The 72,089-nt window shown below is 40.9% G+C and overlaps 1 protein-coding gene and 1 pseudogene across 1 annotated transcript in view; one reads left to right on the top strand and one right to left on the bottom strand.

The window, feature by feature from the left end:
• Positions 1–33,888: 33,888 nt before the first annotated feature.
• LOC139757480 (uncharacterized) lies at positions 33,889–54,070 on the bottom strand (annotated as a pseudogene).
• Positions 54,071–61,333: 7,263 nt separating this feature from the next.
• LOC139757479 (uncharacterized) overlaps positions 61,334–72,089 on the top strand; it is a 15,260-nt gene continuing 4,504 nt past the window's right edge. The window contains exon 1 of the mRNA XM_071677996.1: positions 61,334–63,057. Within this exon, the coding sequence (XP_071534097.1) occupies positions 61,450–62,466 (1,017 nt within the window). The 5' untranslated portion in view covers positions 61,334–61,449 and the 3' untranslated portion in view covers positions 62,467–63,057. The remainder of the gene's footprint in view (positions 63,058–72,089) is intronic.

The raw sequence follows: 72,089 nt of genomic DNA, 5'->3' as shown, positions 1-72,089 counted from the left end.
GTTTCCAATACAATCGATAAATTGTATTCAGATAACCAACTTCCTGTGGTAAAATTCTGTGCTAATACTAATATTGTTTGTCTCACATGACTGTCTCCACCAATCACACCCTGGAGGACCTGCTAATCTTATCATGTTTAGCTTACTAGATAAATATGATACGTCGTTTCGTGATTCATATCCTGCTTCATAATCATGCCAGTAATGTGCTTAATGTTATATCACTATTACGTTACACAAATATTCTGTGTTCTTTGTGCATGTGGTCTTATATTACAGGACGTTTACATACTTTCCATCATATACATTTTATATGATGTGGATTCATATCGTTGCATCTCATAACGTAAGGATTCCCTAAATGGCATCCAGATAAGTTGGTTGCTATGCACATATTAATACAGATTGTGGGTCTGATTATTATGTTACAGAGGGTAGTGTTATGTCGTTTAGAGGCTTTCGCACTAACACCCTCTGTATTGTCGTTTATTAGTCGATAGATACGACACTTGGCTGCAGAAAACATCATATTTCTTTCACACACACACACACACACACACACACACTCAGAGCGAGAGACAGGGATACCAGCCACATATATACAAAGAACATTTCATGTGAAGTAATAATTTTCTATTTTTCAAACACTGGGGCTTGTAATTTGAGTATAAGTTTCTACTATGATTGCTTCAATAAGATTTGTGCAAGTAAATCTTATGATCACTTAATTCATTTTCTTTTTCTCTCTAAAACACTCCTAAGGAAGTTCGTCAGGTGGAAGCAGGGTATCTGGGAGCCAATGAGATATGCAGAACATCTAAAGCTTCTGCTTTTTCAGGACATCTTTAATCTCTGCAGATGTGTATGCTTGGGCGACCTGCTCAGGCGCCTTATCGTCTTCCTCTGCTTCAGGAGTGAACTGATGTAGGTTCATGAACCACCTGATCGTTCCAGTCAGGTGCCACCTCCTTCCTCGGAGCAAGACCATCCTTGTATGCATCCAGAATCATCAGTCACGGGTTGGGGCAGATTATGAACCCATGATATACAGCACAAGGTTCAGGCAGACATGGTGCTATAAAAGCATCATCAGTATCTGAAGAACAAGTTATGCAACACAAAATGAAGTTTATACATTCAGGATGGTAATCTTGGCAGAACACACAACACTGAGGAAAAATTAGATGGATTTGAAAGCCTGACTAATAGAATTTATATAAACACTTTGTGAGGAATGAAAGAAGACGTAATAATGCCTTCCAGTTGGGCGTGTCTGCATACATCGCGCCATAAGATTGCTGAGGAATATTCGCTCATATCACGGACTGAATTAAAGAACCACTGCTTTTCACTGGTGCTGAAATTCTTTACATTTCAAATAATATGTAGGAATTATGATATTTCAGGAGACTGCTCAAAACATTTTACATTAAAATATATGTGAACTAAAATGCAGACTGTCTTTCCATGACATGTCAGCTATGTATACCATTGACCTGAGGTATCTTTTGATAACCAAAAGCATTGATGTATCATTTCATTATTACACTTAGTCGCTGTATCCCGCTTTAGCGAGGTAGCGCAAGGAAACAGACGAGTGAATGGCCCAACCCAACCACATACACATGTATATACATAAATGCCCACACACGCACATATACGTACCTATACATCTCAACATATACATAGATACACATACATACACAGACATATACATATATACAAGTGTACACATCCACATTTGCAGCCTTCTCCCAATCCCTTCGCCACCCAGCCACACATGAAATGGTACCCCCCTTCCCCCCAAGCGCGCTCGCGAGGTAACGCTAAAAAAGACAACAAAGGCCACATTCATTCACACTCTGTCTCTAGCTGTCATGTGTAATGCACCGAAACCACAGCTTCCTTTCCACATCCAGGCCACACAAAACTTTCCATGATTTACCCCAGACGCTTCGCATGCCTTGGTTCAATCCATTGACAGCACGTCGACCCTGGTATACCACATCGTTCCAATTCACTCTATTCCTTACACGCCTTTCACCCTCCTGTATGTTCAGGCCATGATCGCTCAAAATCTTTTTCACTCCATCTTTCCACATACAGTTTGGTCCCCCACTTCTCCTCGTTCCCTCCACCTCTGACACATATATCTTCTTTGTCAATCTTTCTTCACTTATTCTTTACATGTGACCAAACCATTTCAACACACCCTCCTCCGCTCTCTCAACTACGCTCTTTTTATTACCACACATCTCTCTTACCCTTTCATTACTTACTCGATCAAACCACCTCACACCACATATTGTCCTCAAACATTTCATTTCCAGCACATCCACACTCCTCCACACAACCCTATCTATTAACCACGCCTCGCAACCATATAATATTGTTGGGACCACTATTTCTTCAGAAATACCCATTTTTGCTCTCCGAGATAACGTTCTCGCTTTCCACACTTTTTCAACTCTCCCAGTACCTTCTCCTCCTATCCCACCCTGTGACTCACTTCTGCTTCCATGGTTCCATCCGCTGCTAAATCCACTCCCAGATATCTAAAACACTTCACTTCCTCCAGTTTTTTCTCCATTCAAACTTACCTTTCAATTTACTTGTCCCTCAACCCTGCTAACCTTGCTCTTATTCACATTTACTCTCAACTTTCTTCTTTCACACACTTTAACAAACACAGTCACCAACTTCTGCAGTTTCTCACCCTAATCAGCCACCAGTGCTGTATCATCAGAGAACAACAACTGACTCACTTCTCAAGCCCTCTCATCTACAACAGACTGCATACTTGCCCCTCTCTCCAAAACTCTTGCATTCACCTACCTATCAACACCATCCATAAGCAAATATAGCAACCAAGGAGACATCACGCACCCCTGCCGCAAACCGACATTCACTGGGAACCAATCACTTTCCTTTCTTCCTACTCGTACACATGCCTTACATCCTTGATAAAAACTTTTCACTGCTTCTAGCAACTTACCTCCCACACCATATACTCTTAATACCTTCCATAAAGCATCTCTATCAACTCTGTCATATGCTTTCTCCAGATCCGTAAATGCTACATACAAATCTAGCTGTTTTTTCCAAGTATTTCTCACATATATTCTTCAAAGCAAACACCTGATCCACTCATCCTCCACCACTTCTGAAACCACACTGCTCTTCCCCAATTTGATGCTCTGTACATACCTTTACCCTCTAAATCAATACCCTCCTTTATAATTTCCCAGGAATATATATATATATATATATATATATATATATATATATATATATATATATATATATATATATATATATATATATATATAATATATATCTTTTTTTTTTTTTTATACTTTGTCGCTGTCTCCCGCGTTTGCGAGGTAGCGCAAGGAAACAGACGAAAGAAATGGCCCAACCCCCCCCCCCCATACACATGTACATACACACGTCCACACACGCAAATATACATACCTACACAGCTTTCCATGGTTTACCCCAGACGCTTCACATGCCTTGATTCAATCCACTGACAGCACGTCAACCCCTGTATACCACATCGCTCCAATTCACTCTAATCCTTGCCCTCCTTTCACCCTCCTGCATGTTCAGGCCCCGATCACACAAAATCTTTTTCACTCCATCTTTCCACCTCCAATTTGGTCTCCCTCTTCTCCTCGTTCCCTCCACCTCCGACACATATATCCTCTCGGTCAATCTTTCCTCACTCATTCTCTCCATGTACCCAAAACCATTTCAAAACACCCTCTTCTGCTCTCTCAACCACGCTCTTTTTATTTCCACACATCTCTCTTACCCTTACGTTACTTACTCGATCAAACCACCTCACACCACACATTGTCCTCAAACATCTCATTTCCAGCACATCCATCCTCCTGCGCACAACTCTATCCATAGCCCACGCTTCGCAACCATACAACATTGTTGGAACCTCTATTCCTTCAAACATACCCATTTTTGCTTTCCGAGATAATGTTCTCGACTTCCACACATTTTTCAAGGCTCCCAAAATTTTCGCCCCCTCCCCCACCCTATGTTCCACTTCCGCTTCCATGGTTCCATCCGCTGCCAGATCCACTCCCAGATATCTAAAACACTTCACTTCCTCCAATTTTTCTCCATTCAAACTCACCTCCCAATTGACTTGACCCTCAACCCTACTGTACCTAATAACCTTGCTCTTATTCACATTTACTCTTAACTTTCTTCTTCCACACACTTTACCAAACTCAGTCACCAGCTTCTGCAGTTTCTCACATGAATCAGCCACCAGCGCTGTATCATCAGCGAACAACAACTGACTCACTTCCCAAGCTCTCTCATCCCCAACAGACTTCATACTTGCCCCTCTTTCCAGGACTCTTGCATTTACCTCCCTAACAACCCCATCCATAAAGAAATTAAACAACCATGGAGACATCACACACCCCTGCCGCAAACCTACATTCACTGAGAACCAATCACTTTCCTCTCTTCCTACACGTACACATGCCTTACATCCTCGATAAAAACTTTTCACTGCTTCTAACAACTTTCCTCCCACACCATATATTCTTAATACCTTCCACAGAGCATCTCTATCAACTCTATCATATGCCTTCTCCAGATCCATAAATGCTACATACAAATCCATTTGCTTTTCTAAGTATTTCTCACATACATTCTTCAAAGCAAACACCTGATCCACACATCCTCTACCACTTCTGAAACCACACTGCTCTTCCCCAATCTGATGCTCTGTACATGCCTTCACCCTCTCAATCAATACCCTCCCATATAATTTACCAGGAATACTCAACAAACTTATACCTCTGTAATTTGAGCACTCACTCTTATCCCCTTTGCCTTTGTACAATGGCACTATGCACGCATTCCGCCAATCCTCAGGCACCTCACCATGAGTCATACATACATTAAATAACCTTACCAACCAGTCAACAATACAGTCACCCCCTTTTTTAATAAATTCCACTGCAATACCATCCAAACCTGCTGCCTTGCCGGCTTTCATCTTCCGCAAAGCTTTTACTACCTCTTCTCTGTTTACCAAATCATTTTCCCTAACCCTCTCACTTTGCACACCACCTCGACCAAAACACCCTATATCTGCCACTCTGTCATCAGACACATTCAACAAACCTTCAAAATACTCACTCCATCTCCTTCTCACATCACCACTACTTGTTATCACCTCCCCATTTGCGCCCTTCACTGAAGTTCCCATTTGCTCCCTTGTCTTACGCACCCTATTTACCTCCTTCCAGAACATCTTTTTATTCTCCCTAAAATTTAATGATAGTCTCTCACCCCAACTCTCATTTGCCCTTTTTTTCACCTCTTGCACCTTTCTCTTGACCTCCTGTCTCTTTCTTTTATACTTCTCCCACTCAATTGCATTTTTTCCCTGCAAAAATCGTCCAAATGCCTCTCTCTTCTCTTTCACTAATACTCTTACTTCTTCATCCCACCACTCACTACCCTTTCTAAACAGCCCACCTCCCACTCTTCTCATGCCACAAGCATCTTTTGCGCAATCCATCACTGATTCCCTAAATACATCCCATTCCTCCCCCACTCCCCTTACTTCCATTGTTCTCACCTTTTTCCATTCTGTACACAGTCTCTCCTGGTACTTCCCCACACAGGTCTCCTTCCCAAGCTCACTTACTCTCACCACCTTCTTCACCCCAACATTCACTCCTCTTTTCTGAAAACCCATACTAATCTTCACCTTAGCCTCCACAAGATAATGATCAGACATCCCTTCAGTTGCACCTCTCAGCACATTAACATCCAAAAGTCTCTCTTTCGCACGCCTGTCAATTAACACGTAATCCAATAACGCTCTCTGGCCATCTCTCCTACTTACATAAGTATACTTATGTATATCTCGCTTTTTAAACCAGGTATTCCCAATCATCAGTCCTTTTTCAGCACATAAATCTACAAGCTCTTCACCATTTCCATTTACAACACTGAACACCCCATGCATACCAATTATTCCCTCAACTGCTACATTACTCACCTTTGCATTCAAATCACCCATCACTATAACCCGGTCTCGTGCATCAAAACCGCTAACACACTCATTCAGCTGCTCCCAAAACACTTGCCTCTCATGATCTTTCTTCTCATGCCCAGGTGCATATGCACCAATAATCACCCACCTCTCTCCATCAACTTTCAATTTTACCCATATTAATCGAGAATTTACTTTCTTACATTCTATCACATACTCCCACAACTCCTGTTTCAGGAGTATTGCTACTCCTTCCCTTGCTCTTGTCCTCTCACTAACCCCTGACTTCACTCCCCAGACATTTCCAAACCACTCTTCCCCTTTACCCTTGAGCTTCGTTTCACTCAGAGCCAAAACATCCAGGTTCCTTTCCTCAAACATACTACCTATCTCTCCTTTTTTCACATCTTGGTTACATCCACACACATTTAGGCACCCCACTCTGAGCCTTCGAGGAGGATGATCACTCCCCGCGTGACTCCTTCTTCTGTTTCCCATTTTAGAAAGTTAATACAAGGAGGGGAGGATTTCCGGCCCCCCGCTCCCGTCCCCTCTAGTCGCTTTCTACGACACGCGAGGAATACGTGGGAAGTATTCTTTCACCCCTATCCCCAGGGATAATATACATATATATATACATATACACACACACACACACACACACACACACACACGCACACACACACACACACACACACACACATACATATATATACATATGAAAAATGTAAGAAACAATTTAGAAAACAAACTTTTAGCTTGAAATGAATGAAAAAAATGAATGTCACATAATGGTTCAACCTCTGGCTATGGAAAAGGAAATGTACAATTTATTCACACAAACGTCAATAGCAGTTCTCATCAATTTCACCACTGTATCAATAAGCTTCAATGTCTAAGCTACATTTTTCTCCAACTTCACTATTTTCTTGTCAAAAACACCATGCATGAAAACTATCACTCCAGTAACACAACTATAAACATTTACTTCCCCTTTAAAAGTTCTGGGGAAGTCTGTCTCGATACACTGCGGCGAGGCGACGCGACGCTGACACAATCACTGTCACAATATCACTTCTGCCTCCTCAAGTCAATCTCTCAGCCACAGTGCAGGCCTTCATCGTCGAAATCGGTCTTGCCTTCAGACGTCTTATCGATGTCTCTGCTCTCGTTAGCCCTCCTCTCGTTAACTCCTCTCGTTAACCCTCACCGTCCTCTTCTTGTCCCAGAACGCTGTCCTAAGCTGCTCCCGCAGCGCTCAGGAAGTCAGCCACTCACCCATCCCAGGGTAGAGAGTTGTGGCAGTTCCCTCCGTTAAGAGATGGGGTGGTGGTGATCCACGTACTCATACCTCACGCTCGAGCCTCATACTCGAGGAGACAAGTTCGGAGTTCGTGATCTGGTGCGGCAGGGAGAGGTCAGGACTGGTGGATGGCGTGTATGTGACCCAGGAGTGTGTATTCCTATATTCACACCGCTGTTTTGGACCCTCCCTGTGTGCTGCGTATATGCTGTGTTCTATCTAGTACCGGTTATTCGTGTTTGTATTCGGCTTAGAGTACAACATTAACAAGGAACAGAAACTCACTATGAAGTTTTCAGAGACGTGTGAAGGCCAGGAAAATTCGAAGTGGCCACGAACCAGACAAGATGTTGAGAAAGCAGTTACACACGCGAAGAAGGGACCTCGCCACTGGATTACTGTACGACAGAAGTTGTTTGGAGCGAAAAGACATCGATCTAGTGGGGAAACCGCGCATCCAGCCCTTTGATGGTCTCTGGTTCGATTCCCCGCCACATCCACACTTCCTGATCTCCGAAACCACCGTAAGACTGTGAGAGCAACGCGGAGCCCCTCCAAACGCCCAAGACTTCAGGACAAGAGGGTCAGGGGGACGAACATGACTGCACTGGTTATTGGCGAGGACTTCCTGTCTCTCCTCAGTTTATATATATATATATATATATATATATATATATATATATATATATATATATATATATATATATATATATATATATATATATATATATATATATATATACATATATATATATGTATATATATATATATATTGATTGAGAGGGTGAAGGCATGTACAGAGCATCAGATTGGGGAAGAGCAGTGTGGTTTCAGAAGTGGTAGAGGATGTGTGGATCAGGTGTTTGCTTTGAAGAATGTATGTGAGAAATACTTAGAAAAGCAAATGGATTTGTATGTAGCATTTATGGATCTGGAGAAGGCATATGATAGAGTTGATAGAGATGCTCTGTGGAAGGTATTAAGAATATATGGTGTGGGAGGAAAGTTGTTAGAAGCAGTGAAAAGTTTTTATCGAGGATGTAAGGCATGTGTACTTGTAGGAAGAGAGGAAAGTGATTGGTTCTCAGTGAATGTAGGTTTGCGGCAGGGGTGTGTGATGTCTCCATGGTTGTTTAATTTCTTTATGGATGGGGTTGTTAGGGAGGTAAATGCAAGAGTTCTGGAAAGAGGGTCAAGTATGAAGTCTGTTGTGGATGAGAGAGCTTGGGAAGTGAGTCAGTTGTTGTTCGCTGATGATACAGCGCTGGTGGCTGATTCATGTGAGAAACTGCAGAAGCTGGTGACTGAGTTTGGAAAAGTGTGTGGAAGAAGAAAGTTAAGAGTAAATGTGAATAAGAGCAAGGTTATTAGGTACAGTAGGGTTGAGGGTCAAGTCAACTGGGAGGTGAGTTTGAATGGAGAAAAACTGGAGGAAATGAAGTGTTTTAGATATCTGGGAGTGGATCTGGCAGCGGATGGAACCATGGAAGCGGAAGTGGATCATAGGGTGGGGGAGGGGGCGAAAATCCTGGGGGCCTTGAAGAATGTGTGGAAGTCGAGAACATTATCTCGGAAAGCAAAAATGGGTATGTTTGAAGGAATAGTGGTTCCAACAATGTTGTATGGTTGCGAGGCGTGGGCTATGGATAGAGTTGTGCGCAGGAGGATGGATGTGCTGGAAATGAGATGTTTGAGGACAATGTGTGGTGTGAGGTGGTTTGATCGAGTGAGTAACGTAAGGGTAAGAGAGATGTGTGGAAATAAAAAGAGCGTGGTTGAGAGAGCAGAAGAGGGTGTTTTGAAGTGGTTTGGGCACATGGAGAGGATGAGTGAGGAAAGATTGACCAAGAGGATATATGTGTCGGAGGTGGAGGGAACAAGGAGAAGAGGGAGACCAAATTGGAGGTGGAAAGATGGAGTGAAAAAGATTTTGTGTGATCGGGGCCTGAACATGCAGGAGGGTGAAAGGAGGGCAAGGAATAGAGTGAATTGGAGCGATGTGGTATACCGGGGTTGACGTGCTGTCAGTGGATTGAATCAAGGCATGTGAGGCGTCTGGGGTAAACCATGGAAAGCTGTGTAGGTATGTATATTTGCGTGTGTGGACGTATGTATATACATGTGTATGGGGGGGGTGGGCCATTTCTTTCGTCTGTTTCCTTGCGCTACCTCGCAAACGCGGGAGACAGCGACAAAGTATAATAAATAAATATAAATATATATATATATATATATATATATATATATATATATATATATATATATATATATATATATATATATATATATATATATATATACTATATTTCGGAGTACAATAGATGTTCAGAGCATGAAAAACATTACATAAAATATTGCATAGAAAATTACAATGACGATTAGAAAAAATAAAATGTAATATAGATGGATCTCCAAACTGAGTAACGAGCCAGCGGAGATAATAGAATTGCTTCTCAGGATTTATACTAAGGTGACTGTTTAAATTGTCAATTGGTTACAATGTTATCAATGATGGTGTTGGATGTTGCCCTAAGTCGCCTGCCGCAGCCCATACCTTGCCCTGCGCTGCTGCTCCTGAAAAGACGGGATCTGTGCAACACGAACACTGCCGCCCATCATCATCATCATCATCATCCCCAGATTATTGTTATAACAAATCCTAAGTTTGTTCAGTGATCTTAGGTCGTATGAAAACATGATCGACGTACAGTGAAATGAAGTGCAAAAACTGCGGAACAAGAATGCTTTTACTACTTCACATTTGTTAACATTTCTTGTAATAGAGTTACATCTTGAGCACCAACCATAGTACATTTGTGTGATGTGCATGACGTCATACCCATTATTTGTTAAGACGTAACCGAGATATTTATACTCATTTACGAAATTAAGGTTGACACCATCAAGGCTGACTGATGATCGTGGGTTTACCACTGCAATACCTGCATGAAATTTCATACATTTTGTCTTATTAGTATTTGAATTTGATTTTCACATTGACATGAACTTATGACTAGCATTGACTAGACACTACCAGAAACTACAACAATATCATCATCATAGATGAGGTGGTTCATAATATTATCATTTACTGAACATCTAACCTTGATCACATTCAGTTTCTCAGAGAGCACGTCCATATAAATGTTAAACAAGTATGGAGACAATACTCCTCCCTGCTTCACACTACACATTGTCATAAATAGTTGTGACACAGCATCCCCTCACTTCCCACACAAATATTGTGAACGGTACAACACACGTAGTATATTGATGACATGTACATGTACGCCTTTATTGGACAAGAAAGCGAATAATTCTACACGACAGACCTTGTCAAATGCTTTACTCATGTCCATGAAGCAGACATATATATGGGCGTAGTTTTACTATTGTATGATATATAACGTCTGAGAGCATAGACAGCTATCTCAGTTCATAGTTCACTTTTGTAAGCAAACTGATGTTGAGATGTATGCATAAACCCCTTGTACATGTTTGGCATATCACTTTCCAGTAATTTCAGAATCAAAGAAGGCAGTACTATAAGCCGATAATTGTTCAACATTATCATGTCTTTATTCTTATCCTTAAGTAGTGGAACAAAGATAGTTTTAGATGAAATATCTGGTACGTGTGAGTGGTTGCGACAGGATGTAAATAACAGACTAAGCAGGACGTGCAGAGTTGGGTGAGCATAACACTACTTGCTGTGGTGGAAGTCCGTCATGACCCGGACTACTTGACCTGTTGACCATTACAATAACTGCTCTAATGTTGTTCACGGTAACCGAGACACGTTGTCGTGACCCATCATGTCCCTCCACACCAGCCACGTCAGGATGCGTAGGGTCACTGAACAAGGCACCGTAGTGCGTCCTCCACAGCTCAGCAATATCATCAGTACCAGTGATACCCTCCATGGTGTCAGGTATTGCTCCATAACTCTTCTTTTTGTGGATTTCATGCCAGAGTTTTTTGGGGTCAACTTTTATGTTGTTTGCTGCGTTATTGGCAATGATGGTATCTTTGTGTTTTCTACACCACTTAAGTGATCTTTTATATTGTAGCCTTGTGGAACACATGTTACGGTACAGGGCCATACCTGGGCCTCCCGAGGTCACGCCAGGTGAGGTAAGCCTCCCGGGTCCGGCTATGCGAGTCCCCCAAGTGGTCACTCCAGCCAGGGATCTGTTCATGTCTGGCACCACCACGCTTGGATTGCGTGTCCCAGATACCAGTAATGCCTGCACAGTACTCTGGCTAAGTTTATCAATAGCAGTATAGTGGTTTATATCTTTACATCCCCGTGTGTGGCATGAAAGAGCATTTACGTCTTAGTATATATCTTTCAGGATGACTGGGTATTAGACACAGTACATTTAGTGTCACTTGAACCCTGGGGGACAGACACTGATGGGGGAAGACACTGCACATCGAGCGAAAATGACAAAGGTCTGTGATCGGAATCCACCAGGTGATGCATGACACACAGGTGGCGCAGGTGCGGCATCAACGTGCCAGGCATCACCACGTGGTCCAGCCACCTGGTATGTCCTGTAGCATCGCTCACCCACGTGTAAGCCTCATCCGGCATCAGTTCTACATCGCATCACCGTTTGCTACCCGTAATCAAAGAACAGTGATTAATGATCATGTCTCAGAATGGTTAGACATAACTGTCTTGGAACCAATTCTATTTCCCATATATGTTAATGATGGGATAATGAGCTGTATTGCAAGACATCAAGCTATTTCCCATATATGTTAATGATGGGATAATGAGCTGTATTGCAAGACATCAAGCTATTTCCCATATATGTTAATGATGGGATAATGAGCTGTATTGCAAGACATCAAGCTATTTCCCATATATGTTAATGATGGGATAATGAGCTGTATTGCAAGACATCAAGCTATTTCCCATATATGTTAATGATGGGATAATGAGCTGTATTGCAAGACATCAAGCTATTTCCCATATATGTTAATGATGGGATAATGAGCTGTATTGCAAGACATCAAGCTATTTCCCATATATGTTAATGATGGGATAATGAGCTGTATTGCAAGACATCAAGCTATTTCCCATATATGTTAATGATGGGATAATGAGCTGTATTGCAAGACATCAAGCTATTTCCCATATATGTTAATGATGGGATAATGAGCTGTATTGCAAGACATCAAGCTATTTCCCATATATGTTAATGATGGGATAATGAGCTGTATTGCAAGACATCAAGCTATTTCCCATATATGTTAATGATGGGATAATGAGCTGTATTGCAAGACATCAAGCTATTTCCCATATATGTTAATGATGGGATAATGAGCTGTATTGCAAGACATCAAGCTATTTCCCATATATGTTAATGATGGGATAATGAGCTGTATTGCAAGACATCAAGCTATTTCCCATATATGTTAATGATGGGATAATGAGCTGTATTGCAAGACATCAAGCTATTTCCCATATATGTTAATGATGGGATAATGAGCTGTATTGCAAGACATCAAGCTATTTCCCATATATGTTAATGATGGGATAATGAGCTGTATTGCAAGACATCAAGCTATTTCCCATATATGTTAATGATGGGATAATGAGCTGTATTGCAAGACATCAAGCTATTTCCCATATATGTTAATGATGGGATAATGAGCTGTATTGCAAGACATCAAGCTATTTCCCATATATGTTAATGATGGGATAATGAGCTGTATTGCAAGACATCAAGCTATTTCCCATATATGTTAATGATGGGATAATGAGCTGTATTGCAAGACATCAAGCTATTTCCCATATATGTTAATGATGGGATAATGAGCTGTATTGCAAGACATCAAGCTATTTCCCATATATGTTTATGATGGGATAATGAGCTGTATTGCAAGACATCAAGCTATTTCCCATATATGTTAATGATGGGATAATGAGCTGTATTGCAAGACATCAAGCTATTTCCCATATATGTTAATGATGGGATAATGAGCTGTATTGCAAGACATCAAGCTATTTCCCATATATGTTAATGATGGGATAATGAGCTGTATTGCAAGACATCAAGCTATTTCCCATATATGTTAATGATGGGATAATGAGCTGTATTGCAAGACATCAAGCTATTTCCCATATATGTTAATGATGGGATAATGAGCTGTATTGCAAGACATCAAGCTTTTTCCCATATATGTTAATGATGGGATAATGAGCTGTATTGCAAGACATCAAGCTTTTCTGATGGTACAAAGTTGGGAAATTAATCTACAATTGAATATGAATGTCTACAGCTTCAAAATGACATATACAAACCGATGAACTGGTCTAATAAGTAGCAATTTGCGAAGTTTCACATATCGGTGGTAAAAACGAAAAGGCAAGCTACAGGATAAATTCTGTTCAACTGCAACAGGTGAATGAGAAAAAAGACTTAGGAGTAATGGTCTCTTGAGTCGTAAAATCAAGAAAGCAGTTTACAGAAGTAGTGAAAGAGCGAGCAAAATTCTGTTTCTTTGGAAAAGTTTTCGAATCTTAGTCCAGGGAAATCCTCCTTACTCTTTATAATTCATTGGTTCGTCTACATCTTGAATATGTGATCAATTTTGGTCACCCTACCTAAAGATAGACAAGGACAAAATGGATAAAGTGCAATGTCGAGCAACCAAGATGATTCCAGGACTGAGAAACAAATCTTTCGAGATAAGATTAAACGACTTCAATCTATTTAGCTTAGAAAAGAGAAGGTTAAGATATGATCTAATACACGTATTCAGAATGATCAAAAGCTTTGATTATCTTGATCTATCAAGTTAACTAAGACTTGATTTATCTGAATCTACTCATAGTAATGGATACAGACTTGTGGGCAAACGATTTGTATCAAATGAGGCGAAGTAATTTTACTTCAACAGGATTGTTAACTATTGAACGATCTACCAAGTAGAATGGCACAGACCTTCGTCATTTTCGCTCGATACGCAGTGTCTTCCCCTATCAGTGTGTCCCTCGGGGTTCGGCTATCATTATTTGCGCCTCCACAGTCAAAATGAAAATTTGCCACATATTCTCCTTGAATTATCTGTTTACCTTCTAACTTTTACCTCACTATTCTGTGTTTCTGATATCTTCCACTGTCATAAACAGCCTTGAAAGGACCCGATGGTCTATTGCTGTTTGAATGCCTATGTATTCCTTTATATCCCTCTGTATTTAGATCATTCCCCTTCCCCCACCACCATAGCTTTGTAGTCTTCCCCCACAACTAAAGCTTCTGTTATCATCTTTGATTTTGTCTCTCACCTTTGTGTGGTTGTATTCTGTCGAGGGCTGGATGATCAGCTTAGTCCGAAGCCTTAACCTGGCAGCTTGACGAGTCCTGTGTTCAGCTTGACGAATCCTGTGTACATCACATGGCAGCTTGACGAGTCCTGTGTTCAGCTTGACGAATCCTGTGTACATCACATGGCAGCTTGACGAGTCCTGTGTTCAGCTTGACGAATCCTGTGTACATCACATGGCAGCTTGACGTGTACTCTATTCGTCGTAACAACCAGGTCCTTGATGTCCAAGTGACACGAGATCGACCTCCGGCCTTCACTTTTCCTAAGCTTGTAATTGCCGTTCACATCGTTATGATGTCTCCACACATTCGATGCTGATCAGCTGTTTCATTTAATCTTATTCATTATTGTCGTAACTCCATATTCGTCCACCACTAATGCCGCTGTAAATTTCTGTAAACGACTCATCCTCGGCTGCTCACCATATAACGGCGCCTCTACTTCATAACAGAGGCGCCGCACGAGAGGAAATTAATATGTCTGAGGTGACCTGCGCTGACGTTGCCAGGTGGAATCCGCCTCCATCAGAGAGTGGAAGTGTCCACGTTATATATCATGGCACCGAACGATCTTATATTTTGTTCGTTAAAGGATTGTACTTAGATCCGCGTCCACAAGTCTGTATTTCATAGTAAGTAAAAGTATATAAGATAGAAAAGTGTGTTCTTGAAGAAGCTTTTGTAATTATTTTCAGAGCAACACAAACGAAAGTTTATCAAAATATAATATATTGTAGAGACTGTAGAGAGGAAGTGTAACTATATATGAGAGGAGGCCAACAGAGGAAGCAAGGACTGGCCGAGGTGTGTCGTGATTCAGCCACTGCCTCCGGTAGCTGACAGGATGTAATAATAGTGTAATAGCTTCATCACTCTAGCCGGGTCACCTTGGCTTAGCCAGGGTTTAGTTCAGTTTACAGGGATCACCTGGGGTCAACACTGCTCTGTGGTGACCTCTGGCCTTTATCTTGTTATGCTTCGATGGTCTCGCTTACGGACAACCATAGAAATCTTAAAATAAACTTTTTGTTACAGACAGGAAATAATATGGGCAAATTCAGACCTCAAATAACAGGAAGCAAGTACACATCTTCCAATGCTGACTGAAGCAGCCAAAAACTGAACATGACAACTTTAATAGATAATTGTTAATGATTTTTCAAATAATCTTTTCTTATTCATTTACTCAAGTAGTCTGTCTAGACATATCTATTCATTTTGAAGTTTTATAACTTCATAGAATATAGTTATACGCTGACTACTTATACACATGAGTTTACCCAAAGATATGAAATGAATCATCGTAATTTTCTTAAAAGCTTCAATCCCTCGTCTGTTACTGTGGTCTGGCGGTCTCAGCCAGAGGACTGTAACCTTATGTAATGAACCAACTTTATAACGTCTAATGTTATAATCATCAACCCACTTGGGTCTGGTGAAGACCCTCTGTCACCTCTGTAATGCTTTTGCGCTGCCGTTCTCAGGATGATCACAATTACATAGATGATGACAGCGGCAAAAACTAACTCAACCCGTCCAATATTCGCTCACATTAACACAAAACACCTGTGTGACATTACCGAGGATTTCCTTCTCTCTCCCTTTAACAGCTACAGGTAACTCCTAAACTGAGGAGAATAAAGTGATTGTGTTGTCACATGACCCTTGTCTCTGGCTGTGATCATCACAGGAGACAGTGAGACAACGAGCGCCTAACCAGTGTGAATATCTTGTATACTGAATTAGCCGGAGATATGAGGTGCATGATGATGTTGGCGTGATGGAAATGTTGTCTGGTCGTACATTATCCTCTCATCATCTGTCTCACGCCCGCCTCTCGAACTACACAGGCACCATAGGAAGTGATAGATAAAACAAAGACGAAAAGGTGATTACTGCGCTATGGTACTAACCATAGGAATATATATATATAATCGTCTGTGTTGAAACTTTGTGAATCTTTAAAACAATTACTAGTAAGAAATCTGCGAGACTTAACTACCACGTCTCATGATCCAGCATGACAGTAATTCTGAGATATGTTACTGAACTGAACTCCACCACGAGCCAGCTCCTACGATGTCGATACTGCGTGATAAAAGCACTGGTCATCCAGCAGAGGCCTGGCAACCCACAATACACAGACCTGGTGGCCAGTTATCAGGATATTTTACCTTTCAGTTACATGAAATACTTGAGGTAAAGTTTTGACTGTCAGACAGACATCATTTTGTTAACCGATGAACAAGAATATCATCAACCATTACCTCATCAAACTATATGAGGAGATTCAAAATGAGCAATTTTCTTAAGATTACCTTTTTACTGGTCGTCTGTACGTATTTAAAGGTAGACTGTGGTGATCTGAACGTAATCAACGATGGACTCTGGTGGTCTGTACGTGTTTAGTATTGGTCTGCGGTTGTCTGTACGTATCATATGGCAGTCCTTAGTGGTCTTTGTATTGCTTATTTTGGTCTGTGGGATCTGTACGTATTTGACTGTGTTTCGTTCGTACTTAATGGTGGTGTGTGGTGATCCGTACGTGTCTAAATGGGGGTCAGTGATGGATTATTTGTACCTAATTGTGGTCTGTGAGGCCGAGATCTACCTACTGATGCACAATATAATTTGAGGAGCGTACAGTTTCCTCTGTTTAATTTCGTATTGTATAATCAATATTGTCCACAGTGTTGTGATAGAGTATGGTCATCACATTTAGCTGTCTACATCTGACAAACGTTATCACCAGTAATGTTGTAGGTAATATGACCCAGCTGCCATTCCAGAATGATAACACAGAACTAATCAGAAATCATGGCTATATTGTTACTTGCTTTATCAAAGGTAGGTATTAGATATTTTCGTACAATGTTTAATTTCTCTATATCATAATGATCAAGCAAACCATACATTCAGTGAGCTTATCCCTGTCTCACAGGTACAACCTCTCCCTCCAGTGTCATCAAACAGTCGTATTATCATAACTCATCTTCTCCGACCTTTCATGTGTTACATGTTATTCATGGTCGTCCTGAGCAGGTTTTCATCCTTGCCAGTTTGTGATGTCCTCCCCATCCCCAACATCTTACTATATTTCCATTCTTTACCCTAAGCTATTCATTATTATGATAACCTTCCATTGCCGCAAAGGTTATATTTACTCTCTGCTTTTAGAATCTATTTACTTAGGGGAACTGAGGCTTCACACTGGGGAAGCGTATTCATGGTGCAAGTATTACATCATCCAAGCTACCTAAACCCTTCACACTGAAATTCTTCCAGTTTACCAAAGCTTTGAGAGCCTTTAAAATTTTCTCTCTTACACAGATTATCTCTCAAATTTCACTTCCGTTGTTATTTTTTTTAGCGTCGTTCGCAAACCTTAGATCACCTGGCAGCATCTAATTTATCATTAATCAAGAATATCTCACTATGAAACCTATTTTTATCCAGACACGACATCCTGTATCATACAACAGTATCCCCCCTTCCAAGCGTAATCAATAGTGAAGGATTTTCTCCTTTATATCTTGTCTGACCCGCATCAGACAAAAAAAAAAAAGATTACTCATCGTCTTTTTTTTTTTCTGTCATGATTTCCTCAAGATTCATGAGCAGTGCACATAAGTTCTACATTTTTCCGTTATCTCACAAACGTTTTCCACAACCTGCCAAAGTGAGAAGATCCATTGTAAACACTGTCACCTTCCAGATCCTCCATATTTCTCTACCTGAAAGATACTCAGCTATTCTCTTGATATTACTGTCATAATCCTACGACTTACTTATTTGCCAGATGTACTTGGGGGATGTTTCTCTCAGTAATTCTAGAACCACTTTTAAGCCTTTTATCCTGATACATTATCTAAGTTACTGGCATCGTCATTACCTACTGGAGTACGATCCTTATTTCGCTGCCAACATATATCATACAAATGAAATGTTGCATTTATTCTTCACCACCTCACGTCTCATCCTTGTAAACCTTCATTTTTCCATCTTTCCATTTCAGTCACTCTTTCCCTCATCTGCTTCTCTGTAATACCTTCCTCAACAATCTCATGGCGTTTAATCCCACCATACCAATGATTTGAATTTCGAAAACATTACATTATTTGTTTTTCTTTCTACTTCTGTAATCACATGCACTTATTCATACTTGCTGCCTTCATCCATTTCTGTCGCCACCCCGCCAGACATGAAACAGCACCCCTGCCCCCGCGCACGCGCGAGGTAGCGCTAGGAAAAGACAACAAAGGCCTCATTCGTTCACACTCAGTCTCTAGCTGTCATGTGTAATGCACCGAAACCACAGCTCCCTCTCCAAATTCAGGCTTCACAAAACTTTCCATGGTTTACTCCAGACGCTACTCATGCCCTGGTTCAATCCATTTACATCACGTCGACCCAGGTATACCATATCGTTCCAATTCACTCTATTCCTTGCACGCCTTTCACCCTGTGTATGTTCAGACACCGATCGCTCAAAATCCCCTACTGCATCCTTCCACCTCCAATATGGTCTCCCACTTCTCATTCCCTCCACTTCTGAAACATATACCCTCTTTGTCAATCTTTCCTCACTCATTCTCCCCACGTGAGCAAATCATTTCAATACACCTTCTTCTGCTCTCTCAACCACAATCTTTTTATTACCACACATCTCTCTTACCCTTTCATTACTTACTCGATCAAACCACCTCACACCACATATTGTCCTCAAACATTTCATTTCCAACATATCCACCCTCCTCCGCACAACCCTATCTATAGCCCATTCCTCGCACCCATATAACATTGTTGGAACCACTGTTCCTTCAAACATACCCATTTTTGCTCTCCGAGATAACGTTCTCGCCTTTCACACATTCTTCAAAGCTCCCACAACTTTCACCCCCTTCCCCACCTTGTGACTTACTTCCGCTTCCATGATTCCATCTGCTGCTAAGTCAACTCCAAGATATCTAAAACACTTCACAGCCTCCAGTTTTTCTCATTTCAAACTTACCTCCCAATTAACTTGTCCCTTGACACTACTAAACCTGATTATCTTCCTCTATTCACATTTACTCTCAGCTTTCTTCTTTCACACACTTTACCAAACTCAATCACCAACTGCTGCAGTTTCTCACCCGAATCAGCCACCAACGCTGTATCATCAGCGAACTACAACTGACTCACTCCCCAAGAACTCTCATCCACAACAGGCTGCATATTTGCCCCTCTCTCCAAAACTCTTGCATTTACCTCCCTAACAACCCCTTCCATAAACATATTAAACAACCATGGAGACATCACGCAACCCTGCCGCAAACCGACATTCACTGGGAACCAATCACTTTCCTCTCTTCCTACTCGTACACGTCTCTTACATCCTTGATAATATTTTTTCACTAATTACCTCCCATACCATATACTTTAATACCTTCCACAAAGCATCTCTATCAACTCTATCATATGCCTTCTCCAGATCCACAAATGCTACATACAAATCCATCTGTTGTTCTCAGTATTTATCACATATATTCTTCAAAGGAAACACCTGATCCACACATCCTCTACCACCTCTGAAACCACACTGCTCTTCCCCAATCTGATGATCTGTATATGCTTTTACCCTCTCAATCAATACCCTCCTAGGGATACTAAAAAAAAAACTTATACCTCTGTAATTTGAACACTCACCTTTTTTCCCTTTGCCTTCGTACAATGGCAATATGCATGCATATCGCCACTCCTCAGGCACCTCACCATGACCCATACATACATTGAATATCCTTACCAAACAGTCAACAACACAGTCACCTCCTTTTTTAATAAACTCCACTGCAATACCATCCAAACCCGCCGCCTTCCCGGCTTTCATCTTCCGCAAAACTTCCTTTTCTTTGTTTATCAAACCATTCTCCCTGACCCTCTCACCTCGCACAACCTCGCAACAAACCTTCAAAATGCTCACTCCATCTCCTTCTCACATCACCACTACTTGTTATCACCTCCCCATTAGCCCCCTTCACCGATGTTCCCATTTGTTCACTTGTCTTACGCACTTTATTTACCTCCTTCCAAAACATCTTTTTATTCTCCCTAAAATTTAATGATACTCTCTTCCTCCAACTCTCATTTGCCCTCTTTTTCGCCTCCCGTACCTTTCTCTTGGCCTCCTGCCTCTTTCTTTTACACATCTCCCAGTCATTCGCATTACTTCCCTGTAAGCATCGTCCAAGCGCCTCTCTCTCTACTCTTTCACTAACAATCTTACTACTTCATCCCACCACTCACTACCCTTTCTAATTTGCCCACCTCCTACCTTTCTCATGCCACAAGCATCTTTTGCGCAAGCCATCACTGCTTCCCTAAATACATTCCATCCCTCCCCCACTCCCCTTACGTTATTTGCTCTTACCTTTTCCCATCATTACTGTTGTTATCAGTTTCTCCTGCCAGCCATAATCTCAGCTTCGATCATTTTGAAGGTCAGGTATAATGCCACCGTCATTGCCCATCTTCATTATTCCTTTACTTTCACTACTCGTACAACTTCACTGAAACCATATCGACGTGGTGCTCACCGTGTGTACATAGGTCACACGACTCCCCACAAGTAAGACAGCACGGTTAAAACAGCAGTTGGTGTACCTCCTCCCTTGTCCCTCTCACTTGCGTGTCAGGAGGATAAACAGTTCTTATCATTCAGTATCTAAGATACCCAGATCAAGAGAGGGTAAAGGTGGTGAGGTAGCGAGGCAGGGCGGGTGCGGGCGACCTGTGTGAGCAGCACTGACGGGGCTTCCTTTCTTAGTATTACAAAGCTCTCGCCACAACACTTGGCCTCGCTTGCTTTGCTCGCTCTGCAGAAGTTCACGTCTGGTCACATCACCGCTCTAAGTTGTATTTTAAGCTCACCATTTGTGTTTCTACTCCTGTCCTGATTCATTTGTTTCAAGCGTCATCATACATCTGGGAACAAGGTCACCTCAACGTGTGTGGTTAGGGCTGAGGGTGGGTTTAAGTGTACCCCAGTTACCACAATCTTCCCCGACTCATTCCTCCTCTTATACACCTTCTTTGATGCTGGGAAATTAGTGGTAAGTTATCTGCCATATATCACAGTACTGTGCAGGACTTTTGATTCAACTTTACCAAATTCCAAGAAAATTAAATCTGCAATGCAAGTTTAGTGAGGAGTTAACGAGATATGCTGAGGAAGGTGGACGAGGATAATTCCCAGTGGCCCTTGTCTTGGCCAAGTCATGGTGTGGCCACCACGGGTGTGGCAGAATATGGTGCAGCTACTAGAAAGTTGTCACACTATGGTGTGGCTACAGTCGAGCCAAGGCAAAGCATTGCTCCTCCACTAAGGGATGTGTGGCACCGTACGGAGTAGCTACAAGGGTTGAAGGCAAACTATGTTGCGAACACTAGAGGCTGTAACACACTGTCGTATGATTACTAAGGATTGGAGAAACGTATAATGCAGGAACCAAAGGTTTTAACAACGTATGATGTAGCCTGCATGGACTGAGACACAATATGATGTGGGATCCAGAGTATGCGGTAAAATATGTTGCAGCTACCATGAAATGTGGCAAAATGTGGTGTTAGTATTAGGAAATGCGAAAATATATTTTTTTCTTTACGGCAAGAGCATAGTTTGTTGACTTGGAGTTATGATAGAACTTGGTATGGCTACCAGGGTCTGTAGTAGATCTCGGTATGTCCACTTGATTAAGGTTATGACAAATCTTGCTGTATGTATCTACTGGGGATTGTGTGTGGACACTGGAGCTTGTAGCATTACCGTTATGGTGTTGGCCACAGAGTCTGTGATAGACAATTGTGTGGCTACCCAAGGTTATAATTCGGGGGATGGTACTTGCAGGAGTGGTGGCATAACACGGCGGTACCGTCAAGGTTAGTGGCAGAATATGATAGTGCCAGCAAGGGTGGGGGCAAAATATGGCGCTACCAGCAGGAGTGGTGGCAATTAATGGTGGTACTACCAGAGGAAGTGGCAGTTTATTGTGGTACCACCAGGGTTGGTGGCAAAGTATGGCGCTACCAGCAGGAGTGGTGGCAATTAATGGTGGTACTACCGGAGGAGGTGACAGTTCATTGTGGTGGCACTACCAGAGGAGGTGACAGTTTATTGTGGTACCACCAGGGGTGGTGGCAAAGTAACAGCTGGGATGGTGATAGTAATAATATTGTGTAATGACCATTATCACTAGCAGCTCTGTTGTCTTGCATCTTTACATTTTCAGTTTTTTGAGAATGTTTGAGGTATACTCAAATAAACTATTCCTCCATTCCTGAGAGAGTTTGTAACCAGAACTTTCAGTCTCCTCGGAATGCATTTTTCCGCCTTCTATTTCACTGTAAAACTATCATGTAAATTCCCATAGTGTTATATCAAAGGCCCGTTTCACCAAAAAAGGAAGAAGCTGGAGGAAAAGGTGGAAGTAACGGAGAGAGAGAGAGAGAGAGAGAGAGAGAGAGAGAGAGAGAGAGAGAGAGAGAGAGAGAGAGAGAGAGAGAGAGAGAGAGAGAGAGAACAAATTTTGCAGGTTTAGTCTGCATCCATAATGGCGCAGAGAAGCAAGTGATCAAACACAGAAGTTAAGGACATAAGCATGGATGACCACCCCGGTGCCTGGCTTACCCTCACCTTTACATGTAAACTGAGGGTCGATATAACGAATATTGTCAACACGTTTCATCAAAATCCTACACGACATGACAAAGCTATCATGTGCTATAGCTTCAACCATAACTTGTGCAGTAGGATACCACCTATACAGTTGAACATGGTAGCCTACGTTGAAATGAGTCGTTATATAAGGTTTGATTGTAATCAAACTTGATCTAAGTAAGTTTCCCAACGAAATCAAAGTTAGAGATATAGAGAACATGAACCCAGGTAAAAAGGCAGAAGACCCCATATCATCATGGCTGAGAAAGATTGATATTCACCGAAATACAAAGCAAAAATCAGTGATTGATATCACATACATACAAAAAAGTCAACTCATGACGAAAAAAAGTAGTCCAACATAAATCTATTACACAAAAGATGATATGCCACCATTTGTATTCGGGTGTAAAACCCACTTTAATCCAAGCTGTCCAGGGATTAATCTCTGTCCTGATGTCCTCCAGCAGACTTCAATTTATCACTGTGAAAGTACAACACATTTATCAACTGTCTTAAAGGGCAGAACGTATAACAACGAAATGAATGGCGTTTTCTTATTCCCTCTTATTCTGCCTTTAAGCAAACTAAGAGTCTGTAATCTTTGCCTTCGTTTCTTTTTTTTCATATCTGTCTTCCTGTTGACCTGTAGCGATGATATACAACAGATCAGGTCATTCAGCAAATCTTAGATCATATACGTAAGCTGCTATTAGTTTTTAAGAAAACCTGAGCCATGAACATGAACTATTCCCATGATCCACTGTGTTACCACAGATCATCAAGAGGGACAATGATTTGCAGACGACATCTTTACAAACCAATACATTCATCTGATGCAAACTAAACATAGGTGAAACCTTGACTGTCTTAAACTGAGCTGAAACTGAAGGGGATTGAATTCGAAACTCGTTTTTCGCGTGTTACGTAAACTGTTCTTCCAGGATCATATTACAGCTGTACTTAATCAAGACCACAAACAGCACACAGGGATAGGTTGGGCTATATGGATAACTCTTTTTGCAATTATATCTCTCATGGGTCATATATTTAGAACAAAAAATTCAATGAAGTTCTTATAGGATTTTCTGGAGACATACTGCGTCAGTGAGCGTGTTATATAAAGATACGTTGATTTTTTGTATTTTAACGTCAGTTACTTGAGAAAAGATTTATCAGCGGCTTATAAAGAACATACCTGAAGGGCGACACTATGTTTGTACGAGATTGATTATCTCGTTTATCGCAGAAAGATATCATTCCACCGTCAATTATTGCCTCCAGCGATTTCAGGGTGTAAAACTATGGATCCCAACACCAGAAAGACGTTAATTGATGTCTGAGATACGTGGGGATGTATTTACGTTTCCCAGTCACTAGTATTAATATCAATACTGAGGCAAAGAGATTGACGATTTGAATAGCTTCCCCTGAAACCATACGTCTGCATAATCATATTCACCCATGTCAACGCTGGTCTCGCTTGTTAAATCTTTAGTAATACTACAAAAATAAAAGTAATATGATCCTCTACAGGAAGAAATATATTCCATTCTTCTCAAAGTATTTTTCAGAAATATTTCTTAACAATTTCTTCATGAGAGAGAAGCAGTAGCCTTGGGAAGAGGATCATTCTACCAAACATAGATACCATAACTGAACGTGAGCCACAACACAGTAGTATTTTACTTGGTAATATCAGTAGTTATGACCGTCTTTGGCAGGCACCTACGGTAGATGGTCATCAGTAACGTGATTTATGTTGGCACATAATCCTCCTGTGTGACACCCAGCCTTGCCAGATGTCGTCTTAAACTACAGCTTAGAGAGCAAACAGAACTGGTCTAAAGATATGCCACTTGTCCATTAAAAATTTCCAGTGAAAATACATTACCACATATCACTTCATTTTACTTCTGTTTGATTAAAGTACTTTGCTGGTATAAGTATCTTGTATGATCAGGTTAAACCCTTCTCTTTACCAAGTCTTGGGAGAGTTTGATGCTCAACTTCGGTCAGTACTTTCGATGTATTAAGAAGCAGCAATATTCCAGGGCTGCCTAGTTTGTACGATACTTGGAAGCCTCCGTAGCCAAGAAACTCCACCCTGACGTATAGTTAATACTATACCTGTATTTCATAAGTAAGGAAGTTCGGTATAAACATGAAAACGAAAACTTATAAATGAATGTGCGTTAAGAATAATGGCTGCAGGACTATGATGAAGGCTTTTAAATGCAATAATAATTTCAGAATACCATGCCTCACAATGCCAGGCACTGTGTAATGGTATTAAACATCATTCATTTTCCGCCTTATTGAGGAATCATCAGAAATAGACGACTGAACCATCGAGGAAAATCGTCTCTTAGCTAATTCCTTTCTTCCTACATTTGGGAAGATATGATACAGGAGGGTAGGATCTTTAGCCCCCTGATCCCGCCCCCATACTCGACTTATGCGACACAAAGAACATACCTGGGCAAGAATATTTCTCCCCTAACCCACATAATATCTCTTAGTTTTCTTACAAATTTTCTTATATTTTTCTTTTGATATTATGCACATCATTCAACTTGAAGACTATAAGAACACATGAGACGCTAGCAGCATTCTGAATGTGGTCCTCCATCATCCAAGACCATATAGAGTCAAGTACATCTACCGGAGGAGTTTGTATACAATAGTGACATTATGTAAGAAAATCTGATGTTAGTGCTATGCAGGTAATAATGCAGTTATCGCCTTATACTTTGATTATGTAACACTACAAATTATTCATTTTTGAATTAACAACAAATTCTTATCATAAACATCAAGCAGTTAAAGAATACACCATTATTTCGGTTGAACACATTAGATTGATCTTCCTAGGGCTTCGAGTCTGGGGAGAGGAGGGTTTTTCAGTTGATAGAGAGGGAGGGAGGGGGGAGGGGGGGGTCAAAGAGAGGATGGCCGTGCAAGGTGAGAAGGAGGGGAGAGGAGAGCCATGCAGGGAGCTTGGGTCGGAGGAAAGGAATGCCGTGCATGGGATGGGAGGTCTGGGAAGGGGAGGGCATTGCAGGGAGTTTAGGGCTCAGTCAAAGGGAAGATGGTGTAAGGGGTGGGGGTCACGGGAAGGCAGAACCGTGCAGGAGTTGAGGGTCGAGGTAGGGGAGGGCTGCGCGGGGTTAGGGTTTGAGCAGAGAGAGTGTCGTGCAAGGAGAGGGGGTCGGGGAGAGGGAATGCCGTGCTGGGGAAGGGGAATCGGGGAGAGAGAGTGCCGCGCAGGGGGTGCGGATCTGGAAGGGCTCCTCAGGGAGAGAGGGATCAGGACAGAAGAGGACAGCGTTCAAGGGTCGGGGTCGGGAAAGGGGAGTGCCGTGCCGGGAATGAAAATGGGGGATGGGAGGGTCGTGCTGGAGCAGAGAGTGGGGGAGGGGAGGGTCGTGCTGGGGTTGATACAAGGGGAGGGGAGTGCCGTAAAGGGTTTCAGCCTTGTGGAGTGGAGGGTCGTGCTTGGGTTGAGACTGGGGGAGGGGAGAGGAGTGCTGGGGTGGGGCTCTTATAATGGTGGAAGTGTTTGTTTTGACTGTGTTCGGCCAATAAAGCATCCAAAATGATCGAAGTTTCGAAGTTAGGTTTAAGACTGACCTAGGATAATTATGATACTAATTATAACATAAACGATTGTGATAATGATGATGATAATAATAATAATGATAATAATGATAATAATAATAATGATAATAATAATAATAATGATAATAATGATAATAATAATAATGATAATAATAATAATAATAATAATAATAATAATAATAATAATAATAATGATAATAATAATAATAATGATAATAATAATAATAATAATAATAATAATAATAATAATAATAATAATAATAATAATAATATAATAATAATAATAATAATAATAATGATAATAATAATAATAATATTAATAATAATAATGATAATAATAATGATAATAATCATAATGATTATCATTATCATAATAATATTATTATCATTACTATTACAGTAATCAATATTATTATTACTATTATCATCATTGTAATTATTATTATCATTATTATTATTATTGTAATTATCATTATATTATTATTATCATCATTATTATTGCATATACTGGGATAGAGGATCTGGCAGTGTATGGAACAGTAACTGAGTGGATATGGTTTTGATGCCGGACGGGATTATTCTGGTGACTTGAATGCAAAGTAGAATGTGGAGTTGAGAAATAATTGGTATAGCAAATGGGTTTCAGTGTTTGAAATGGAAATGGTTCGAAGAGCTGTTAGATTTAGGTGCTATGAAAAGATGTGACGAGGAGATCTGTGCTGGAATACATAGTATCTTTGATAATGTGAGATGTGCCAGAGATGGTTATTGATCGAGTATAATGACAGGCGTAAGAGAGATGTTGGAATGCAAAGTGCTGGTAGGTGCAAGAGGTGTGACATTTTTGAGCAAGTGGTTTTGGGTTTCGAAAAGAAGAAGTGAATGTAGGGATAAGATTGACAAGAGTAATGTAGTGGAAGGAGAACCGAGAAGAAAGAGGAGAGACTGTTACAAATTTGAAAAAGTGAGAAAAGGAAGTTTAAGTGTGAGTGGGGCTGACATGCAGGAGATTGAATCAGTAGATTGCGCAAAGATCTAGTGATGAGCGATGTGGTTATCCGGTTGACAGGCTGTAGTGGTGATCAAGGATGTGTATAGTGGGTTGAGGCCATTTTGGACTGTTTCTTGCGCAAATGCAATCAGGGAGAAGAGAAGAGACAAGCAAGAAAAGAAGAAAAAAAGAAGATTATTAGTATAGATCATCAGTTATAATTTTAGGAGAATAAAGATTTCATGTAAATAGTCAGTTATATTGACGTGTATCAAATGAACTTCATAAGTTAAATAGTGATTATATCAATTGTGTTATCATTATATTATTAATAATTAGTATATTTTATTTTTGATATTGTTGTTGACGGTGCTAGTATCCAGCGTTTTGCGAGGTAGTGCAAGGAAGAGCGAGGGAAATGATTTGCTAAACAAGAAGAGTTAGTAAACTTGCAAATATCATACCTACACAGTTTCATGGTTTAGCGAGTCAATTGCTGATTCAATATGACAGAGACTGTATTGTATCCACTGCTCCAAGTTATTCCTTGCTCTATATCTCATGGTGTAGGTCCCTGATATGCGAATGCTTCATACGTCCATTTACACAAGCTCAATATAATGAGTGCTCAAATTACATATAAGTTCTCCCTTCGACACGTATTCTGGTACAATCTATTCATGAGTATTCTGTAGGTGACAAACCATTACAAAACAACTTACTTGGTCTCTCAAGCTTGGATATGTTCAACAGTTCTTACTTTGAGACATTATTGATCAAAACTTACAAAATTGCCCAAACATGCTATTGTCCAGAGCATCATCTCCTGCGAAAGCTTATACAGTAGTACAGCCTGGAATATAAACATATGTTGGAACAATTTTAAACATAAAATTTTTGCTTCCCAGATAAATGTTACTGATTTACGACATCGAAGGCTCAAATTTTGTTCCAGTGATACTTAGGTTTGTCGCAGGTGCAGATCATCAGATATCTAAACCATGTCTTTATTTGTTTATAGATGGGTCGTTGAGGTAAACTGCAAAGTCTTATGCACAGATGCATTAACTGTTGCGATTACACAGCTTTGCGCAAACCAGTACCAGCTTGTAGTTCCGACATGATACAGCGCAGTCAGCGCGATATCATAGGAACAACTGTCATTCGCAAGCTTGTGAACAGATTTAAATGCTTCGAAGAATTGAACTTAACAAAATGTCCATAAGACAATATTAAACAACATGGTGAATCAATCAACTGGCATACTCTTGACTGGAACAGATCAATGTTTTAATATCACATGACTGTCAGCCTGATAAACTTCATGCAACGAATTGCTCCAAGGAGGCGAAAATTTTACCTTAAGAATTATGATGTGAGTCAACCTCTCAATCCTAAAGCACAAAAGTCATTGCTTTTAATATTTCCAATACAATGTTGTATTAGCAACGGGCCTGATCACACATCGTGCGTACACTGTCTGAAACAACTGTCTTGACACAATTGTGTCTGTACTGCCGTTCATCAGCTAAGTAATAAAGTCAAAGATTGTGAGAAATATAAAAACTGTTTGTAATGAGCACCACTCTTTGAGTCCTTTGGCCATGGAAAATGGGATAGAAAGATTGACCAAGCAGGAATACATGTGTCATGACAACGAATAAAGAGACCCAACAGTGCAAACATGGATACAGCACCTTTTTTATATCCACTGCATACCATCAGACGGCTGAACAGGTTATCTTCCGCAAGCATTTAAGTAATTTGAGCTCTGTATACAGGGATTTGCTCTGCAGTGATTGAACCACTACCAACGCCTATCTGACACTCTTGCGATAAACCATCACAAAGCCCTTTTAAGTATATATTTGCTGAATGCACATATTGTATTACCATTGCCTCATGAAGGGTCATTTGGGCTTCACTGAATTCTTTGTCCTTGTCTTACCACTTGTCCTTACCTCCACGCAGACACGATCTTAATATCCAAAAAAATGAAATCACCAATTATTATTATCATCATTATCATGACTGTGACAAATATTATAAGTATTATCAATATCATGATTATGACTATCATTATCATTCTTACCATTATCATAATCATTATCTTGGAGTGCCTACTTTCGCAGGTATTGATGAGTTCTTCATTCATCTGTTTCTACAATAAAACAGCTTTCCCTGGTAACAAAAATATTAAGAATATATCTAAGAAAAAATGTTATTCCTGGTTGAGGAGTTTGTATACTGGTTTTCAGAGATCCGGATAGTGAGTAAGGTTCCATGTGGTACAAACATGTTAAGATTTATTAAGTTAAGATATTCCAGTAATAAGTAATTTCACAGAGGCAAGATTTTCAACATATAAGCTTACAGTCTTGTGGAATTTATGTGAACCCCATTTGATTATTTCAGCAAGTTTTAGTTTAAAGCTGTCGATGAAAATATTTTCCAATGATTTCACTTCTGTAAACCACAGAATAATTCACTGAGACAATCACTAACATTATGTCTCAATTACATATATGAGCCCAGTTCACTAAGACCGTAAACATCTTGTGGGATAGTTTATCCTAGGATTATATGTGTCTTTACTGTGAATCAAAGACAGTTGTTAGTATAAGTAAGTATATCACAAAATATTTCCATTTCATGCATGCATTATGCGAAAATAAAACTATTCTGGAGCGATTAAGTCTTAGGTCATATAAAAGATTAGGAGGCAGTTTGGACTGAATTATCTCCCACTAACTTCTCTGTTTTATAACTCATCTCCCTAAGATAGTTTTTCAGCAACCCATAAAACATGAGTCTTTTTGCTACTATTGTTATGAATCATAGCGGCAGTTCGCAGGACCTTATGAAACTGTAAACATTTTATAGGCAATTGTGTTCTTTATTGTAACAAGTCAAAAGGTTGTAGCCAAATGAAGGGCAGTATTAAGTTTTATACATATCATACGTAACAATATCCATGATCTACAACGATGAACCAAAAGAAGATATTGACAGAAGACCTGATTAATTAACATCAAAATTGAAATAAGTGAAAGTTTTAAGTTGAGTGAGGCCATCCACCTTGCTCAGGTAACCTGACTCAAGTCCCAGGTCCATTCTCCCTTGATTCTCCAGATACAACGCGGCATAGTTAATCTACGCGCTCTGACCACGTGGTGACCACGTGGTCGACGACCAAGGATTTCTGCCCGCCAAGATCCAGGAAGACAGAGAAGAAAGAAGAGAGAAGAAAAATGAAGAGGATTGTAGTATCGCCTCCTGCGTTGGTCCTTCCCGCAGGAGACAACTACAGAAGACTTCAGTAAGAAGACGCCAAGCCAGTGAGATTGACGCTGTCATCCCAACGCCTTCGCCGCACCATCAAACCCCAATGTCGCCTCCGGTCAATTACGCACCCATATTCTATTCATCCATTTACCATCCATTTCATCCTTTCTGATCATACGGCGTGAACAGGTCTATCCTTCCATCCACACTTCATTCTGGAAATATATTTCTTGAGGAACGGAAGGCTGCGAGTGGACGTGCTCTTGCTTAACGGGGTTAAGAGCCTTTTATTCTTACCTACCACTCCTTCCTCTCGTCTTGTGACGTGACCTACCCAGGTCCCAGCCCTGTGTATTTGTTGCTGATCAGACACACTGTTTTGTACCACCGAGCCTCCAGGGTTCCCTGTAATAGTGCAGGGGCTTCCCTGGAGTGAGGTCGTGGTCTCTCATATTACGTACACATTACACACAGATGCCTTCATCATGCCTCCCGACATACGGATCAAATTCAATAAAACTGATACTCCCCCTTCCACTACGGATTTATCAACAATAGTCTATCTGACAACTGAGGTTCGTCCCAGTAGGGTAATACAAAACTCTACTGACAAACAACAATTTAGGATCTGCCTAAGCAAGGATAATGACTTAACAAGGTCTTATCTAGACCATTATTTGATGAACTCACAAAGACAAACTTTCAAATTATTCATGGCCGCCCCCACCAAGCTAGATGCACCATAATTGATAACAACACCGATGCATCTATCATGTCCCTTAACCCTGCCGAGATTGTTGAAGCTATTAACCAGGAGAATAGCAACATCAATGTAACTAATGTATACAAACTAAACACATCACGCTCACTAGAAATCCAATGTACTAATCCAACTGAGGCAGATCGCCTGCTATCCCGTGGAATTTTGTTTCCCATGATCTAGGTGCCCGCCAAGTGCTTAAATCCAAATCAATATCTAGAGATTCAGCAATGCTTTAAATGTTTACAGTACGGTCACGATGCAAGGACTGCAAATCATAGCAACAGACTTGCAGTCACTGTGCTGAGGTTGGACACAGCTTTCACGACTGCAAGGCCCAGATACCAATCTGTGTAAAGTGCAGAGACCAACACGTTACTGTGTCTGGCCAATGCCCGCGAAAAAGGGATCAACCTCACCTCTACGCAGCAGTTGCTGCCAAACACCACTACAATCATGACTTCTCCAACCCCAACCACAAACTCCTCTGACCTCCTCACTCTCCAAGGGGAAAATGCATGTGTGCTATCTAAAAGCACTATTCCTGAGCAAGGAAGACACGTCTGAATTCAACAGAATATTCGACTTGTTGCTAACACACAACAACCTTCCTACTGTACAAACCTCACTCGAAATCCTTACTTCCCTCGCCAACAGCCATCCTTTCCAGAATCCTGTCACACCCGCTTCCCTGACCCTTAAGACAAATGCAATATCCCAGACGACCTCAAGCAACACTTCAAACCCTCCCCCAGCAACCAGACCTCTAGCTCTCCCAACTTTCAATACAACCTTCGCTTCCTCTACCACAACTCTCTCCACCACCCCCTAATCCAACACTACCAACCAATCCATATATCCACTTACTAATTCCACTTCCACATCCACTAACATAGCTTCCACTTCCACCTGTCCCCTCCCCTCTCCCCCGACCGTCCGCTCCAATTCCCCAAACCTCCACTTCCCAATTCCTCCCCTCCCCTCCCTCTCCCCCTTCACCTCTCTCGAACCTAAACCTCCCAGAGGAGCCCCAGAACCAGACCCTGCTGACTCACCAGACAACTTACCCCTAAGAACAGCTGCTTACAACGTTGATATTCAACTCATTAACAGACTCTAACCCCTCCCTAGAAAGTTGTTGACCCAAGACTAGACAGAACTCCTCCAAAATTGTACTCAAGAACGTGAACGGTATGAGAGCGGCATACATTTACTCCAGAATCAAAAGAACTGTAAACTTCCAGGAATCATAGAATGCTAAAAATCTCTATTTTTCTTGTGTAACCAAGATTCAGAAATAGCAGTCATACTATAATGTCAATCTACTGCTGTTGTCACGAACTCTGAAATTTAGTTTCGTAGGTTCCGACCATTAACGTAAGATATTCAAGATAATTGCCCTCATCGTAAAGATGACTCAGTTGCTTGTAGATTCCAGGACACTATTTCACATTCCTGAACCACTAACAGGAAAACAATGCACAGTTGAATATTGGTATAAGGTGCAACATCAAGGTCAACACTGCAAACTTTTGCCAACCATTACCACCACAGATGAGTATTAAGGTTTTCTGTACCGTCTAATGGTAATAAGTAGACAGCTTACCCACAGTAAACATATGAAGAAAACAAGTTCGCCACAAGAGCTTCACCGTATCTGCTTGTAGCCAGTAATCTGAGCTCTCCTGGTTGAGGCTCGACATGAACGAGACGTCTGTACTCAATGGAAATAATATGTAGCTTACTATTGCTTTCTTCAGTGGCAATATATGTGTCTTACCGTTGCTGTCCTATGGAGATGCAATTGACATGACATATACTGCTGATCAGGCCAGTAAAAGACTAAAAGATGTGTTTAAAGATAATTTATTTCTATGATAACATATCACATACAGTAAACACGGTAAATCATTACTTCGTTACAAAATTATTGATATATTTACGGTGACAGTTTATACAAATTAGATGGTTTATTAAAATGTTCATTGAGGCCTTACTGTATATAAAATACAAATGATCAAAAGGTTGTAAGCTTATATAAAGTTGCTTAAGCCGCAGACACCCACCAGAGATGATCATATGTGAGCAAGAGGTTGACACCTGTGTTACTATAGACCAGACCTGGGAGTGAGGCAGTGTGTCTCCCACACACTAGACCAGGCACTGGATGGTACATGGATGATACAAGGATAATGTTTTTCCCACAAACCAAACTTGCTGTTGAGATACTTTGTCCGAACACATCAAGCCTGGCAATGACTTTTCATCTCACACACGCCAATATTGTACTGGCACTGAGGTACTCTATTCTTCATATACCAGACCTGGTGGGTAGCATTATGTTCCACACACTGCAGACTTGTACCAGGATGAGGATACTGTACCCTCACATAACAGTTCCGTACCTGAGCTGGGGTACGGCGTTCCTTCACACATCACAGTTTATACATGGGCATTGTGTCCCTCACACACCAGACGTAGCACTGGGCAACCCTGCGCGCCACACTAGGAATTGGAATACTGTTTTTCCATACCCTGAAAAATAACAAATGCAACTTAGCACTAATTGGCTTCCTGTAGATCTTAAAGGATGACTGAACAAATTTCCTAAATGTCATCATATAAAAAAGGGATAATTTACCTTCGTGTTTACATTTACTCTTAAACTTGATGTTGAGGACAATCTTGATTCATTGAAGAAAGCATCACAATGTTGAGAAGATAGCCATAAGGATCACACATTGCCAACGTATCTTAACCAGATTTTGTGATGGTTACTGATAGAAATTAGGATCCCAGTCTAAAAGTAATCAATGATCAAGTTACTGAGAATGGAATGAGGGGATTTACCATGGCTAACTCGAATTTCGTTCAAATAAAAATCACCCTATATACATATATATATATATATATATATATATATATATATATATATATATATATATATATATATATATATATATATATATATATATAGGGGGAAAAGAATACTTCCCACGCATTCCTCACGTGTCGTAGAAGGCGACTAAAGGGGACGGGAGCGGAGGGCCAGAAACCCTCCCCTCCTTGCATTTTAACTTTCTAAAAGGGGAAACAGAAGAAGGAGTCACGCGAGCAGTGCTCATCCTCCTCGAAGGCTCAGATTGGGGTGTCTAAATGTGTGTGGATGTAACCAAGATGAGGAAAAAGGAGAGATAGGTAGTATGTTTGAGGAAAGGAAACTGGATGTTTTGGCTCTGATTGAAACGAAGCTCAAGGGTAAAGGGGAAGAGAGCCTTGGGAATGTCTTGGGAGTAAAGTCAGGGGTTAGTGAGAGGACAATAGCAAGGGAAGGAGCAGCACTACTCCTCAATCAGGAGTTGTGGGAGTATGTGATAGAGTGTAAGAAAGTAAACTCTAGATTGATATGGGTAAAACTGAAAGTTGATGGAGAGAGATGGGTGATTATTGGTGCATATGCACCTGGGCATGAGAAGAAAGATCATGAGAGGCAAGTGTTTTGGGAGCAGCTGAATGAGTGTGTTATTGGTTTTGATGCACAAGACCGGGTTATAGTGATGGGTGATTTGAATGCAAAGGTGAGTAATGTGGCAGTTGAGGGAATAATTGGTATAAATGGAGTGTTCAGTGTTGTAAATGGAAATGGTGAAGAGCTTGTAGATTTATGAGCTGAAAAAGGACTGGTGATTGGGAATACCTGGTTTAAAAAGCGTGATATACATAAGTATACGTATGTAAGTAGGAGAGATGGCCAGAGAGCGTTATTGGAGTACGTGTTAATTGATAGACGCACGAAAGAGAGACTTTTGGATGTTAATGTGCTGAGAGGTGCAACTTGAGGGATGTCTGATCATTATCTTGTGGAGGCGAAGGTGAAGATTTGTAGAGGTTTTCAGAAAAGAAGAGTGAATGTTGGGGTGAAGAGAGTGGTGAGAGTAAGTGAGCTTGGGAAGGAGACTTGTGTGAGGAAGTACAGGAGAGACTGAGTACAGAATGGAAAAAGGTGACAACAAAGGAGGTAAGGGGAGTGGGGGAGGAATGGGATGTATTTAGGGAAGCAGTGATGGCTTGCGCTAAAGATGCTTGTGGCATGAGAAGCGTGAGAGGCGGGTTGATTAGAAAAGGTAGTGAGTGGTGAGATGAATAAGTAAGATTATTAGTGAAAGAGAAGAGAGAGGCATCTGGACGATTTTTGCAGGGAAAAAATGCAAATGAGTGGGAGATGTATAAAAGAAAGAGGCAGGAGGTCAAGAGAAAGGTGCAAGAGGTGAAAAAGAAGGCAAATGAGAGTTGGGTTGAGAGAATATCATGAAATTTTAGGGAGAATAAAAAGATGTTTTGGAAGGAGGTAAATAAAGTGCGGAAGACAAGGGAACAAATGGGAACTTCAGTGAAGGGGGCTAATGGGGAGGTGATAACAAGTAGTGGTGATGTGAGAAGGAGATGGAGTGAGCATTTTGAAGGTTTGTTGAATGTGTTTGATGATAGAGTGGCAGATATAGGGTGTCTTGGTCGAGGTGGTGTGAAAAGTCACAGGGTTAGGGAGAGTTATTTGGTAAACAGAGAAGTAGTAAAAGCTTTGCCGAAAATGAAAGCCGGCAGGACAGCAGGTTTGAAAGGTATTACATTGGAAATTATTGAAAAACGGTGTGACTGTATTGCTGACTGGTTGGTAAGGTTATTCAATGTATGTATGGCCTGAGGATTGGCGGAATGCGTGCATAGTGCCATTGTACAAAGGCAAAGGGGATAAGAGTGAGTGCTCAAATTACAGAGGTATAAGTTTGTTGAGTATTCCTGGTAAATTATATGGGAGGGTATTGATTGAGAGGGTGAAGGCATGTACAGAGCATCAGATTGGGGAAGAGCAGTGCGGTTTCAGAAGTGGTAGAGGATGTGTGGATCAGGTGTTTGCTTTGAAGAATGTATGTGAGAAATACTTAGAAAAGCAAATGGATTTGTATGTAGCATTTATGGATCTGGAGAAGGCATATGATAGAGTTGATAGAGATGCTCTGTGGAAGGTATTAAGAATATATGGTGTGGGAGGCAAGTTGTTAGAAGCAGTGAAAAGTTTTTATCGAGGATGTAAGGCATGTGTACGTGTAGGAAGAGAGGAAAGTGATTGGTTCTCAGTGAATGTAGGTTTGCGGCAGGGGTGTGTGATGTCTCCATGGTTGTTTAATTTGTTTATGGATGGGGTTGTTAGGGAGGTAAATGCAAGAGTCCTGGAAAGAGGGGCAAGTATGAAGTCTGTTGGGGATGAGAGAGCTTGGGAAGTGAGTCAGTTGTTGTTCGCTGATGATACAGCGCTGGTGGCTGATTCATGTGAGAAACTGCAGAAGCTGGTGACTGAGTTTGGTAAAGTGTGTGAAGAAGAAAGTTAAGAGTAAATGTGAATAAGAGCAAGGTTATTAGGTACAGTAGGGTTGAGGGTCAAGTCAATTGGGAGGTGAGTTTGAATGGAGAAAAACTGGAGGAAGTGAAGTGTTTTAGATATCTGGGAGTGGATCTGTCAGCGGATGGAACCATGGAAGCGGAAGTGGATCATAGGGTGGGGGAGGGGGCGAAAATTTTGGGAGCCTTGAAAAATGTGTGGAAGTCGAGAACATTATCTCGGAAAGCGAAAATGGGTATGTTTGAAGGAATAGTGGTTCCAACAATGTTGTATGGTTGCGAGGCGTGGGCTATGGATAGAGTTGTGCGCAGGAGGATGGATGTGCTGGAAATGAGATGTTTGAGGACAATGTGTGGTGTGAGGTGGTTTGATCGAGTAAGTAACGTAAGGGTAAGAGAGATGTGTGGAAATAAAAAGAGCGTGGTTGAGAGAGCAGAAGAGGGTGTTTTGAAATGGTTTGGGCACATGGAGAGAATGAGTGAGGAAAGATTGACCAAGAGGATATATGTGTCGGAGGTGGAGGGAACGAGGAGAAGAGGGAGACCAAATTGGAGGTGGAAAGATGGAGTGAAAAAGATTTTGTGTGATCGGGGCCTGAACATGCAGGAGGGTGAAAGGAGGGCAAGGAATAGAGTGAATTGGAGCGATGTGGTATACAGGGGTTGACGTGCTGTCAGTGGAGTGAATCAAGGCATGTGAAGCGTCTGGGGTAAACCATGGAAAGCTGTGTAGGTATGTATATTTGCGTGTGTGGACGTGTGTATGTACATGTGTATGGGGGGGGGGGGGTTGGGCCATTTCTTTCGTCTGTTTCCTTGCGCTACCTCGCAAACGCGGGAGACAGCGACAATGTATAAAAAAAAAAAAAAAAAAAAAGTATGGCTCATGGTGTGGTGCCCGAGGATTGGCGGAATGCTTGCATAGTGCCATTGTACATAGGCAAAGGATATAAAAGTGAGTGCTCAAATTACAAATGTATAATTTTGTTGAGTATTCCTGGTAAGTTATATGGGAGGGTATTGATTGAGAGGGTGGAGGCATGTACAAAGCATCAGATTAGGGAAGAGCAGGGTGGTTTCAGAAGTGTTAGAGGATGTGTGGATCAGGTGTTTGCTTTGAAGAATGTATGTGAGAAATACTTAGAAACGCAAATGGATTTGCATTTAACATTTATGGATCTGGATCTGGAGTTGATAAAGATGCTCTGTGGAAGGTATTAAGAATTTATGGTGTAAGAGGCAAGTTGTTAGAAACAGTGAAAACTTTTTATCGAGGATGTAAGGCATGTGTACGTGTAGGAAGAGAAGAAAGTGATTGGTTCTCAGTGAATGTAGGCTTGCGGCAGGGGTGTGTGATGTCTCCGTGGTTGTTTAATTTGTTTATGGATGGGGTTGTTAGGGAGGTGAATGCAATAGTTTTGGAAAGAGAGGCAAGTATGCGAACAACAACTGACTCATTTCACAAGCTCTCTCATCCACAACAGACTGCATTCTTGCCCCTCTTTCCAAAACTCTTGCATTCATCTCCCAAACAACCCCATCCATAAACAAATTAAACAACCATGGAGACATCACACACCCCTGCCGCAAACATACATTCACTGAGAACCAATCACTTTACTCTCTTCCTACACGTACACATGCCTTGCATTCTCGATAAAAACTTTTCACTGTTTCTAACAACTTGCCTCCCACACCATATATTCTTAATACCTTCCACAGAGCATCTCTATCAACTCTATCATATGCCTTCTCCAGATCCATAAATGCTACATACAAATCCATTTGCTTTTCTAAGTATTTATCACATACATTCTTCAAAGCAAACACCTGATCCAAACATCCTCTACCACTTCTGAAACCACATTGCTCTTCCCCAATCTGATGCTCTGTACATGCCTTCACCCTCTCAATCAATACCCTGCTATATAATCTACCAGGAATACTCAACAAACTTATACCTCTGTAATTTGAGCACTCACTCTTATCCCCTTTGCCTTTGTACAATGGCACCATGCAAGCATTCCGCCAATCCTCTGGCACCTCACCATGAATCATACATATATTAAATAACCTTACCAAATAGTCAACAATACAGTCACCCCCTTTTTTAATAAATTCCATTGCAATACCATCCAAACCCGCTGTCTTGTCGGCTTTCATCTTCCGTAAAGCTTTTACTACCTCTTCTCTGTTTACCAAATCATTTTCCCTAACCCTCTCACTTTGCACACCACCGCGACCAAAACACCCTATATCTGCCACTCTATCATCAAACACATTCAACAAAATACTCACTCCATCTCCTTCTCACATCACCACTACTTGTTATCACCTCCCCATTAGCCCCCTTCACTGAAGTTCCCATTTGTTCCCGTCTCTTACGCACTTTCTTTACCTCCTTCCAAAACATTTAATTATTCTCCCTAAAATCTAATGATACTCTCTCACCCCAACTCTCATTTACCCTCTTTTTCAACTCTTGCACCTTTCTCTTGACCTCCTGCCTCATTCTTTTATACATCTCCCACTTATTTGCATTATTTCCCGGCAAAAATCGTCCAAATGCCTCTCTCTTCTGTTTCACTAATAATCTTACTTCTTCATCCCACCACTCACTACCCTTTCTAATCAACCCCCCTCCCACGCTTCTCATGCCACAAGCATCTTTTGCGCAAGCCATCACTGATTCCCTAAATACATCCCATTCCTCCCCCACTCCCCTTACTTCCATTGTTCTCACCTTTTTCCATTTTGTACTCAGTCTCTCCTGTACTTCCTCACACAAGTCTCCTTCCCAAGCTCACTTACTCTCACCACTCTCTTCACCCCAACATTCTCTCGTCTTTTCTGAAAACCCCTACAAATCTTCACCTTCGCCTCCACAAGATAATGATCAGACATCCCTCCAGTTGCACCTCTCAGCACATTAACATCCAAAAGTCTCTCTTTCGCGCGCCTATCAATTAACACGTAATCCAATAACGCTCTCTGGCCATCTCTCCTTCTTACATACGTATACTTATGTATATCTCTATTTTTAAACCAGGTATTCCCAATCACCAGTCCTTTTTCAGCACATACGTCTACAAGCTCTTCACCATTTCCATTTACAACACTGAACACCCCATGTATACCAATTATTCCCTCAACTGCCCCATTACTCACCTTTGCATTCAAATCACCCGTCTCTATCACCCGGTCTTGTACATGAAAACCACTAACACACTCATTCAGCTGCTCTCAAAACACTTGCCTCTCATGATCTTTCTTCTCACGCCCAGGTGCATATGCACCAATAATCACCCATCTCTCTCCATCAACTTTCAGTTTTACCCATATCAATCTAGAGTTTACTTTCTTACACTCTATCACATACTCCCACAACTCCTGTTTTAGAAGTAGTGCAACTTCTTCCCTTGCTATTGTCCTCTCACTAACCCCTGACTTTACTCCCAAGACATTCCCAAACCACTGTTCCCCCTTACCCTTGAGCTTCGTTTCACTCAGAGCCAAAACATCCAGTTTCCATTCCTCAAACATAATACCTATCTCTCCTTTTTTTTCATCTTGGTTACATCCACACACATTTAGATACCCCAATCTGAGCCTTCGAGGAGGATGAGCACTCCCTGCGTGACTCCTTCTTCTGTTTCCCCTTTCAGAAAGTTAAAATACAAAGAGGGGAGGGTTTCTGGCCCCCGGCTCCCGTCCCTTTTAGTCGCCTTCTACGACCCGTGAGGAATGCGTGGGAAGTATTCTTTCTCCCCTATCCCCAGAGTGGTGGGAGTATGTGATAGAGTGTAAGAAAGTAAACTCTAGATTGATATGGGTAAAACTGAAAGTTGATGGAGAGAGATGGGTGATTATTGGTGCATATGCACCTGGTCATGAGAAAAAAGATCATGAGAGGCAAGTGTTTTGGGAGCAGCTGAATGTGTGTGTTAGTGGTTTTGATGCACGAGACAGGGTAATAGTGATGGGTTATTTGAATGCAAAGGTGAGAAATGTGGCAGTTGAGGGAATAATTGGTATACATGGGGTGTTCAGTGTTATAAATGGAAATGGTGAAGAGCTTGTAGATTTGTGTGCTGAAAAAGGACTGGTGATTGGGAATGCCTTGTTTAAAAAGAGAGATATACATAAGTATACGTATGTAAGTAGGAGAGATGGCCAGAGAGCGTTATTGGATTACGCGTTAATTGATAGGCGCGCCAAAGAGAGACTTTTGGATGTTAATGTGTTGAGAGGTGCAACTGGAGGGATGTCTGATCATTCATCTTGTGGAGGCGTAGGTGAAGATTTGTAGAGGTTTTCAGAAAGAATGAGAGAATGCTGGGGTGAAGAGAGTGGTGAGAGTAAGTGAGCTTTGAAAGAGACTTGTGTGAGGAAGTACCAGGAGAGACTGAGTACAGAATGGAAAAATTTGAGATCAAAGGATGTAAGGGGAGTGGGGGAGGAATGGGATGTATTTAGGAAATGAGTGATGTCTTGCGCAAAAGATGCTTGACGCATGAGAAGCGTGGGAGGTGGGCAGATTAGAAAGGGTAGTGAGTGGTGGGATGAAGAAGTAAGATTATTAGTGAAAGAGAAGAGAGAGGCATTTGGACGATTTTTGCAGGGAAATAATGCAAATGAGTGGGAGATGTATAAAAGAAAGAGGCAGGAGGTCAAGAGAAAGGTGCAAGAGGTGAAAAAGAGGGTAAATGAGAGTTGGGATGAGGGAGTATCATTAAATTTTAGGGAGAATAAAAAGATGTTTTGGAAGTAGGTAAATAAAGTGCGTAAGCCAAGGGAACAAATAGGAACTTCAGTGAAGGGGTACATGGGGAGGTGATAACAAGTAGTGGTGATGTGAGAAGGAGATGGAGTGAGTGTTTTGAAGGTTTGTTGAATGTGTTTGATGACAGAGTGGCAGATATAGGGTGTTTTGGTCGAGATGGTGAGCAAAGTGAGAGGGTTAGGGAAAATGATTTGGTAAACAAAGAAGAGGTAGTAAAAGTTTTGCGGAAGATAAACGCCGGCAATGCAGCGGGTTTGGATGGCATTGCAGTGGAATTTATAAAAAAAAAAAGCGGTGACTGTATTGTTGACTGGTTGGTAAGGTTATCTAATGTATGTACGATTTTTTTTTTTCCAAAAGAAGGAACAGAGAAGGGGGACAGGTGAGGAATTTACCTCTAAGGCCCAGTCCTCTGTTCTTAAAGCTACCTCGCTAATGCGGGAAATGGAGAATAGTTTGAAAGAAAGAAAAGAAAGTATGATTCATGGTGAGGTGCCTGAGGATTGACCGAATGCTTGCATAGTTCCATTGTACAAAGGCAAAGGGGTAAGAGTGAGTGCTTAATTACAGAGGTATAAGTTTGTTGAGTATTCCTGGGAAATTATATGGGAGGGTACTGATTGAGAGGGTGAAGGCACGTACAGAGCATCAGTTTGGGGAAGAGCAGTGAGGTTTCAGAAGTGGTAGAGGATGTGTGGATCAGGTGTTTGCTTTGAAGAATGTATGTGAAAAATAATTAAAAACAAATGGATTTGTATGTAGCATTTATGGATCTGGAGAAGGCATATGATAGAGTTGATAGAGATTTTTGTGGAAAGTATTAAGAATATACGGTGTGGGAGGCAAGTTGTTAGAAGCAGTGAAAAGTTTTTATCGAGGATTTAAGGCATGTGCACGTGTAGGAAGAGAGTAAAGTGATTGTTTCTCAATGAATGCAGGTTTACTGCAGGGGTGTGTGATGTCTCCATGGTTGTTTAATTTGTTTATGGAGGGGTTGTTAGGGAGGTGAATGCAAGAGTTTTGGAAAGAGGGGCAAGTATGCAGTCTGTTGTGGATGAGAGAGCTTTGGAAGTAAGTCAGTTGTTGTTTGCTGATGATGCAGCGCCGGTGGCTGATTCATGTGAGAAACTTTAGAAGTTGGTGACTGAGTTTGGTAAAGTGTGTGAAAGAAGAAAGTTAAGAGTAAATGTTAATAAGAGCAAGGTTATTAGGTACACTAGGGTTGAGGGTCAAGTGAATTGGGAGTAAGTTTGAATGTAGAAAAACGGGAGGAAGTGAAGTGTTTTAGATATCTTGGAGTGGATTTGGCAGCGGATGGAACCATGGAAGCGGAAGTGCATCATAGGGTGGGGGAGGGGCGCAAGGTCTGGGAGCCTTGAAGAATGTTTGGAATTCGAGAACATTATCTCGGAAAGCAAAAATGGGTATGTTTGAAGGAATAGTGGTTCCAACAATGTTGTATGGTTGCGAGGCGTGGGCTATTAATAGAGTTGTGCGCAGGAGGGTGGATGTGCTGGATATGAGATGTTTGAGGACAATATGTGGTGTGAGGTGGTTTGATCGAGTAAGTAATAATAGGGTAAGAGAGATGTGTGGTAATAAAAATAGTGTGGTTGAGAGAGCAGAAGAGGGTGTTTTGTAATGGTTTGGTCACATGGAGAGAATGAGTGAGGAAAGATTGACCAAGAGCATATATGTGTCAGAGGTGGAGGGAACGAGGAGAAGTGGGAGACCAAATTGGAGGTGGAAAGATGGAGTGAAATAGATTCTGAGTGATCGGGGCCTAAACATGCAGGATGGTGAAAGGCATGCAAGGAATAGAGTGAATTGGAACGATGTGATATACCGGGGTCGACGTGCTGTCAATGGATTGAACAACTGCATGTGAAGCGTCTGGGGTAAACCATGGAAAGTTCTGTGGGGCAGGATGTGGAAAGGGAGCTGTCGTTTCGGGGCATTATACACGACAGTTAGAGACTGAATGTGAATGAATGATGCAGTTATTGCCTTTTCCTTGAGGTACCTCGCGCACATGCAGGGGAGGGGGTTGTTATTTCATGTGTGGCGGGGTGGCGACGGGAATGAATAAGGGCAGAGAGTATGAATTATGTATATGTGTATATATGTATATGTCTGTATGTGTATATATATGAATACGTTGAGATGTATAGGTATGTATATGTGCGTGTGTGGACGTGTATGTATATATATGTGTATGTGGGTGGGTTGAGCCATTCTTCCGTCTGTTTCCTTGCGGTAACTCGCTAACGCAGGAGACAGTGACAAAGCTTAATAAATATGAATATATATATATATATATATATATATATATATATATATATATATATATATATATATATATATATATATATATATATATATATATATATATATATATATATATCCCTGAGGATAGGGGAGAAAGAATACTTCCCACGCATTCCTCACGTGTCGTAGAAGGCGACTAAAGGGGACGGGAGCGGGGGCCAGAAACCTTTCCCTCCTTGTATTTTAACTTTCTAAATGGGGAAACAGAAGAAGGAGTCACGAGGGGAGTGCTCATCCTCCTCGAAGGCTCAGATTGGGGTGTCTAAATGTCTGTGGATGTAACCAAGATGAGAAAAAAGGAGAGACCGGTAGTATGTTTGAGGAAAGGAACCTGGGTGTTTTAGCTCTGAGTGAAACGAAGCTCAAGGGTAAAGAGGAAGAGTGGTTTGGGAATGTCTTGGGAATAAAGTCAGGGGTTAGTGAGAGGACAAGAGCAATGGAAGGAGTAGCACTACTCCTAAAACAGGAGTTGTGGGAGTATGTGATAGAGTGTAAGAAAGGAAATTCTAGATTGATATGGGTAAAACTGAAAGTTGATGGAGAGAGATGGGTGATTATTGGTGCATATGTACCTGGGCATGAGAAGAAAAATCATGAGAGGCAAGTGTTTTGGGAGCAGCTGAATGAGTGTGTTAGTGGTTTTGATGCACGAGACCGGGTTATAGTGATGGGTGATTTGAATGCAAAGGTGAGTAATGTGGCAGTTGAGGGAAGAATTGGTGTACATGGGGTGTTCAGGGTTGTAAATGGAAATGGTGACGAGCTTGTAGATTTATGAGCTGAAAAAGGACTGGTGATTGGGAATACCTGGTTTAAAAAGCGATATATACACATAAGTATACGTATGTAAGTAGGAGAGATGGCCAGAGAGCGTTATTGGATTACGTGTTAATTGATAGGCGCGCCAAAGAGAGACTTTTGGATATAAATGTGCTGAGAGGTGGAACTTGAGGGATGTCTGATCATTATCTTGTGGAGGCGAAGGTTAAGATTTGTAGGGGTTTTCAGAAAAGAAGAGAGAATGTTGGGGTGAAGAGAGTGGTGAGAATAAGTGAGCTTGTGAAGGAGACTTGTGTGAGAAAGTACCAGGAGAGACTGAGTACAGAATGGAAAAAGGTGAGAACATAGGTAAGGGGAGTGAGGGAGGAATGGGATGTATTTAGGGAAGCAGTGATGGCTTGCGCTAAAGATGATTGTGGCATGAGAAGGCTGGCAGGTGGGTTGATTGGAATTTTAGTGAGTAGAGGGATGAAGAAGTAAGATTATTAGTGAAAGAGAAGAGAGAGGCATTTGGACAATTTTTGCTTTGAAAAAATGCAAAGGAGTGGGAGATGTATAAAAGAAAGAGACAGGAGGTCAAGAGAAAGGTGCAAGAGGTGAAAAAGAGGGCAAATGAGAGTTGAGGTAAGAGAGTATCATTAAATTTTAGGGAGAATGAAAAGATGTTTTGGGAGGAGGTAAATAAAGTGCGTAAGAGACGGGAACAAATGGGAACTTCAGTGAAGGAGGCTAATGGGGAGGTGGTAACAAGTAGTGGTGATGTGAGGAGATGGAGTGAGTATTTTGAAGGTTTGTTGAATGTGTTTGATGATCGAGTGGCAGATATAGGGTGTTTTGGTCGAGGTGGTTTGCAAAGTGAGAGGGTTAGGGAAAATGATTTGGTAAACAGATAAGAGGTTGTAAAAGCTTTGCGGAAGATGAAAGCCGGCAAGGCACCAGGTTTGGATGGTATTGCAGTGGAATTTATTAAAAAAGGGGGTGACTGTATTCTTGACTGGTTGGTAAGGTTATCTATGTATGATTCATGGTGAGGTGCCTGAGGATTGGCGGAATGCTTGCATAGTGCCATTGTACAAAGGCAAAGGGGATAAGAGTGAGTGCTCAAATTACAGAGGTATAAGTTTGTTGAGTATTCCTGGTAAATTATATGGGAGGGTATTGATTGAGAGGGTGAAGGCATGTACAGCGCATCAGATTGGGGAAGAGCAGTGTGGTTTTAGAAGTGGTAGAGGATGTGTGGATCAGGTATTTGCTTTGAAGAATGTATGTGAGAAATACTTAGAAAAGCAAATGGATTTATATGCAGCATTTATGGATCTGGAGAAGGCATATGATAGAGTTAATAGAGATGCTCTGTGGAAGGTACTAAGAATATTTGGAGTGGGAGGCAAGTTCTTAGAAGCAGTGAAAAGTTTTTATCGAGGATTTAAGGCATTTGTACGTGTAGGAAGAGAGGAAAGTGATTGGTTCTCAGTGAATGTAGGTTTGCGGCAGGGGTGTGTGATGTCTCCACGGTTGTTTAATTTGTTTATGGATGGGGTTGTTAGGGAGGTGAATGCAAGAGTTTTGGAAAGAGGGGCAAGTATGCAGTCTGTTGTGGATGAGAGAGCTTGGGAAGTGAGTCAGTTGTTGTTCGCTGATGATACAGCGCTGGTGGCTGATTCATGTGAGAAACTGCAGAAGCTGGTGACTGAGTTTGGTAAAGTGTGTGAAAGAAGAAAGTTAAGAGTAAATGTGAATAAGAGCAAGGTTATTAGGTACAGTAGGGTTAAGGGTCAAGTCAATTGGGAGGTAAGTTTGAATGGAGAAAAACTGGAGGAAGTGAAGTGTTTTAGATATCTGGTAGTGGATCTGGCAGCGGATGGAACCATGGAAGCGAAAGTGAATCGTAGGGTGGGGGAGGGGGCGTAAATCCTGGGAGCCTTGAAGAATGTTTGGAAGTCGAGAACATTATCTCCGAATGCAAAAATGGGTATGTTTGAAGGAATAGTGGTTCCAACAATGTTGTATGGTTGCGAGGCGTGGGCTATGGATAGAGTTGTGCGCAGGAGGGTGGATGTGCTGGAAGTGAGATGTTTGAGGACAATATGTGGTGTGAGGTGGTTTGATCGAGTAAGTAATGTAAGGGTAAGAGAGATGTGTGGAAATAAAAAGAGCGTGTTTGAGAGAGCAGAAGAGGGTGTTTTGAAATGGTTTGGGCACATGGAGAGAATGAGTGAGGAAAGATTGACCAAGATGGCATAAGTGTCAGAGGTGGAGGGAACGAGGAGAAGTGGGAGACCAAATTGGAGGTGGAAAGAGGGAGTGGAAAAGATTTTGAGTGATCGGGGTTGAACATGCAGGAGGGTGAAAGTCGCGCAAGGAATAGAGTGAATTGGATCGATGTGGTATACTGGGGTCGACGGGCTCTCAATGGATTGAATCAGGGCCTGTGAAGCGTCTGGGATAAACCATGGAAAGTTCTGTGGGGCCTGGATGTGGAAAGGGAGCTGTGGTTTCGGGCATTATTACACGACAGTTAGAGACTGAATGTGAATGAATGATGCAGTTATTGTCTTTTCCTTGAGGTACCTCGCGCACATGCAGGGGAGGGGGTTGTTATTTCATGTGTGGCGGGGTGGCGACGGGAATGAATAAGGGCAGAGAGTATGAATTATGTATATGTGTATATATGTATATGTCTGTATGTGTATATATATGAATACGTTGAGATGTATAGGTATGTATATGTGCGTGTGTGGACGTGTATGTATATATATGTGTATGTGGGTGGGTTGAGCCATTCTTCCGTCTGTTTCCTTGCGGTAACTCGCTAACGCAGGAGACAGTGACAAAGCTTAATAAATATGAATATATATATATATATATATATATATATATATATATATATATATATATATATATATATATATATATATATATATATATATATATATATATATATATATATCCCTGAGGATAGGGGAGAAAGAATACTTCCCACGCATTCCTCACGTGTCGTAGAAGGCGACTAAAGGGGACGGGAGCGGGGGCCAGAAACCTTTCCCTCCTTGTATTTTAACTTTCTAAATGGGGAAACAGAAGAAGGAGTCACGAGGGGAGTGCTCATCCTCCTCGAAGGCTCAGATTGGGGTGTCTAAATGTCTGTGGATGTAACCAAGATGAGAAAAAAGGAGAGACCGGTAGTATGTTTGAGGAAAGGAACCTGGGTGTTTTAGCTCTGAGTGAAACGAAGCTCAAGGGTAAAGAGGAAGAGTGGTTTGGGAATGTCTTGGGAATAAAGTCAGGGGTTAGTGAGAGGACAAGAGCAATGGAAGGAGTAGCACTACTCCTGAAACAGGAGTTGTGGGAGTATGTGATAGAGTGTAAGAAAGGAAATTCTAGATTGATATGGGTAAAACTGAAAGTTGATGGAGAGAGATGGGTGATTATTGGTGCATATGTACCTGGGCATGAGAAGAAAAATCATGAGAGGCAAGTGTTTTGGGAGCAGCTGAATGAGTGTGTTAGTGGTTTTGATGCACGAGACCGGGTTATAGTGATGGGTGATTTGAATGCAAAGGTGAGTAATGTGGCAGTTGAGGGAAGAATTGGTGTACATGGGGTGTTCAGGGTTGTAAATGGAAATGGTGACGAGCTTGTAGATTTATGAGCTGAAAAAGGACTGGTGATTGGGAATACCTGGTTTAAAAAGCGATATATACACATAAGTATACGTATGTAAGTAGGAGAGATGGCCAGAGAGCGTTATTGGATTACGTGTTAATTGATAGGCGCGCCAAAGAGAGACTTTTGGATATAAATGTGCTGAGAGGTGGAACTTGAGGGATGTCTGATCATTATCTTGTGGAGGCGAAGGTTAAGATTTGTAGGGGTTTTCAGAAAAGAAGAGAGAATGTTGGGGTGAAGAGAGTGGTGAGAATAAGTGAGCTTGTGAAGGAGACTTGTGTGAGAAAGTACCAGGAGAGACTGAGTACAGAATGGAAAAAGGTGAGAACATAGGTAAGGGGAGTGAGGGAGGAATGGGATGTATTTAGGGAAGCAGTGATGGCTTGCGCTAAAGATGATTGTGGCATGAGAAGGCTGGCAGGTGGGTTGATTGGAATTTTAGTGAGTAGAGGGATGAAGAAGTAAGATTATTAGTGAAAGAGAAGAGAGAGGCATTTGGACAATTTTTGCTTTGAAAAAATGCAAATGAGTGGGAGATGTATAAAAGAAAGAGACAGGAGGTCAAGAGAAAGGTGCAAGAGGTGAAAAAGAGGGCAAATGAGAGTTGAGGTAAGAGAGTATCATTAAATTTTAGGGAGAATGAAAAGATGTTTTGGGAGGAGGTAAATAAAGTGCGTAAGACAAGGGAGCAAATGGGAACTTCAGTGAAGGAGGCTAATGGGGAGGTGGTAACAAGTAGTGGTGATGTGAGGAGATGGAGTGAGTATTTTGAAGGTTTGTTGAATGTGTTTGATGATCGAGTGGCAGATATAGGGTGTTTTGGTCGAGGTGGTGTGCAAAGTGAGAGGGTTAGGGAAAATGATTTGGTAAACAGATAAGAGGTTGTAAAAGCTTTGCGGAAGATGAAAGCCGGCAAGGCACCAGGTTTGGATGGTATTGCAGTGGAATTTATTAAAAAAGGGGGTGACTGTATTCTTGACTGGTTGGTAAGGTTATCTAATGTATGTATGATTCATGGTGAGGTGCCTGAGGATTGGCGGAATGCTTGCATAGTGCCATTGTACAAAGGCAAAGGGGATAAGAGTGAGTGCTCAAATTACAGAGGTATAAGTTTGTTGAGTATTCCTGGTAAATTATATGGGAGGGTATTGATTGAGAGGGTGAAGGCATGTACAGCGCATCAGATTGGGGAAGAGCAGTGTGGTTTTAGAAGTGGTAGAGGATGTGTGGATCAGGTATTTGCTTTGAAGAATGTATGTGAGAAATACTTAGAAAAGCAAATGGATTTATATGCAGCATTTATGGATCTGGAGAAGGCATATGATAGAGTTAATAGAGATGCTCTGTGGAAGGTACTAAGAATATTTGGAGTGGGAGGCAAGTTCTTAGAAGCAGTGAAAAGTTTTTATCGAGGATTTAAGGCATTTGTACGTGTAGGAAGAGAGGAAAGTGATTGGTTCTCAGTGAATGTAGGTTTGCGGCAGGGGTGTGTGATGTCTCCACGGTTGTTTAATTTGTTTATGGATGGGGTTGTTAGGGAGGTGAATGCAAGAGTTTTGGAAAGAGGGGCAAGTATGCAGTCTGTTGTGGATGAGAGAGCTTGGGAAGTGAGTCAGTTGTTGTTCGCTGATGATACAGCGCTGGTGGCTGATTCATGTGAGAAACTGCAGAAGCTGGTGACTGAGTTTGGTAAAGTGTGTGAAAGAAGAAAGTTAAGAGTAAATGTGAATAAGAGCAAGGTTATTAGGTACAGTAGGGTTAAGGGTCAAGTCAATTGGGAGGTAAGTTTGAATGGAGAAAAACTGGAGGAAGTGAAGTGTTTTAGATATCTGGTAGTGGATCTGGCAGCGGATGGAACCATGGAAGCGAAAGTGAATCGTAGGGTGGGGGAGGGGGCGTAAATCCTGGGAGCCTTGAAGAATGTTTGGAAGTCGAGAACATTATCTCCGAATGCAAAAATGGGTATGTTTGAAGGAATAGTGGTTCCAACAATGTTGTATGGTTGCGAGGCGTGGGCTATGGATAGAGTTGTGCGCAGGAGGGTGGATGTGCTGGAAGTGAGATGTTTGAGGACAATATGTGGTGTGAGGTGGTTTGATCGAGTAAGTAATGTAAGGGTAAGAGAGATGTGTGGAAATAAAAAGAGCGTGTTTGAGAGAGCAGAAGAGGGTGTTTTGAAATGGTTTGGGCACATGGAGAGAATGAGTGAGGAAAGATTGACCAAGATGGCATAAGTGTCAGAGGTGGAGGGAACGAGGAGAAGTGGGAGACCAAATTGGAGGTGGAAAGAGGGAGTGGAAAAGATTTTGAGTGATCGGGGTTGAACATGCAGGAGGGTGAAAGTCGCGCAAGGAATAGAGTGAATTGGATCGATGTGGTATACTGGGGTCGACGGGCTCTCAATGGATTGAATCAGGGCCTGTGAAGCGTCTGGGATAAACCATGGAAAGTTCTGTGGGGCCTGGATGTGGAAAGGGAGCTGTGGTTTCGGGCATTATTGCATGAGAACTAGAGACTGAGCGTGAACGAATGGGGCCTTTATTGTCTTTTCCTAGCGCTACCTCGCACACATGAGGGGGAGGGGGATGTTATTCCGTGTGTGGCGAGGTGGCGATGGGAATAAGTAAAGGCAGACAGTATGAATTATGTACATGTGTATATATGCATATGTCTGTGTGTGTATATATATGTGTACATTGAGATGTATAGGTATGTATATTTGCGTGTGTGGATGTGTATGTATTTACATGTGTATAGGGGTGGGTTGGGCCATTTCTTTCGTTTGTTTCCTTGCGCTACCTCGGAAACGCGGGAGACAGCGGCAATATATATATATATATATATATATATATATATATATATATATATATATATATATATATATATATATATATATATTGCTTTGTCGCTGTCTCCCGCGTTTGCGAGGTAGTGCAAGGAAACAGACGAAAGAAATGGCCCAACCCACCCCCATACACATGTATATACATACGTCCATACACGAAAATATACATACCTACACAGCTTTCCATGGTTTACCCCAGACGCTTCACATGCCTTGATTCAATCCACTGACAGCACGTCAACCCCGGTATACCACATCGCTCCAATTCACTCTATTCCTTGCCCTCCTATCACCCTCCTGCATGTTCAGGCCCCGATCACACAAAATCTTTTTCACTCCATCTTTCCACCTCCAATTTGGTCTCCCTCTTCTCCTCGTTCCCTCCACCTCCGACACATATATTCTCTTGGTCAATCTTTCCTCACTCATTCTCTCCATGTGCCCGAACCATTTCAAAACACCCTCTTCTGCTCTCTCGTCCACGCTCTTTTTATTTCCACACATCTCTCTTACCCTTACGTTACTTACTCGATCAAACCACCTCACACCACATATTGTCCTCACACATCTCATTTCCAGCACATCCATCCTCCTGCGCACAGCTCTATCCATAGCCCACGTCTCGCAACCATACAACATTGTTGGAACCACTATTCCTTCAAACATACCCATTTTTGCTTTCCGAGATAATGTTCTCGACTTCCACACATTCTTCAAGGCTCCCAGAATTTTCGCCTCCTCCCCTCCTTGTATTTTTTTAACTTTCTAAAATGATATATATATATATATATATATATATATATATATATATATATATATATATATATATATATATATATATCATAAAACAGAAATATTGGTATTATAATATGGAAGTATTACCAGAGATGAAACAATATATGTTTAGCAGTGTGGTACCTCACCTGTTTAGCGCCTTGCTTCTCTGGTGTGGTCCTCTGCGATCTTGGGAAAGATGGGTGTGAGGTCATGGGTCGTTCACCGACAAGCAGGTCACGGCCAGTTTACCTCAGCACATGAGACCTGGGATGCTTTCAACCATCTTGTATTTTATTGTACTGCTTTTTTTGGGAGAAATGATTACGAGGTTTTGAACATAGGTATGGTTTCTACCCTGTATGAACTCTCAGATGTGTTACTAAATTACCTCTGTGAGAGAATTGTTTTTGACATTCTGAGCACTGGTATGCCCTCTCTCCTGTGTGAACTCTCAGGTGTGTCACTAATCTACTTTTCCGAACAAGCTTCTTGACATTCTTAACACTGGTATGGCTTCTCACCTGTGTGAACTCTCAGGTGTGTCACTAAATTTCTTTTAACAGAAAAACTTTTTTGACATTCTGAACACTGGTATGGCTTCTCGCCTGTGTGAACTCTCAGGTGTTTCACTAAATTTCCTTTAACAGAAAACCTTTTTTGACATTCTTAACACTGCTATGGCTTCTCGCCTGTGTGAACTCTCAGGTGTTTCACTAAATTTCTTTAATAGAAAAACTTTTTTGACATTCTGAACACTGGTATGGCTTCTCGCCTGTGTGAACTCTCAGGTGTATCACTAAATTTCCTTTAATAGAAAAACTTTTTTGACATTCTGAACACTGGTATGGCTTCTCGCCTGTGTGAACTCTCAGGTGTATCACTAAATTACTTTTCTGAGAAAAACTCTTTTGACATTCTGAACACTGGTATGGCTTCTCCCTGTGTGAACTCTCAGATGTTTTACTAATTTATCCCTGTGAGAGAATTGTTTTTGACATTCTGAACATTGGTATGGCTTCTCGCCTGTGTGAACTCTCAGGTGTGACACTAAATTTCCTTTAATAGAAAAGCTTTTTAGACATTCTGCACACTGGTATGGCTTCTCTCCTGTGTGAGCTCTTAGATGTTTTACTAATTCACCGCTTGTGTGAACTCTCAGGTGTCGCACTAAATTACTTTTAACAGTAAAACTTTTTTGACATTCTGAGCATTGGTATGGCTTCTCACCAGTATGAATTCTCAAGTGTGTCTTTAAATCGCCTTTTCTAGAAAAACACTTTTGACAATTTGAACACTGATATCGCTTTTGTCCAGTGTGAACTTTCATGTGCAACACTAAATTGTTCTTACGGGAGAAGGTCCTCTGGCATTCATTACATTGATATGTCTTCTCAAAAGTATGTAATTTCTTGTGCTTATGAAGATGGCCATGTTTCGTAAAGCTTTCTGACACTCAGGACATTTGAAGGGTTTTTCTCCTTTGTTTATGACCTTTTGTCTCCTGTTGTCAAAAGTGTTTGAGTAGGTTTCTTTGCACCGATTATATGGCCCTGATTTTCCCTCCATGCTGCAGTCTTCTGTATCACCACAACACGTTTATAATACAGTGCAGCTCACCCTGTAAGTCCGCCACTGCCGCCCGTGACACCATGAGAAGCTTTGAGCGAGTGAACACCAGAGGCAGAGTGACTGACCTTGGCTAGAGTCTGTGAGATATAAAGCCAACTCACTCTCCACCCCACGTTGCCTCCAGTCCATTTTTCTCGTGCTTTTTTATATCTTTTTACCATCCATCATCCAACATCTCTCGACCGTTACGCTTGAACACTTTCTATCTCAGGTTCTCCACCCTTTTCTGGAACATTATTTCCTGAGGAGCGGAGGCTTGGTGTGGACCTGTTCTCACCTAACGGGGTTCAGACCCTCACATTCTCTCCTACCACTCCCGCCGAGCCCCCAGGCTTACCCTGTGATAGTGCAGGGGCCTCCCTAGGGTGGAGTTATGGTCTCTCACCTACGTTTCCTAGGCATTAGGTCACTGATGCCAATATCATGCCTCCTGACATTTGTTTAGAATTGATTAAAACCGAAAGTTCCCCCTCCCCCCCAACTACTTACCCACCTCTCTGACAACACTATCAGAGCCACAGCCTCCCTTTTCAACACAGCACTAGCCTCAGGCTATATCCCCGCGAATTTCAAAATATCAATGACCATCATGATACCTAAGCCCAATAAATCAAGCAGAGACCCAATTAACTGCAGACCCATTAGCTTACTTAAGTTCATCTGGAAGACATTTGAAAGAATCGTAAACAACAGACTCAGATAACAACTAACGAACAACAACCTACTCTCACACAAACAGTTTGGCTTTCGACATCACTCCACACAAGATGAACTTAACATAATCATCAACTACATAAAAATCAACACGCGGACATACAAAAGATGTTAAGAAAACCTTTGACACCATTTGGTATGATGGCTTGAGGTATAAATTAAGCACCCAATTTCAACTCCCACGACCCATCATTAAACTTCTTTCTAATTATCTTAGCAACAGGAAAATCCAAATCAAATACAGAAACTCTTATTGAAACTACTTCCCCATCAACGCCGACCTCAAAGCTCCGTGCTGGCCCCCGCTCTTTACACACTACTTAAATGATCTTACCAATCCTACACACTCGAACTTCATCACTATCCAATATGCAGATGACACTACCTAACTGATTAGAGCCAGAACCCTCACACACTTATCCTGTAGAATTCAAAAGGAACTTGACCAAGTTTCGCTTTGGGAATCAAAATGGAGGATTAAGTCAAATCCTGCAAAATCCAATATATCCTACTTTAACGTAAGTCAGAGATACAACAAAAGTAATGTCTACTTACGCTCCCGTATACACCGTCATTTACCGCTACCAATCTCACATACCAACACTGTACTGGGCCTAAACTATGATGTTCTCCAACGGATGAACCATCACATTCAATCTAGAGCGGCTATTGCGAGAGCTGAGCTCGCGAAATTGTACAGATTTAGAGAGGCGCAATTCAAAACCAAATTGCACCTCTTGAACTCGGAGCCAAATCCAACACCCGCGCCCTCCAAATAATTCAGAATAATGCTATACGTTTGGTCTTTAACACCAAATGGCACGAGTTCTTTGGCAATGAGGATCTCCACGAGACAGTGCGATTGCCTCCACTAAACATCTATTGGAGGGAACTGTACGAAAAACAAGTTAAGCGATTGGAAATACACCATACTTACTAGATTGACTACTTCAATAATCTCTTGGGAATAGATCACCCAGACAACATGTTGAATGTTCAACCTGAACAATATCCAGTCCCCGTATATTAGACTTTAAAAACTACAAAATATTACATATCTTACAACAAAATCTTGGCAATATCAGTGTCTGTCTGTTAGAGATACGATCCATCTCCTCCTATACCCTTCAGAAAAAGAAAAAAACCTCCTTCACCCTCCACTCATCAGCTCTGTCCTAGCTATGCCCATAACCCGATGCACGCTGGGTTGAGCACTGGCTCTTTTACTCCTACTAAAATTCACTTCCTCTAACAAGTCTTGCTCTTCCCCCCTCTCCTTTCCCACCCTCCTTCCTTGGAAGGGACTTTTCTATCATCATTAATTCATTCATTCGAACTCACTGGACCATAGGCTGGTCATAGGTGGACAGCTCCTGTGGTGGCCAACCAGTTTAGCTCACTACACGGTCATTTTGATGGCTTAGGTACCAGTCCTGTGCACCCAGTCGTGACTGTTTCCATATAAGTATTCATATACATATATTCATCAAAATTTATCAAAGCATACACCTGGTGCACATACCTGGTCGTACTAAGCCACACTGGTTGTGAGGCGGCTGCTCTGTCTAAGACCAGAACTCGGGCCCCGGAATATCGTTGGTCCAGCACTAGACACAACACTATGGAGGCTGGTTGTATGTTTAGGTGTAGGCGTCTGTTTGCCTGTTTATCTTCCCTTGACACGTCTGCCTCATTGTTTATTTCATTTAACATTAATTACATGGGTCAAATGAAATAACAATGTATCCATGAGGTGCATCAGACTCTCAGGTTTGCTTTATCAATTCAACGAATTCCTGAAGCTTAATGTTCAATGTATGAGAAGCTAATGACCTTCATTATATCTAGTAAAGACAACATTGCACTACTGCCAGTCATCTATGTCGCTCTACTTGTTTTTCGTACAGTTTTCTCAGATAGATGTTTAGTGGAGGCAATCGCGCTCTCTCGTGGAGTTCTGCATTCCTAATGAACTCGTGCCATTTGGTGTTGAAGACCAAACGTATAGCATTATTCTGAATTATTTGGAGGGCACGGGTGTTGGATTTGTCTCTGAGTTCAAGAGGTGCAATTTGGTTTTGAATTGCGCCTCTCTAAATCTGTACAATTTCGCGAGCTCCGCTCTTGCACTAGCTGCTCTAGATTGAATGTGATGGTTCTTTCGTAGGTGAACATCATAATGTAGGCCCAGTACAGCGTTGGCATGTGAGATTGGTATGGGTAAATGACGGTGTATACGGGAGTGTAAGTAGACATTACTTATGTTGTATCTCTGACTTGCGTTAAAGTAGGATATGTTGGATTTTGCAGGATTTGACTCAATCCTCCATTTCAATTCCCAAAGCGAAACTTGGTCAAGTTCCTCTTAAATTCTACTGTTTAAGTGCGTGAGGGTTCTGGCTCTAATCAGTTGGGTAGCGTCATCTGCATATTGGAGAGTGATGGAGTCCGAGTATGTAGGATTGGGAAGATCATGTGAGTAGTGTGTAAAAAGTGGGGGCCAGCACGGAGCTTTGAGGTACACCGGCGTTGAGGGGGAAGTAGTTTGAATAAGTTTCTGTATTTGATTCGGGTTTTCCTGTTGCTAAGATAATTAGAAAGAAGTTTGATGGTGGGTCGTGGGAATTGAAATTGGGTGCTTAGTTTGTACCTCAAGCCATCATGCCAAACGGTGTCAAAGGTTTTCTTAACATCTTTTGTATGTCTGCGTGTTGTTTTTATGTAGTTGGTGATTATGTTGAGTTCATCTTGTGTGGAGTGATGTCGAAAGCCATATTGTTTATGTTAGAGTAGGTTGTTGTTCGTTAGGTGTTGTGTGAGTCTGTTGTTTAAGATTCTTTCAAATGTCTTCCAGATGGACTCAAGTAAGCTAATGGGTTTGCAGTTAACTGGGTCTCTGCTTGATTTATTGGGCTTAGGTATCATGGTTGTCGTTGGTGTTTTGAAATTCGCGGGGATATGGCCTGAGGCCAGTGCTGCGTGGAAGAGGGAGGTTATGGCTCTGATAGTGTTGTCAGGGAGGTGTGTAAGTAGTTGGTAACCAATGGCTGTGATACATGGGGCTACTTTGGGGGATTTCAGTAGGAGGAATTTGACCTCACTCGATCTTATGGGAGTTGTGAGTAGGTGGTCGTCTGAAAGGAATTGCAGGTGTATGATTCGTTCTGGGTAAAAGTGACTGGGTCTGTTTTGTATATGTTTTGTGACAATTTGAGTGTTTTCGCACGCCAGAGGATGTGGGGTATATGGGTGAAAGATACCCTCACAGTATTTTTGTAAGATGTTGGCGATGTCTTGTGGGTTATGATGTAGAGTTTTATCATTTAGTCCATTAAATCTGTTTTGGGTATTCCTTTGAGTTCTCGGATCCGGCTCAAAAACTGAGGGGATCTGATTCGGTGTTGTCCTGCTGTGGTGATTAGAGATTTCCAGTGGTCTTCTTTGAGGCTGTTGGGTGCGTGGTTTCGTAGGGAGGTGAGGTCCCGCCGTACTAGACCCAATCGATGTCTGTTATGCTCAAACCGTCGACGATAGTACGAGAGGAGTCTTCTTGTTTTGGGAGATGGAAAGAAGGTGTATCTTGTGGTAAATGGGGATTTTGGGATAGATGCGTCAGCTGCGTGTGTGATTGTTTGGTGTATATATTCTATTTCTGTGTCTATTAGAGTTATTGGGTGATTTTCATAGTTTGTGGTGTAAGTGCAATTAGAAAGAGTGTCTTTGAAGTTGCGCTAGTCTGCTTTTTTGTAGTGGTAGTCTGAGGGTGGTGGGACGCGGATAGGGTTAGATGAAAGGTGAAGAAAGAGAGGGATGTGGTCAGGAACACACAGTGGTCCTGGAGACAAAAAGTAATGAAGATAATTACTGGCTCTGTTGGAGAAGACAAGGTCGGGTCTGCCTTTTCCTCCTGGGTCAGTGAAGATGGTATGGAAGAAAGGTCCTAGGAAGTTGAGACATTCGAAGGAGCATAAAGCGAATAGGTCATCACCGTGAAAATTGTTTCTGTTGTGGTGGAAGGTTCTGTGTTGGGCGTTGAGGTCAGCTAGAAGGTAGACTGGGATGAGTGTGATTGAATACTGTGTAAAGATCGTGGAGTGGAATGTTAGTGTTGGGTCGAGAGCATGTAGTGCAGAAGATAATGATGCCGTGTATTGCTGTTTATCTTTACTGCTAGAAAGTGTTCGAAACGCCATGAAGTGGTTAGGTATTCGTGTTCGATAGTGTTGCGTGTAAGAATGGCGACTCCCTCGTGTCTACCGTCTGAAGACTGTCGGGATGTATATCCGTAGTGTCTAATTCTACATCCATTGCTGATACATGTGCTGTTAAGAATCAAAACATCGGGTCTTTTCTCTTCGAGGAGAGTGGCAACCAGATGACGGCCACTGTGGTAGCTGAACACATTTAACTGCAAGATTTTAAGCATCTTATGATTTTGGGAAGTTTATCGTTCTTTTAATTCTGTGGTCGATGACTGCCATTGGCATTCCGTTGAGTGTCTTCATGTGAACTTCGGTGGAGGTTTGTCTGGTCTTGGGTCGGCAACTTCCTGGGAGGTGTTAGGGAGGGGAGAGTCATTGTCGACGAGTCGAATGTCGACGTTGTAAGCAGGTAGGTTGTCTGGTGAGTCGGCAGGGTCAGGTTCTGGGTCTCCTCTGGGAGGGTTAGGTGCGAGAGGAGGGGAGGTGGAGGGGATGGAGTGGGGGAGGAGGGGAGGGATTGGGAAGTGGAGGTTCGGGAGCAACGGTCGGGGAGGAGATAGGTGTACGTTGTGATGGCGGGTGTGGAAGAGGAACTGGTAAGTGGAGAAATGGATGGGTTGTTGGTGTTGGGTTGAGGGGTGGTGGATGGAGTTGTGTTAGGGGGTGCGGGGGAGGTATTGGGAGGGTGACAGGTTGTGTTGCTGGGGGAGAGTTTGAAGTGTTACTGGAAGTATCCTGGGACATATTTGCGTTAGGGGTCAGGGAGGCAGGTGTGACAGGAGTCTGGGAAGTATTGGTTGTTGGCGGGGGAGGTGAGGAGTTCGGGTGGGGTAAGTACATTGAGCAGGTTGATGTGTGCTGGCAACAAGTCGAAAATTCTGACAAATTCAGACTTGTCTTCCTTGCTCAAGAACAATGCTTTGAGGTAGCACGCATGCATCCTTCCTTGTAGGGTGAGGAGGTCGGAGGAGTTTGTGGTTGGAATAGGAGAAGCTTGGGTGGCAGACGGAGGTGCAGCAGCAACTGTTGCGTAGAGGTGAGGGTTTGTAGAAGGGGATGAGCAGGAGGTTTTGAGAGATTGTCGTGCTGAGCGGAGTTGCTCATACTTTCGTGGGCATTGCCCAGATACAGCAACGTGTTGACCTTTACAATTAACACAGGTTGTTGCCTGAGCCTTACACTCACAAAATCCGTGATCAATTTTCGCACATTGCATGTCTGGCGCTGAGCTTTGGAGCTTTGTAGCTCTTCGTTTCGTGTCCGTATTGCAGACATTTAAAACATTGTTGTATATCGAGGTACTGGTCGGGTTTGTGGTATTTGACAGGCGCTGAGATCATGGGAAACAAGATCCCCGGGAGAGTAGGCGATCTGCCCCGATCGAGTTAGAGCATTGTATTTTAAGTGATCTTGAAGTGTTCAGTTTGAAAACGTTGATGACATTAATGTCACTGTTATCTTGATCTATGGTTTCAATTATCTCTATGGGGTTAAGGGACAAGATAGATGCATCAATATTATTAGCAATATCGGTGCATCTAGCTTGAAGGGGGCGGTCCTGAACGATTTGATAGTGTTTTTTTGTTAGTTCGTCAAGTAGTGGCTTGGATAGGATCTTATCTAGATCACCATCCTTGCTTAAACATATCTTATATTGGTATTTATTAGTAGGGGATTGAATAACCATACTGGGACGGACCTCGGTGGTCTTAAATAAAATCGTTAGTAATTCGAACGTGTAAAGGGGGGACTTTCGGTTTTAATCAATTTTAAACGAATGTCAGGAGGCATGATGGTGGCATCAGTGTCCTAATGCCGAGGAAGCGTAGAGGAGGGACCACGACCCCACTCCAGGGAAGCCCCTGCACTATCACAGGGTAACCCAGGAGGCTCGGCGGTAAAAAGTAAGGGAGTGGCAGGAGAGAATGTGACGGTCTCAACCCCGTTAGGTGAGAACAGGTCCACACCAAGCCTCCGCTTCTCAGGAAATAATTTTCCAGAATGCGGTGGGGAAGCTGGGGTAGAAATTGTTCAAGCCTAACGGTCGAGAGATGTTGGAAGATGAATGGTAAAAAAGACAGAAAAAAGCACGAGAAAAATGGGCTGGAGGCAACATGGGGTGGAGGGTGAGTTGCCTTTATATCCCACAGACTCTAGCCAAGGTCAGTCACTCTACCTCTGGTGTTCACTCGCAAAGCATCTCATTGTATCACGGACGGCAGTTGCGGACTGACAGGCAGAGCTACACTGTTTTATAAACGTGTTGTGGATTACAGAAGACTGCAGCATGGAGGGAAAATCAGGGCCATATAATCGGTGCAAAGAAACCTCCTCAAACAATTTTGACAACAGGAGACAAAAGGTCATAAACAAAGGAGAAAAACCCTTCAAATGTCCTGAGTGTCAGAAAAGCTTTACGAAACATGTCCATCTTCATAAGCACAAGAAATTACATACTTTTGAGAAGACATATCAATGTAATGAATGCCAGAGGACCTTCTCCCGTAAGAACAATTTAGTGTTGCACATGAAAGTTCACACTGGACAAAAGCGATATCAGTGTTCAAATTGTCAAAAGTGTTTTTCTAGAAAAGGCGATTTAAAGACACACTTGAGAATTCATACTGGTGAGAAGCCATACCAATGTTCAGAATGTCAAAAAAGTTTTACTGTTAAAAGTAATTTAGTGAAACACCTGAGAGTTCACACAGGCGAGAAACCATACCAGTGTTCAAAATGTCAAGAAACGTTTTCTCAGAAAAGTAATTTAGTGACACACCAAAGAGTTCACACAGGCGAGAAGCCATACCAGTGCGCAGAATGTCAAAAAAGCTTTTCTGTTAAAGGAAATTTAGTGTCACACCTGAGAGTTCACACAAGCGAAAAGCCATACCAATGTTCAGAATGTCAAAAACAATTCTCTCACAGCGGTGAATTAGTAAAACATCTAAGAGTTCACACAGGGGGGAAGCCATACCAGTGTTCAGAATGTCAAAAAAGTTTTTCTCAGAAAAGTAATTTAATGACACACCAGAGAGTTCACACAGGCGAGAAGCCATACCAGTGTTCAGAATGTCAAAAGACTTTTTCTCGGAAAAGAAGATTAGTGACACACCAGAGAGTTCACACAGGAGAGAAGCCATACCAGTGTGCAGAATGTCAAAAATGTTTTTCTATTAAAGGAAATTTGGTGATACACCTGAGAGTTCACACAGGAGAAAAGCCATATCAGTGTTCAGAATGTCAAAAATGTTTTTCTATTAAAGGAAATTTAGTGACACACCTAAGAGTTCACACAGGCTAGAAGCCATACCAGTGTTCAGAATCTCAAGAAACTTGTTCGGAAAAGTAGTTTAGTGACACACCTGAGAGTTTACACAGGAGAGAGGGCATACCAGTGTTCAGAATGTCAAAAACAGTTATCTCACAGAGGTGAATTACTAGCACACTCTCAGAGAAGTAATTTACTAAAAATCTGAAAGTTCACAGAGGATGCGAAGCCATACCAGTGTTCAGAAGGTTAGAAATAATTCCCGTACAGATGTAATTTAGTAAAATATCTGAGAGTTGACACAGGCGAGAAACGATAGTAATATTCAGAATGTCAAAAACAATTCACTCACAGAGGTAATATAGTAACACATCTGAGAGTTCACACCGGGTAGAAACCATACCTATGTTCAAAACCTCGTAAACATTTCTCCCACAAAAAAGCAGTACAATGAAATACAAGGTAGTTGAAACCATCCCAGTTCTCATGTGCTGAGTTAAACTGGCCATGACCTGCATGTCAGGGAACGACCCATGACCTGCATGTCAGGGAAGGACCCATGACCTCACATCCGTCTTTTCCAAGATCGCAGAGGACCCACCACAGAAGTCTGGCGCTAAACAGGTGAGATACCACACTGCTAAACAAAAAATATTGTTTCATCTCTGGTACTACTTCCATAGTATAATACCAATATTTCTGTATTATGATACACACACACACACACACACACACACACACACACACACACATATATATATATATATATATATATATATATATATATATATATATATATATATATATATATATATATATATATATATATATATATATATATATATATATATATGTATTTATATATATCTTTCTTTCTTTTAAACTATTCGCCATTTCCCGCGTCAGCGAGGTAGCGTTAAGAACAGAGGACTGGGCCTTTGTGGAATATCCTCACCTGGCCCCCCTCTGTTCCTTCTTTTGGAAAATTAAAAAAAAATGAGAGGGGAGGATTTCCAGCCTCCCGCTCCCTCCCCTTTTAGTCGCCTTCTACGACACGCAGGGAATACGTGGGAAGTATTCTTAATCCCCTATCCCCAGGGATATATATATATATATATATATATATATATATATATATATATATATATATATATATATATATATATATATATATATATATATATATATATATATATGAGGGAGCGTGGGTCTGGAAATCCTCCCCTCTCGTTTTTTTTTTAATTTTCCAAAAGAAGGAACAGAGAGGGCCAGGTGAGGATATTCCAAAAAAGGCCCAGTCCTCTGTTCTTAACGCTACCTCGCTAACGCGGGAAATGGCGAATAGTTTAAAAGAAAGAAGAAAAAAAAAAAAAAAATATATATATATATATATATATATATATATATATATATATATATATATATATATATATATATATCATTATTATCATTATTTTCCTTTGTCCCTGTCTCCCGCGTTTGCGAGGTAGCGCAAGGAAACAGACGAAAGAAAATGGCCCAACCCACCCCCATACACATGTATATACATACACGTCCACACACGCAAATATACATACCCATACATCTCAATGTACACATATATATATACAGACACAGACACATACATATCTACACAAGCACACGATTCACACTGTCTGCCTTTACTAATTCCCATCGCCTCCTCGCCACACATGGATTAACATCCCCCTCCCCCTCATGTGTGCGAGGTAGCGCTAGGAAATGACAACAAAGGCCACATTTGTTCACACTCAGTCTCTAGCTGTCATGCAATAATGCCCGAAACCACAGCTCCCTTTCCACATCCAGGCCCCACAGAACTTTCCATGGTTTACCCCAGACGCTTCACATGTCCTGATTCAATCAATTGACAGCACGTCGACACCGGTATACCACATCGATCCAATTCACTCTATTCCTTGCCCGCCTTTCACCCTCCTGCCCCGATCACTCAAAATCTTTTTCACTCCATCTTTCCACCTCCAATTTGGTCTCCCACTTCTCCTCGTTCCCTCCACCTCCGACACATATATCCTCTTGGTCAATCTTTCCTCATTCATTCTCTCCATGTGCCCAAACCATTTCAAAACACCCTCTTCTGCTCTCTCAACCACGCTCTTTTTATTTCCACACATCTCTCTTACCCTTACACTACTTACTCGATCAAACCACCTCACACCACATATTTTCCTCAAACATCTTATTTCCAGCACATCCACCCTCCTGCGCACAACTCTATCCATAGCCCACGCCTCGCAACCATACAACATTGTTGGAACCACTATTCCTTCAAACATAGCCATTTTTGCTTTCCGAGATAATGTTCTCGACTTCCACATATTCTTCAAGGCTCCCAGGATTTTCGCCCCCTCATCCACCCTATGATTCACTTCCGCTTCCATGGTTCCATCCGCTGCCAGATCCACTCCCAGATATCTAAAACACTTTACTTCCTCCAGTTTTTCTCCATTCAAACTTACTTCCCAATTGACTTGACCCTCAACCCTACTGTACCTAATAACCTTGCTCTTATTCACATTTACTCTTAACTTTCTTCTTTCACACACTTTACCAAACTTAGTCACCAGCTTCTGCAGTTTCTCACATGAATCAGCCACCAGCGCTGTATCATCAGCGAACAACAACTGACTCACTTCCCAAGCTCTCTCATCCCCAACAGACTTCATACTTGCCCCTCTTTCCAAAACTCTTGCACTCACCTTCCTAACAACCCCATCCATAAACAAATTAAACAACCATGGAGACATCACACACCCCTGCCGCAAACCTACATTCACTGAGAACCAATCACTTTCCTCTCTTCCTACACGTACACATGCCTTACATCCTCGATGAAAACTTTTCACTGCTTCTAACAACTTGCCTCCCACACCATATATATATATATATATATATATATATATATATATATATATATATATATATATATATATATATATATATATATATATATATATATATATATATATATATATATATATATATATATATATATATATATATATATATATATATATATATATATACATATATATATATACATATATATATATATATACATATATATATACAGCGACGAAGTATAAAAAAAAATATATATATATATATATATATATATATATATATATATATTATCCCTGGGGATAGGGGAGAAAGAATACTTCCCACGTATTCCCTGCGTGTCGTAGAAGGCGACTAAAAGGGAAGGGAGCGGGGGGCTGGAAATCCTCCCCTCTCGTTTTTTTTTTTTTTTTTTTTTTTTTTTTTTAATTTTCCAAAGGAAGGAACAAAGGAGGGGGCCATGTGAGGATGTTTCCTCAGAGGCCCAGTCCTCTGTTCTTAACGCTACCTCGCTGACACGGGAAATGGCGAATAGTATGAAAGAAAGGAAGAAAGATATATATATATATATATATATATATATATATATATATATATATATATATATATATATATATATATATATATATATATATATATATATATATATATATATATATATATATATATATATATATATATATATATATATATATATATATATATATATATATATATATATATATATATATATATATATATATATATATATATATATATATATATATATATAAATGCTCACTTCAATAAATAAATGAAGTTGTTGTTGAAAGGTAACATTTCCCTTATCAAAAGTTTGTCATCTTTGTCCCCTTCATTGCCATATATGTATGGACTTATCAAAACGCATAAACAGAATTTTCCAGTAGGTTGCATCACATATAAATTGTCAAAATGGTTAGTTTCCTTATTAAGCCCTTTAGTGGGTAAGGTATCAAATTCTAATATCATGAACAACGTAGATTTAGTCAACAAGCTAAACAATATGAATGTTAATTTTGATTTCAAACTAGTTAGCTTTGATGTTTCCTTACTTTTCACTAAAGTTCCAGTTTATGACCTTTTAGAATATTTATTTGATGTCTTGGATGATATTCGTTCACCTGTTTCAAAGTCTAATTTCATTGAACTGATGAAATTGTGTATAAAACGTTGTGTATTTCAATTTAATGGAGATTTATATGCTCAAAAATTTGGTATGGAAATGGATAACCCTCTTCCACCTGTACTACGTAATCTTTATATGGAATTTTTTGAAACAAAATTACTAAAGGATATCTTACCTTCTAATGCAATTTGGTTAAGGTATGTAGATGATATTCTTTGTGTTTGGCCAACAAATGAAAATTTACAAATATTTCTACCCTTACTTAACAATTTAGTACCTTCCATCAAATTTACTGTAGAAAATGAAAATAATGGTATGTTACCATTTTTAGATTCCATGATCCATAAACAAGGAAATAAGGTTAAGTTTAGCATATGCAGAAAACCCACCAATGTATGCTCATATATCCATTATTACTCATCTCAACATGACAGAGTTAAATTATCATCATTTCAATCTATGTTCCTTAGGGCATTACGTATTTGCAGTCCAGAGTTTATTGATGATGAGTTTGAGAAGATATATTCTATTGGATCTAAGTTAAAGTACCCTAGATCTTTCATTGATAAATCCCTTAAGTTAGCAAAGAAATCATTTTATAGAGTTGAGCCCAAACCTCCCATTGACACCAAGAATCTTTCAGTTCTCCCTTTTGATAATAATTTCACTTTGCTTCCCATGTTGCTTAAATCCTTTAATGTAAATGTTGCATTTAGCAACAATAATACTATAAATAATATCTTAATCAGGAATTCAACAGAAAATTCTCTTGGTTGCATCCATAAAGTGCCTTGTGGAAACTGTGATAAATTTTATGTTGGTCAGACAGGTAAGGATCTTTCTGTTAGACTTAAGCAACATAAATATAGTATACGAACGGGACAAGAATCAAATACCTTGTTTAATCATGTTAAAAACTATGATCATTGTATTGACTGCAGTAACGCCATCTCAGTTATTAACAGTTATTAACTAAGAGAAATATCATTGAATCTTCTATTATTGAATACACAAAGAATTATATTCTTAATATTAGTGATGGTCTATACAAATTAGATAACTTTATTGTCGATAAAATTTGTAAAATGATAAGTTTATGAACGCTCGTTGTATGTTTTGGACAATCACGTTTACCAAATGGCGTCCTAGCTTTGTCTCTTCGATGTATATCAACTGACAGTTATATTTCTCTCTTGTGTCTCCCCTGATGATGTGATTATTACACGAAAGTGCACTTGGGAACTTTTCGTGTTTCATTTTCCCCGTGGACTATAGGAATATGAAGAGGGCTAATGAGGAGGTGATAACAAGTAGTGGTGATGTGAGAAGGAGATGGAGTGAGTATTTTGTAGGTTTGTTGAATATGTTTCATGATAGATTGGCAGATATAGGGTGTTTTGGTCGAGGTGGTGTGCAAAGTGAGAGGGTTAGGGAAAATGATTTGGTAAACAGAGAAGAGGTAGTAAAAGCTTTGCGGAAGATCAAAGCCGGCAAGGCAGCAGCTGTGGATGGTATTGCAGTGGAATTTATTAAAAAAAAGGGGGATGACTGTATTGTTGACTGGTTGATAAGGTTATTTAATGTATATAGGATTCATGGTGAGGTGCCTGAGGATTGGCGGAATGCTTGCATAGTGCCATTGTACAGAGGCAAAGGGGATAAGAGTGAGTGCTCAAATTACAGAGGCATAAATTTGTTGAGTATTCCTGGTAAATCATAAGGGAGGGTATTGATTGAGAGGGTGAAGGCATGTACAGAGCATCAGACTGGGGAAGAGCAGTGTGGTTTCAGAAGTGGTAGAGGATGTGTGGATCAGGTGTTTGCTTTGAAGAATGTGAGAAATACTTAGAAAAGGAGATGGATTCGTATGTAGCATTTATGGATCTGGAGAATTCATATGATAGAGCTGATAGATATGCTCTGTGGAAGGTTCATTCTTTTGGAAAATTAAAAAAAAACGAGCGGGGAGGATTTCCAGCCCCCCGCTCCCTCGCCTTTTCGCCGCCTTCTGCGACACGCAGGGAATGCGTGGGAAGTATTCTTTCTTCCCTATCTCTATGGATATATATATATATATATATATATATATATATATATATATATATATATATATATATATATATATATATATATATATATATATATATATATATATATATCTTTTCTTTCTTTCATACTAATAGTCATTTCCTGGGATAACGAGGTAGCGTTAAGAACAGAGGACTGGGACTATGAGGGAATATTCTCACATGGCCCCCTTCTCTGTTCCTTCTTTTGGAAAATTAAAAAAGAAAAAACGAGAGGGGAGGATTTCTAGCCCCCCGCTCCCTTCCCATTTAGTCGCCTTCTACGACACGCAGGGAATACGTGGGAAGTATTCTTTCTCCCCTATCCCCAGGGATAATATATATATATATATATATATATATATATATATATATATATATATATATATATATATATATATATATATATATATATATATATATATATATATATATATATATATATATATATATATATATATATATATATATATATATATATATATATATATATATATATATATATATATATATATATATATATATATATATATATATATATATATATATATATATATATATATGAATATATATATATATATATATATATATATATATATATATATATATATATATATATATATATATATATATATATATATATATATATATATATATATATATATATATATATATATATATATATATATATATATATATATATATATATATATATATATATATATATATATATATATATATATATATATATATATATATATATTTTTTTTTTTTTTTTTTTTTTTGCTTTGTCGCTGTCTCCCGCGTTTGCGAGGTAGCGCAAGGAAACAGACGAAAGAAATGGCCCAACCCACCCCCATACACATGTATATACAAAAGTCCACACACGCAAATATACATACCTACACAGCTTTCCATGGTTTACCCCAGACGCTTCACATGCCTTGATTCAATCCACTGACAGCACGTCAACCCCGGTATACCACATCGCTCCAATTCACTCTATTCCTTGCCCTCCTTTCACCCTCCTGCATGTTCAGGCCCCGATCACACAAAATCTTTTTCACTCCATCTTTCCACCTCCAATTTGGTCTCCCTCTTCTCCTCGTTCCCTCCACCTCCGACACATATATTCTCTTGGTCAATCTTTCCTCACTCATTCTCTCCATGTGCCCGAACCATTTCAAAACACCCTCTTCTGCTCTCTCAACCACGCTCTTTTTATTTCCACACATCTCTCTTACCCTTACGTTACTTACTCGATCAAACCACCTCACACCACACATTGTCCTCAAACATCTCATTTCCAGCACATCCATCCTCCTGCGCACAACTCTATCCATAGCCCACGCCTCGCAACCATACAACATTGTTGGAACCACTATTCCTTCAAACATACCCATTTTTGCTTTCCGAGATAATGTTCTCGACTTCCACACATTCTTCAAGGCTCCCAGAATTTTCGCCCCCTCCCCCACCCTATGATCCACTTCCGCTTCCATGGTTCCATCCGCTGCCAGATCCACTCCCAGATATCTAAAACACTTCACTTCCTCCAGTTTTTCTCCATTCAAACTCACCTCCCAATTGACTTGACCCTCAACCCTACTGTACCTAATAACCTTGCTCTTATTCACATTTACTCTTAACTTTCTTCTTTCACACACTTTACCAAACTCAGTCACCAGCTTCTGCAGTTTCTCACATGAATCAGCCACCAGCGCTGTATCATCAGCGAACAACAACTGACTCACTTCCCAAGCTCTCTCATCCCCAACAGACTTCATACTTGCCCCTCTTTCCAAAACTCTTGCATTCACCTCCCTAACAACCCCATCCATAAACAAATTAAACAACCATGGAGACATCACACACCCCTGCCGCAAACCTACATTCACTGAGAACCAATCACTTTCCTCTCTTCCTACACGTACACATGCCTTACATTCTCGATAAAAAACTTTTCACTGCTTCTAACAACTTGCCTCCCACACCATATATTCTTAATACCTTCCACAGAGCATCTCTATCAACTCTATCATATGCCTTCTCCAGATCCATAAATGCTACATACAAATCCATTTGCTTTTCTAAGTATTTCTCACATACATTCTTCAAAGCAAACACCTGATCCACACATCCTCTACCACTTCTGAAACCACACTGTTCTTCCCCAATCTGATGCTCTGTACATACCTTCACCCTCTCAATCAATATCCTCCCATATACCAGGAATACTCAACAAACTTATACCTCTGTAATTTGAGCACTCACTCTTATCCCCTTTGCCTTTGTACAATGGCACTATGCACGCATTCCGCCAATCCTTAGGCACCTCACCATGAGTCATACATACATTGAATAACCTTACCAACCAGTCAACAATACAGTCACCCCCTTTTTTAATAAATTCCACTGCAATACCATCCAAACCTGCATATATATATATATATATATATATATATATATATATATATATATATATATATATATATATATATATATATTTTATACTAATCGCCATTTCCCGCATTAGCGAGGTAGCGTTAAGAACAGAGGATGAGGACTGGGCCTTTGAGGGAATATCCTCACCTGGCCCCTTTCTCTGTTTCTTCTTTTGGAAAAAAACAAAAATGAGGGGAGGATTTCCAGCCTCCCGCTCCCTTCCCTTTTAGTCGCCTTCTACGACACGCAGGGAATACGTGGGAAGTATATATATATATATATATATATATATATATATATATATATATATATATATATATATATATATATATATATATAAAATGTAGCTTAGACATTGAAGCTTATTGATACAGTGGTTAAATTGATGAGAACTGCTAATGACGTTTGTGTAAATAGATTATACATTTCCTTTTTTCCATAGCCAGAGGTTGAACCATTATGTGACATTCATTTTTTTTTCATTCATTTCAAGCTAGAAGTTTCAGTTTTCTAAATTGTTTCTTACATTTTTCATATGTATATATATGTATGTGAGTGTGTGTGTGTATATGTGCGTATGTATGTGTATGTGTGTGTATATGTATATATATATATATGTATATTATCCCTGGGGATAGGGATGAAAGAATACTTCCCACGTATTCCTCGCGTGTCGTAGAAAGCGACTAGAGGGGACGGGAGCGGGGGGCCAGAAATCCTCCCCTCCTTGTATTAACTTTCTAAAATGGGAAACAGAAGAAGGAATCACGCGGGGAGTGCTCATCCTCCTCGAAGGCTCAGAGTGGGGTGCCTAAATGTGTGTGGATGTAACCAAGATGTGAAAAAAGGAGAGATAGGTAGTATGTTTGAGGAAAGGAACCTGGATGTTTTGGCTCTGAGTGAAACGAAGCTCAAGGGTAAAGGGGAAGAGTGGTTTGGGAATGTCTGGGGAGTAAAGTCAGGGGTCAGTGAGAGGACAAGAGCAAGGGAAGGAGTAGCAATACTCCTGAAACAGGAGTTGTGGGAGTATGTGATAGAGTGTAAGAAAGTAAATTCTCGATTAATATGGGTAAAACTGAAAGTTAATGGAGAGAGGTGGGTGATTATTGGTACATATG

The sequence above is a fragment of the Panulirus ornatus genome, chromosome 27, assembly GCF_036320965.1.
Source record: "Panulirus ornatus isolate Po-2019 chromosome 27, ASM3632096v1, whole genome shotgun sequence".
Classification (NCBI taxonomy): domain Eukaryota; kingdom Metazoa; phylum Arthropoda; class Malacostraca; order Decapoda; family Palinuridae; genus Panulirus; species Panulirus ornatus.
Note: the sequence above shows the minus strand (reverse complement) of the source record. Positions and strands in the feature narration are given on the sequence as shown.